This window comes from Populus trichocarpa, chromosome 1 (assembly GCF_000002775.5).
Source record: "Populus trichocarpa isolate Nisqually-1 chromosome 1, P.trichocarpa_v4.1, whole genome shotgun sequence".
Lineage (NCBI taxonomy): Eukaryota > Viridiplantae > Streptophyta > Magnoliopsida > Malpighiales > Salicaceae > Populus > Populus trichocarpa.
Window position 1 is genome coordinate 10441193 of NC_037285.2, and position 71673 is coordinate 10512865.

The 71673-nt window shown below is 32.6% G+C and overlaps 7 protein-coding genes and 1 long non-coding RNA gene across 12 annotated transcripts; 4 read left to right on the forward strand and 4 right to left on the reverse strand.

Annotated features, from left to right (window-relative positions):
- Positions 1-5494: 5494 nt before the first annotated feature.
- LOC18094033 (rop guanine nucleotide exchange factor 14) lies at positions 5495-12996 on the forward strand. Of its 3 annotated transcripts, none has more exons than XM_006368184.3 (8): positions 5495-5891; positions 7062-7300; positions 10042-10434; positions 10922-11076; positions 11167-11241; positions 11329-11598; positions 12019-12366; positions 12452-12996. In XM_006368184.3, the coding sequence occupies exons 2-8, from the start codon at positions 7225-7227 to the stop codon at positions 12839-12841; spliced, it is 1707 nt and encodes a 568-aa protein (XP_006368246.1). In that variant the 5' UTR covers positions 5495-5891; positions 7062-7224; the 3' UTR covers positions 12842-12996. The 3 variants fall into 3 exon arrangements, with proteins under 3 accessions (XP_006368246.1, XP_024447468.1, XP_024447463.1); XM_024591700.2 differs by lacking the exons at positions 5495-5891; positions 7062-7300 and adding exons at positions 7362-8608; positions 8929-8945; XM_024591695.2 differs by lacking the exons at positions 5495-5891; positions 7062-7300 and adding an exon at positions 7362-8608.
- Positions 12997-13909: 913 nt separating this feature from the next.
- Positions 13910-15911, reverse strand: LOC18094034 (methanol O-anthraniloyltransferase). Its single transcript, XM_024583130.2, has 2 exons — positions 15373-15911; positions 13910-15013 (listed from the first exon to the last, which is right to left on the reverse strand). The coding sequence occupies exons 1-2, from the start codon at positions 15838-15840 to the stop codon at positions 14090-14092; spliced, it is 1392 nt and encodes a 463-aa protein (XP_024438898.1). The 5' UTR covers positions 15841-15911; the 3' UTR covers positions 13910-14089.
- A 6722-nt stretch (positions 15912-22633) lies between these two features.
- Positions 22634-23331, reverse strand: LOC18094035 (pectinesterase inhibitor). Its single transcript, XM_006368186.3, has one exon. It carries the CDS (start codon positions 23329-23331, stop codon positions 22792-22794), a length of 540 nt encoding a protein of 179 aa, XP_006368248.1. The 3' UTR covers positions 22634-22791.
- Positions 23332-23407: 76 nt separating this feature from the next.
- On the reverse strand, positions 23408-27380 carry LOC18094036 (methanol O-anthraniloyltransferase). The gene is made up of 2 exons (XM_006368187.3): positions 26884-27380; positions 23408-24569 (listed from the first exon to the last, which is right to left on the reverse strand). Exons 1-2 carry the CDS (start codon positions 27334-27336, stop codon positions 23643-23645), a joined length of 1380 nt encoding a protein of 459 aa, XP_006368249.1. The 5' UTR covers positions 27337-27380; the 3' UTR covers positions 23408-23642.
- A 4870-nt stretch (positions 27381-32250) lies between these two features.
- LOC18094037 (nudix hydrolase 2) lies at positions 32251-36350 on the reverse strand. Of its 3 annotated transcripts, none has more exons than XM_024607855.2 (9): positions 36193-36350; positions 35906-36077; positions 35696-35761; positions 35409-35546; positions 34772-34849; positions 34629-34679; positions 34352-34386; positions 33314-33422; positions 32251-32732 (listed from the first exon to the last, which is right to left on the reverse strand). In XM_024607855.2, the coding sequence occupies exons 2-9, from the start codon at positions 36050-36052 to the stop codon at positions 32526-32528; spliced, it is 831 nt and encodes a 276-aa protein (XP_024463623.1). In that variant the 5' UTR covers positions 36053-36077; positions 36193-36350; the 3' UTR covers positions 32251-32525. The 3 variants fall into 3 exon arrangements, with proteins under 3 accessions (XP_024463623.1, XP_024463629.1, XP_052307610.1); XM_024607861.2 differs by having other exon boundaries at positions 35906-36012; positions 36193-36339; XM_052451650.1 differs by lacking the exons at positions 33314-33422; positions 36193-36350 and having other exon boundaries at positions 35906-36133.
- Positions 36351-41472: 5122 nt separating this feature from the next.
- Positions 41473-47835, forward strand: LOC18094039 (membrane protein of ER body 1). Its single transcript, XM_024610677.2, has 7 exons — positions 41473-41837; positions 44538-44921; positions 45233-45295; positions 45486-45776; positions 46200-46385; positions 46966-47027; positions 47118-47835. Exons 1-7 carry the CDS (start codon positions 41615-41617, stop codon positions 47583-47585), a joined length of 1677 nt encoding a protein of 558 aa, XP_024466445.1. The 5' UTR covers positions 41473-41614; the 3' UTR covers positions 47586-47835.
- A 4347-nt stretch (positions 47836-52182) lies between these two features.
- Positions 52183-54378, forward strand: LOC18094040 (coniferyl alcohol acyltransferase). Its single transcript, XM_006368191.3, has one exon. It carries the CDS (start codon positions 52315-52317, stop codon positions 53659-53661), a length of 1347 nt encoding a protein of 448 aa, XP_006368253.2. The 5' UTR covers positions 52183-52314; the 3' UTR covers positions 53662-54378.
- A 13977-nt stretch (positions 54379-68355) lies between these two features.
- On the forward strand, positions 68356-68996 carry LOC112327294 (uncharacterized). Its single transcript, XR_002981447.2, has 2 exons — positions 68356-68617; positions 68727-68996. It is a non-coding gene; the product is annotated as an uncharacterized LOC112327294 (long non-coding RNA).
- The last annotated feature ends 2677 nt before the right edge of the window (positions 68997-71673 follow it).

A 71673-nucleotide genomic window follows, 5' to 3' on the forward strand; every position in this document is an offset into this window, starting at 1 on the left:
TATAAAACTTGAACATTCTGATTTAAAATAAATGTTTTTTTAGCTAAAAAAATTATTCAAGTTTAGAAAAAACTCTTCTGGAAAAGAATTGATCAGATTCTTTAGGCTGGATTGGTCAAAATAGTAGGTAGAAAGAAATTAATTACGTATGGGCCAAAGAATTATAAACTCAAATCCAAGTTTATAATATGTTGGCAAAAAGTAATTTTTTTTTAGCCTAAAAAAATTTCAGGCTCGAGCATGAGCTGAGTCGCTCGTGTAGAGGGGTTTAAGCTCAAAACTTACCTTACTTAAATCCTTTCTCGTTTAAAAATTTGGGTTTCTTTTGGAATCAATTTTAACTTTTCACATTTCCAGTAAATAAACCACTAGGAAATCTTGTCTCTTTTCTATGTGAGATATAACTTTTAGAGGATTATGAGTTTCTCTAAAATATATCAACCAAGGGTTTTTTGAGATTTCTCATCCATAATTTTTTAAATCGTGTTAATGTTACATGTTAAAAAGCTTATTCAACAATATCTTGTTGGTGAGTTCATCTTGTCCATTTATACGCGGATGGGAGACTAAGGACAACCTATATTTAATCTTAAGCCTCTAACACTACTCTTTCATCTTTATATTGTTGAATTAGGTGCCATTGTTAATAATGAGCACACGTTAAAGTTCAAATCTAGTCCAATGTAGGGTTTGGTTTGATCCTGGTCAAATCAAACCTAACTAAGCCCACATTAAACTCGATTCGACTTCTTTTGAGCTTGGTTCAAGAAGAGTGTCATGTTTTACATACTATATCTTCATATAAGTTTCATCTATGCCTTTCAACTATTATAACATAAAGCATACATATAAAAAGTTATATTTGTCTCAAGATCTATAAATCATAATGAGTTGCTCCTAACATTTTTTTTTATAAAGTAAGCTATACAAAGTACAAACAAAGTAAAATAAAGAAGTAGGTGGAGTATTTATTCACAATTATATATCTACAAATAATTTTTTATATTTTTCTTATAAAAACAACATTTTTCAAACACTACATTAATTTAGCCATCAAAATATTATTTTACAAGTAACACTCATGTCTCAAGCCCAATATTATTCGCAAAGAGAACCCAAATTGATGAGTTTTTTTGAGTTTTTAGTGTGTTTGGCTTGGAAGTGTGGTAATTTTTTTTCAAAGTTACAATACCTTTTAAGAACAAACCACACCTTTAAAAGCTAAAAAAACATGTGTTTTATATAAAAAAAAAACACAAGTTACCTCCCATCCAAACACACATCTCGAATGAAGCAGTGCTTGTGTTTTTTTATACTAAAATTTCCATGATTTTTTTTTAAGTTACAGTACACTTCTACTATTTTTTTTTTTTCATACATAACTTTGATTGCCATGTGCCCAATATGTCTATAAGTACAATTATATATATAACAATAATAAAGCAAAATAAAAGAGTTCAATGATTGAGTTTGAATTGAATTTGAATAATATCAAATTCGAATTCAGCGTATGAAGCTCCAGAAGTTTCGTAGTATTTGGTAGAGAAAAAAGATCAAACTGCAACAAGTGAAACTGGCTATGTCGGCTTCCCCGACCCTAAGTTTAACTATATAAATTTAGTTATGAAGAAAAATCTTGTTCTGCTCAAAATATTTCGAAAATAGCAGCAGGTCTTGGATGCTGTCATTCTAGCATCCTCTCAACCCAGTTTCAGTTTATAAATAAGCTTGAGCCCGTGTACAAGCTCGGCTCGTCATGAGTTTACATATATATTGTGGTGCTGGATTCCGATTAAGGAATTCCAGAAAGCTTTGTCATAGTGGGCCTGGCTACTGTAGTTTTCTCCCCATGTAGAACATCCAATCAGCGCAACTATTCTTCCCAGGTGAAACAAAGCTTCCATGATAAATGATCAGTCGTTCAATATGCTGCATTCTCCTTCTGTCATGTGATTAATTTGATTTTCTTTGTTTTGTCAGTTGTGTCGAACGTTGACATCATAGAAACCTGTTGGCCTGTTTCGGCTGCTAATGAACTGAACAAGAGGCAGCTCAAATCCCAATTTTTATGCATTGGCTTTAAAATTTCTTCGCCAATTGAGCATCCAAGGACTTGAAAGGGCCTGAAGTTTAATTTTAAATAAGAAAATTGTCAAATATACGAGGATTACGACTGATGTTTACAGGCACGAAGTCCGTCCTATTTATATGACCCAGAATATACTTGATCACTTCTCTCCTATAGGTCATGATTTGGCTACAAAATTGTTTCTTGTATGTTTGTCACGGAATCGCAAGCAATGTTCAATGCATGGACTATTTTTTTTAGCTAAGGAATCTGCGGTAAAAATGATGCTCCGGGAGGACTAATTTCTGTTAACGAAAAGAATAACGCAAGGCACCCACATGTGCTGAGCAATTATACCGACTAGCAAAAAACATCTAACTATGCTCTTAAAGATTGGCTTGAGTGATAAATGAGCTTCCTCTCAATATATTCATCTTAAATTTTGAATTCAAGAAGATGTCAAGAGAAAGTCTGGATTTAGAAAGTCTGGATTTAGAAAGTATATGACTCGCCGGAAAGCAATTAAAGAAGTACATTATCTCCACAGGTGAAGAAATAGTCCAAAAACAACCGTTATACAAAGTAAGAAACACCTAATCGCCTGAAACCTTAAATTCAGGGAGCTACAAAATCCAACAAGGCAAACCCTTCGGGAATGGAGGACAGAGGAGAGCCGCACAAGGTTGTTTACAACTTTCTTTCTCCTGTAGCCCCACATTCTCCCCTTCTCATGCATCCCTCGATTAAAAAAATAATGGAGACAAAAGGCAATGCTGGTGGGGTTAACGATCTAGGTTCTTGTTTCAATTTTTGTTGGGTAGCAATAGTGACACTGCTCGCACTATAGAAGGAGCCAAGTTAAGACAAAAGGCGATTCTTTTTTTAACCGTGTTCTTCCGTTAATATTTTTAACTTGTGCTATTTTTTTATTTTATATAAAAAAAAAACAGTAGAAGTGGGCTACGAGCGGCATGCAATGATGGGCAGAGAGCGGCTAGGGATGCGACAAGAGACACATCCCGGCCTAGCGGCGCTTTTCTTGGTCCTGGCATAGCGGGGGAGCCATGAACACCGTTTCTTGATAATTTGTGGTCTTCAATCCCATGAATTTGAAATTTAAATTGCGACATGATCCATCATCAGAAGACATCATATCTTTTTTATTATTTCATAATACTAAAATGGAGCGGAAGCAAACAAAGTCACAAAGATTAGATGCATGCCGAGTGTATATTATCGGTCCAAAGTTCAAGATTTTCTTGAACGCTATATATATATATATAGTATATGAATTTTAAAATTCTTAGCTTGATCGCAAGATGGATCATCGGCAACATATCTGTATTTCATTCTTTTTTATACTGGCACTGGCACATATATAGATGCTCATCCTTATTCTTTCAAGCTGTGTTCGAAGAATTATGCTAGAAATAACACGCTTAAATTGATCGATTCGTACAAATTCCTGCTGAATCGGATTAAAAAAAAAAACAAAGTGAATAATAAATGAATCCTCAACTCTGCCTAAAACAACAAATCCGAGTTTCTTCCTATAGTTTTGTTGACTATAAGAACTATAAGATAATAGCAGCTCCCGAATGTGTTATGACGAGGTGCTTGTTGAGTTAGGGGAGACGCCCACCATTAATCACAGCTAATAACACCACCTAACATAAAGAGACCTCGTAACTTCATTAATGACAACTTAAGTAATCAAGTACATAAAAAAGGTTCGAGGGCTTGATTAGGTGAGTTGCGTTGCGAGAAATTTATGTTGCTCGGAAAATAGTTTCGGGTTTTTTATTACTTATTCCCTACATTTACTTAAGAAAAAAAAATTAAAATAGGATAGAGAAATATAATAAAGAATTTAAAAGGTGTAGGTAAATTAAAACTGGCGTGAAGGGTTTTCTTTTTCTTTGCTTTTCATGATTATATATATATATATATATTTGTTATGATTGGGTTAATTCCGAAATAATTTGATATTTAATTAAATATAAAAAATAAAAATAAAAAGGTATAAGCTTGTGTGACACACTCTTCAGTGCGTGGGTGACATCTATGCTTTTCGGGTAGTTAGAGTAGCGCCTCTCGGCATCTAAAACATACCATTCTCTCATGTTGTTTGAAGCTCTATCGAGATTTTTTTTATTTGGTTTATATATTGTCGTTCTCTATTTTTTATCATCTAATTAAAATAAAACCAACTTATTTGATCTAGTTGAATTCATAACCTGAGTTGCAAAATATTTTTTTTAAAATACTTTTGGAGTATCTAAATATCATTTTTTATGTAAAACAAATTAAGTCCGTAACATAACGGGGTCCACAACTAGTTGGTTGCTATTTATTGGATAATAAATAAATAAAAAAGAAAAGAAAAACAGTAGTGGTAAATAAAAAAAATAAACAAAAATAACCCCCACAGATGGCATTCTATTATGAAGGTTAAACTATATTTTAGCTCCAGCTAAAGATTCAATAAAGCTTCACTTTGGTTCCTCATAATTAAATTTCTCAATATCAATCCTACAATTTTCCAAAATTTCAAAAGGCATTTGCTCACTCCATGCCTTCCCTAACTTTTTTTTCTCCCAAAACCTCACATACCTAATAGTATTTCAAAAAAAATCCTTAAAGGTAAAATAATTAAGAAAAAAAATAAAAAATTATTAATGTCATTAGTCGTTGTAAAAGAAAATAACTCTGAAGTCTGAACCCTTTAAAATCTACAAGTTTAATAATAATAAACTTGATTGAAGTAGAATTCTTAAGAATAAAAGGGAATTATAATCTAGATTGACATAATGATACACACCTATGTATATAAAAATTACACATAAAATGTCAAGTGGTAAGAGTTTGGGATCAAAAGGTTTACTTCCCCTGTAATCTGAGGTTCGAGCCCTGAAGTTGCTAATATTGATGACCACTAGAAACTTACATGATTGTTAACTTCAGGGTACATGAGAATTAGTCGAGGTGCGCGCAAGCTGGACCGAACACCCCACGTGAATAAAAAAAAATTACACATGAAAAATAAAAAAGTATAAACAACATAAGGTGCTATAAAATATATTCACTCTATAAAAACTCTAATTCAAAAAATACTCTGGGATCTATTTTGAAAAGGAAAAGAATCATAATTAATAATTATTTATAAATTACATAAAAAATAAAATTATCAATTTAAATATTTGATTTTAAATAGAAAACACAAATGAAAATATTTTTAAAAATTAAATACAAATAAAAAATAAAAAAATTTCCCTAGAAATCAAATCCTTGCCTAACACACCGCTTATTGTCAATTAATGTTGGTGTTGTCGAAATCAGGGGATGGTAGTCGTAGGAAATTGCAATTTACAGGTCCCACTTATCTTCAATCAATCAATGAAGGACGCGTCTGGTCACTGGAGGAAGGAAAGGAGCTGCCTGGCTGCAGTGCAAAACTGCAGAGTAAAAAGTAGCCCTTTCTACCCCCTCCCCCTTTCTCCCCCCCTCTCGTTACTATTTAATTGAATGCTTCAGTCTCCATTGTTCCTTACCATTTCCTCTCTCTACAAGAGAGTCCTGCCCTGGTTTTGAAGTCAAGAGTCACATAGTGATAGCTGCATGCCCAACTGTTCTGGATTGGGGTCTTACAAATACTAGCATGTGCAACATCCTTGGTGGGTGCATATTTTAAGTGAAGTTACTCTCATATTACTGTAATGCTACTCATATTTTCAAGAAAGAAGCCTCCCGTGGAACAAGCTCTGAAGAATTGCTTCTAGCTGCTCTCTTCCACAAGAATATTGCTCTTGAAACCTTCACGGAGGTACGTTTCTCTACCAACCCTTCACTTCTCTTTCATCTTCTCCTTTTCAAAGCCATTCGTTTTTGTGGTGGTAAAATCTTTAAGAATTCTTTTTTAATCCTTTTATATATCTACCTCGTCCTGTATTTTGTGGTGGCTTATCTTCTTGTTTCATCTAAGGCATTGTTTGGTTCACAATCTGGGATTTTGAAGGAAACCCTTTTTGCTCTTCTCTGGAGTTGGTTTTATATGTAAGAGCCAGAGGTATATAAAAAGTGCGTCCCAGATGGTAATCTGAAGATTTGAACTGAACCTTGATTTGGATTTGGATTTGGATTTGGTGTTGGGTCTTTCGGTTTGCTATGCCCATATACTTTTGGGACACTTTCTGTTTAAGATGCAACTGGTAACAGTGCAAGGAATCTATCTTAAGTCATACATGGCAGTTTGTCTTATTTTCTTCGACTTTTTGACTGCCAAACCAAAAAAGATTACATAATCATCGCTACTTTACTCTTCAAGCTCTATTGCATCCAGGATTCATTTAAAAGTTGAAACTTTTTATTTTTCTCCCTTTCCTTCTTTTGTTTTGTTTTTTTTTTTTTTTTAAAAAAAAAACCTCACCATCCATTTTACTCTCTACCTAACAGTCCAAACACAACAACTGAGGCTTCGTTTTGTTTCTTGTGAAATAAAAGGAAGAAACAAAGAAGAAGAGAAAAAAAGGGGATCTTTGCTTTCTCTTCTCTTTTTTGAATTTCAAAACTGTTTTAGAAATTACAATGCCAAAAGGCATACGCTAAACAAAAGTTGTCCAAGAAAAGAAAAGAGTTTACATATGTTTAAAACTAAAGACTGTAAGAACATCACTCATGCTATCAACATAAATGAAAATTACATTTATTACAATGAATTAATTAATTAGCATTTTCTTAAGAATTTCTATTTATACTTGCATTTCCCACCTCCCTAAGTTTTTTAATAAATCATAATCTAATCTAGTCTACGCATTGTAAAGATCGGCATCTATTGTTTATTTATTTATAAAAAGTAAAAGTCGGCATCTTCATAGTACTAGTTGATGAATGAAAGTGGGTCATTAAGCCCACTAAACACAATCACTTCTCTCGAGCACAAATGTCTGTGAAAATGTTACAGTATGAGTATGGTATTTGTTGTTTATTGATGCAGGGGTAGGGCCTTGTTTGAAGCTTTTTGGATTGGGTCCTTGATCATCTTGAGCACTTTTAAAAGGGTTGTTGATTTTGCATCCCGGCCAGCCAGAAAGGAAAGTTCAGTTTCATCCATAGGGATAAGAGAAAGAAAAGAAAAAGAAAAGTTACAGCAAGAAGAAATGATGATCTTGAGAAGAAGGCTCGCTTGCTGCACCAGGGACAGAGAGATTAGTCTCGACTTTGATAAACAAGAGAGTAAGATTTACTTATTGTTTTCAGTAGTATTTTTAGCTGGTAACACTAGCACTAGCAGTGCTTAAAAATTTGATTATCCTTGATTTGTGCACTTTTTTTTTTGTCATTTAAATCATGTTGAACTTTAAGATTAATTAGCTTCCACTTTTGTTTGTTATGCACGTTTGTGACATTACCCACCACACGGAGAGAAATACTTGAAAACAAAATAATATCAATCAAGAGGGCATAGACATGGACCAGACTTGAAGAACATGGTTCACGTTTTAGCTTAATGAACCAGTCAATGAGGCTGTTTATTTTGTTTCCTTTCTATGGTTATATTTTTGGGTTTTGGTTTTGGGTCTTTATTGTTGTCGATGATGGTTGGTATAAAATTTAAAATAAAGAGATAGGGTTTTTATCAGAAATGAAGGGGTCCCATAAAGGTAGCAGACCCCACCAGTCCTTTAAAGCTTGATAGATCGATCGATGGCTTTCTACATGCATCAATGGTGTTTCTATTTAATTTTGAGCAGAACATTTATGATGCCTGTAGAAGAGAAGTGATGCTCTTGTCCATAGGTTAGAAGCAGATAACACGGTATACACGTTTCAAAAATTGATTTTTTCGACCATTACTATTACATTCTACCGTTGGATTTTCCTTTTTCTGTTTTAATTTCACTAGAAAAAGAAACATAATCTGTGGCTAAAGAGTGGATTTCTTGGTATGAAGTGGGACCTATTTAATGGTCCATATCATGTGCAAAACCACATGGGGGATTTTATCTCATAATTTGAACTTTTAGGGTTTGTGTTCTTAACCTTTCTTGGGATGTCAGATGGTTTAGGAATATTGGTTTTAAAGTGTACAATAATCATAGATATTGTAAAAAGAAGTGGGAAGATGAGATATCACTCCATGCCGCTATGGGACTGGGCTCTAACCAAATGTGCTGCTGCTTATTATTACGAGTATTACTGCTTTGATTGATACAAATTGTGGACCCTTAATAGGATACTCGTTTATGTGATTAGAACTGCCATCCCCACCGAAGGAGACAATGAAGCAACTTGGTGGGGGACACGCCAATGTCCTTGTCTACTAGTCTACATCACTTTCTTGAAAAAATTGGTTTAATTTCTACTTGGATCTGCATCCACATGGGAATCCTCCTCCTCCTCCTCCTCCACCTCTTCTTCTTCTCTTTTCCCTTGGTTTTTGAATATTTGTACATGTATGTGTCTTATGGTACATGATATGTTTTTGGATCTCCTGTGAACCCGGTCCACCAATCCTCCATATTTTGGTCTGCACTATGACAGGTAGCTATCAAGAGCATGTCCTCTTATTCTTGATTTTTTGTTGAAAGAAAAGCAGTTTGGATCTAATTGTCCATTGGGGTCTCATTCAAATGATTTCTGTGAAATTTCCTTTTTGCCGTGGTCCATGTAATGATAACATAGGAAGCTTCTGGCATCTTTACTGTCAGTAAAATTTGAAAAACCTAATTTGAGAAATGATTTCCTCATTTCCAATTTATTTCCAATCACCATTCTTACAAAATCGTTTTAAGCTAAAACTTGTTACAATATGAGATCAAGCCAAAAGTTCAACGTATTTTTTCTTTCTTTTCTTTTTTCAGAATGGCATGCACAAGAGGTACACTCTTCTTGCCTGCTTCTTTTCTTAATGTATCATCCATATGTTCACATGTTTATGATGACAATTGTTATTGATGAACAAAATAGCAGTCTTTATAATGCTCAAAGCACATGCATTACCATATTATAATTCACTTGTGGTTCATTGATGAAAAGGTAAACATTATCAAGCATCAAGTACGGCCACCAAATCATGTAGCTGATACATTTCTTAGTCATACCGACAAAGTTCTGACACCTGGCTGGTGGAGGCTGAACCCTTGACTTGTATCTAAGGGAAGACTAAAAATTAGGGATGATAATCAATATAAAAAGCACTTGGATCTGCGTGTGCTGAAACCTATATTGTCAGAAACAGACAAATTTGACAACTTACCTGCCACACTCGTATGCCTAGAATTCAAGGTTTATTGCTACTAGATCTTAGTGGTTGAGAAAGAGATATATGATTCATTATTTTAGCATACCACTTGATTTTTAGCATAGCCACTTGTTTGGTATCGAGTGCAGTTAACAGTCACAAAATGTGGTTAGTAGTTAAGCCCTTTGAATTATGCCAAAATAAAAATGGAATAGCTTGGCAGAACTAGTAGCAGTATCAGAATTTCATGTGTGACTTCTGATAAGAGACTTGACTTTGGTTAAAGCCTGATATATAAATGTGTCACCATGATTTATTGAAGCCTTATTTGGATTCTACTACGCCTTGAAGAAATGATCCAGTTTTTGGATCTTAATATTAATCTTGTAAATGGAATTTACTCGTGCTAAAAATTCTGGGCATTATCTATGTTGATTACATGTTTGGATGTATAAAAAATCCCATGATGAGGCCTGTGCAATTTGTTTATTTCTGTAAAGTAGTAAAAAACTCTTACAATAATGTTATCCTTTGTACGAAGGAATTCATATTTCAACAAGAGTTTACCTTATTTGAATTATTTGTTGTTGGGTGCATTATTAACGTGTCCAAAACCAACAAGCTTGTGCAACCCACCAAAAGTGTCGATCTTTTATGCTTCACTTCAGTTCTATGCTTTTCTTATTGATCCATGCATTTTAATGGAAAAACTATATTGTAAAATGGATTTCAGGGATAATGACATATAATGGCCTTGAGAGTTGCATTATAAACAACCAGTCTTATGAAAACGAAAGCGGGACAAGTAGAGGAGAGGGTTGCGTAAGTGACTCCTTCGATGATGATGGTTGTTCAAGCTGTTCTTCCAGCAAAGATGCTTTTGGATCATTTTCATCTAAATGGTTGACAATGAAGAAGGATGAACATGGTTTGAATGATTGGGAGCTTGCTCGAAGCCCTCAACATTTTTATGATAAAGAGAAACCGTGTTACTCCATTCAATATTCAGATGTGGAGACAATGAAAGAAAAATTTGCAAAACTGTTACTAGGTGAAGATATCACAGGAGGGCAAAGTGGCCTCAGCACAGCATTGGCATTATCTAATGCTATAACAAATCTTGCAGGTATAATGAATCTCCTTTTGTTCAACCATGAGCTAGTTATGCTTTGGTTGCTCTCTGTAATCCTTATCATTTTATGAATTTTTTTTTTCACATGATCCTGTTTCCCTATGACCTGTTAATGTTTAAGCATGCCATCTCTCTATGTGTTACAATTGTGATTGACTAATGTACTTTATTGGGAAATAAGGAGTTATGTTTGCATTAAGGAGATATATATGGAAAAATTGCAGATTAAAATGGGGATTTTATTCATTGAAGTCCTCAAATCAGTGAAAAAAAGAAAGAAAGATGCAATAATGCTGTTTTATGTAAACATAAAGTGAATGGATACAGTCTTAAGTTCTAGCACCAAAATTAACTTAATGATTTTTGGTTTCACTTAATCAGGCTTTCACTTTTGTCGAACTTTCCTAATTCTTGGATCATGTTCTGTGCATCATTTATTTTTTCATTAATTAACTCTTTAAATGCTTTAAATGTGTTGTAGCCACAGTTTTCGGGGAGCTATGGAAATTGGAGCCATTGCCTGAAGAAAGAAAGACCAAATGGCAAAGAGAAATGGACTGGTTGCTTTCTCCTACAAACTACATGGTTGAGTTAGTTCCTGCTAAGCAAAATTGTGCCAATGGTCGGATGCTAGAGGTATTCTTTGTCATTTTGGAACTTTGAAGAATAAAATAATGTTTATTATTATCTGGTGAGGTATATAATTATCCCTTGATATTGAAGCAGATAATGACACCAAAAGCCCGTGCAGACATCCATGTGAATCTTCCAGCACTTCAGAAGTTGGACTCTATGCTTATTGTAGGTGATCTCTTAATTCCTAAAATTGAGATTCATTTGCAGAGTTAATATTCATGCTAGTTGCATTGAATTTTCAATTTCTGACAGGACACACTAGATGCAATGGTGAATACTGAGTTTTGGTACTCAGAAGTAGGCAGCCGGGCAGAAGGAAGAACCAAGAGTGCAAAGCAGAGCAAGAGGTGGTGGCTCCCATTGCCACAAGTACCAACAACTGGGCTTTCTGACTCAGGAAGAAAGAAATTACTCAATCAGAGTAAGGTGGTGTATCAAGTATTCAAGGCTGCCAAATCTGTCAATGAAACTGTTTTGCTTGAAATGCCTGTGCCGACTATTATCAAGGATGCACTACCAAAGGTAAGATTGGTCTATCTATTTCATAATAAGTGAAATTTAAGCTTGAAGAAACCTTCAGTTGGTGGAAAATGAAAACAGATCCTATCCGAATTTAATTTCAGCTCATTTTAGCAGAAGAAAACCTGCTACTGTCAGTTTTGTCACTAAATCTACTTATCCAGGCTTGTTATTTTTGGTTTTTTGATCATGCTATGAATGGCTTAGAAACATGAAGTAAAAGGAAACATGAACATGTTCACGTGGGAATTCTGTTTTGAGCTAGTCAACCTTTGACACATACCTTGTTCAGGGATAGTTCAGGTTTTCCACTGTGAGTGATGAATTTGACAATACAATGGAAAATGACAGAGTTGCAGATTTAGTTTTTGAATGCTGCCATCCTAGTGGCATTTGCTATAACTTCTGTTGTCCTTCTTACAGTCTGGAAAGGCAAACCTTGGTGAGGAACTGTACAAGGTGTTGACTGCAGATTCAAACACAGCTGAGGAAATGCTCAATTCTCTTGATTTAAAATCAGAACACAGTGCTCTTGAGGCTGTTAACAAGTTAGAAGCTGCCATATTTGCATGGAAAGAGAGGGTTACTGCACAAGTCAGTGGTAGATCTCCAGTTCGAACATCATGGTCCTTTGTTAAGGACCCAGTGTCAGAGTTTGACAAGATGGAGTCACTGTTGGACAGTGCGGAATCCCTTCTACAGCTGCTAAAGAGCAGATATCCAAACCTTCCTCAAACATTTCTTGATTCTACAAAAGTCCAATATGGCAAGGTGAGCTCCATTTTAGACCTTTTGATTGGAAAAATCACTTTTTGGCTGGAAAAAAAGTGTATGATTGTGGTTGCTATTTCTGTAGGACGTGGGACATGCAATCTTGGAAGCATATTCACGGGTTCTTGGAAACGTGGCATTCAGCATTCTGTCTAGGATAGCAGACGTTATGCAAGAAGATTCATTGACCAATCCCAGTTCTCCTGCGGCCACATGTTGCTTTCCAGGAATAAATTCATCAGGGTATGTGGAGACTCCAGTTCATGTGCTACATGTCCGACACTCACTCATCATCGATGAGATGAATAACGTGGATGGAAAGTATCGCGAATCCAATGCCAGTCATATTTCTGATCAGGAACTCTCATACAGCGAAGCCAGAACAAGCTCGGCAATTGCAACACCAAGTCGAAGTCGAGTATGGTGCATTGGTGGAGATGCTTGTAGAAGTCTGTCCCCTACAAATTCTCCATAAAAAGAAAGAAGCTGTGGTATTTAAATGCAGGCTATTGTAAATGGTGTTGCTTGCTGTAATGTTCACTGAGATAGTATGAGAGATGCTTGGTTCTGCCTGATGTATTAAAATCATTTAGTATATGAAGGAAATCAATCAAATATTGGTTTGGCTAATGTGAATTGGTATGAAAAGACTGCATCATATATTATACGGATGATCATAACAATTTAGTTCTACCTAAATTGATAAATCTTTTTGTATTTTTAACATATTTAATGGTTCTTCTGACTTTTCTAGGATTTATTATTATTATTATTCAAAAAATGATTAACTGGTAATGCAATTAGAGAATTTTTTTTAACAAATAGTAGTGCTAAATTAGATTTGAAACTTGCTTCAAAGAAGGAACTTTAATTTTTTCTATATTTTCTTATTTTATTTCGATAACAAGAAAGAAAATTAACTTAAGAGAACAACGCAATTTCTAATTGTAATTATATTTATCCTTAACGACTTTTCTAAGAGGTCTCTCTCATGAAAATTTAATTATCGGATCCATTCCATTTGTGATTGATGTTATTCATTTCAACTTGTTTATCTCCAGAAAGAATATCATTATTTAATTATAAAAAAACACCAAAATACTTACTTACCATGATCTCTTTGTAATCAGTAAATGTTTGGACTGATTAGCTTGAACCCTGCAGGTACTATGAGGTCCTTGCCGATGTGGATTTCCACAGTACTGTGATTCTCAAAGATGGAGAAGCTGTTGGGTACCATATGAGCACCCTGACTGAAACTTTACATTCCAATTTAACATTGATTTAAAACGATTCTCTAGGCGACAATCGATTTGGAAAAAATGCAAATTATGAGCTCGACCAAATCCTATGGTCCTCAAATGGACATCATAATTTAAAGTATTGGTGTCTCCCTGGTCGTCAATCCAGGCATAGAATACTGGGCAGTTTTTTCCATGCAGTTGTTCTTGGGCGGCAGCCGTGTGGTATGTGCTCTATCCTGGTACGTAGCAGCATTGACAAGTTTAGAAATGCACAACACTCTTGACATTGCACACTCATATGATGGATAAATTATTATCATGTGAGATTTATTAAGTAAATTCTTATCATAAACTTCTGCTATCATCAGTTTTTGGATTTGAAATTTATGTTTACAAAAATACGTTTCTATCTCCATCTAGATTGCAGTCTGGATATCACGTTTTATTTCTTAATAAACATTCTGTCACTTGCAATCACCTCAGAGCATGGATTTGAAGATTGTATGCTTCTTGTCACCTGAAACATGCATAGGCCGTTCCCCAGTAAATTTTGCTAACTCCTTTTGAAACTTATCCATGGCTTGCAATGGCAAAGACATTTGTATCAGAATCCCATCCTCTCCTGTGCTCTTTTTGAACCGCACACAGAAACTCGTGTTTGGAGCTGCTTTAGCTACACCAGCGTACACAGGTTTTCCCCACCCAAAATCAATTTCTCTAAATGGAACACGCGATGAATCTGCGACTATGAAGTGCCCAGCTGTTGAATAATGAGGTCGTCCCTTGATTACCATGTAGTCCGCTACTGACCGCATATACTCTTCTGACATTTGGGTCTTAATCTTTCTGACCAGCTCAAGTGCATAACCTAATGGGTTCTTACACACTAGTTCAGCTTTGGAAATTGCAGACGGCATGGCATATGCATTACCATAGTATCCAGGAGGCAGTTTTATGCCTCGCTTACCGCCCGCGCCGACCATGTATGATACACGAAGCATCTCGTTAGGATTGTGCTCAATTGCAATTGTGCGACATTTCCATATACAAGCTATGAGTACCTCAAACGTGGAACTTGATTGAAGGTGAGATGGAAGGTGTTTTCTAATGCAATCGATCTCTTGGAAGCCAAAGAAGAAGGATTTATCGATCAAGTCGGCGTGGGTGTCCATGGTTGCCTCGGTGCCAACAGTGGTGTCATACTCATGGTGGACGCATGTTACTCGAGGAGGGTCTCGTGCATTTAAGATCTCTCGTTTCCATACAGGGCGATAAGATGGTTCATTGGCACCTCTTGCTATTTCTCCAATTGTGTTCAAGAAATAGAATATCCCAAGTGCATCAGTCATGGTGTGATTCACTCGTGCTGCAACGATGAATCCACCACAGGTCAGTCTGGTCACCTAGAACAACAAAGATAATTGTTTTTTCAATGTTAATGATAATTATCTGACCATCTGATGAGCTGATTAATTTGTCTTTACGTTGATAACGTTGTTCTTTTATGTAGTACAAAACCCAATAAACCTTCCAAGGATCCTCCCCATTTTTTTGTATCACTAAATTGTTTAATAAATCAGATGATATATACTTAAACGATCTCCAAATCTAAGACTTAGATTAAAAGAAGCAAGTTTGGGATTTGAACTTGAAATCTTAATTTAAATGCGGTACTTTTACTAGCTACTCTAGTTGCATTCCCATTTAGAGAAATGCTTTGAAAAAAATAATAAAAAAATGCTAATTATATGTACGTACTGACCTGAATCAGCATCAAAGGGCACCCGATGATACCTGATGAACCTGGAATATCATAAAGAAAATGTTCAAGGTAAGGACAAGGTGGCTGAATTGCATCTCCAAGATGTTCAAGGGTGATGTCTGCATCAGCTTCAATAAACAAGACCCCTAATTCCCCTGTACAATCCACCATAAGCTTCCTGCTGTCCCCTTCCTTGAGCCTACCAGCTAATGGATAGTAACACACCAGTGCATGAGCTAGTGCATCTCTAATGACCTTCACAGGGTCAGGGTAGGTCCCATTCCCACCTTTCTTATTAGTATTACGAAAGAATGCTATAAAAGGCATATGGAAACGAAGGCCTTCCTGATCATCTAAATCAGAGAGTTGTTTTACTTCACTTGGTGTTGGTTTCGCAGGCAGAATCAGCCGAGGCTCTTGCCGTTTCACCGTAAAGCTTACCTGAGAGGAAGGTGGGGCCATTTTCATGCATGCAGCACAAGACAAGCTTTGAAATTTAGACCAACGAAGTAAAGAAAAAACTAATGAGAGAGGTGCAATTTGGCTACCAAGAGAGACGTCATAAATAGATACCCAAAGTCAGAAGCATAGAAATTTCGGCGTCTATATATTATTATTTTTTGACTATTTCCCTTCAAGTTTTGCTGCTATATAGCTAGCCATTGAATTCAAGAATTGTGCACCTATGCTACTACGATAATCTTCGTTAATTTGAAGGGATATTTGCAGTACTAAAAGACTCCAATCAAGGAGAAATTAGTCGTACTTTTGGTGTTTGTGTACACTTTGGTGTAAGGAGAAAGTTACCCGTTAAACTAGGAAAAGCGCGGGAAAAGACACGCCACATTCAAGTTGGTGGTTAAGCCCATGTGAAACGAGGAGAATCGCTTCCATTGAAAGTGAGAAAAAAATAAAAATAAAAATAAAAATGGCTGGCTCGTACCTTTATCATCCGTGTCTATCTCATTCCACATCACTCGCTTAATGCAATCATACTCCTGTGTAAGTTGAAATACATTAAATCCTAGAAGACTTTAGCTATTAATAGCTAAGTACGGAGGTCTAAATACTGAAAGTAACAATATACATGCAATATTAACTAAGTAAAATTAAGAAACTAGTTATACTTTCAATCAATAACCTAACAATTAGAAAATTAACTCTAAATCGCTATACATGAAATTAAAAAATCTCAACACTCCTCTCGAGTTGGTGCCTAAATGTACATATACCGGAACTTGTTTAATTAAAATCTTAAAAAACACCCGATTTAAAATTCGATAAGAATATCGGTCAATTAAGTCTCAGATTTATACTTTTTTTTTATTTAGCTTTTTGTTAATGAAAATCCATCTATCATGTTTCATATGATCATGTTGAATTAAGTTATAAGCAATATCACATATTGTTTTATTGTTATAATATAGTCAAATCGGTTGCCTCAACGGATACTGCAAATCTTGCAATAGAATTTTTAACCATAATGCTTCACACGGTCAAAAAGCCTTATATTTGAATTTAGCTTTGCACTTGAGTGAGCAATGACATCTTGTTTCTTGCTTTTCCATTCAATAAGATTATCACCTACACAAATAAAGTAATTAGAAATAGACTACCTATTATCTACCGCTCAAGCCTAGTCAGCATTGGTATATTAATCCATGCTTTATTTTTTATATAATAATCAAGATTTTATAAATGAAACCGCATTATGATTAAAACAATGGTAATCGGGTTAAAAAATAGTCTTTACATAAGTAGTGGAAAAACTCATACACAAAACAACTAAACCAAAAGATATTCAGCAGTAGTTTGTCTAGCGTAAGATTCTATCTAGACTTCTATAAAGATCCATGCCTGTATATAAGAAATTACTACCCATAATGTGCAGTCATAATGCTAGGTGGTGAATATATGTATTTGTGCCTTGATAATTTGTATTTTTAGTGAACAAAATTTTCTTTCCAAGTGCAACTTTCAATTATCATAAAATGCATATAACTGCATTCATACGCCTAAATTACACATAATTTGACTAACAATACTCAATATGTAAGCTAAATTTAGTCTCATATAAAATAAGTACATCAATATCATTACAAACCTTTAGTATCTTTCTTTATCAGCCAATATATGATTGGACTCAACATATAACTTTAAACTTTTTTCAATTAGTGTATCAACTACTTTACATGTTGACATACCAATCTTTTGTAAAAGATCCAAAACATATTTATTTTTTGAGACAAAATGATTATTTAATGAGATCAAAACACTTAGTTTCCAAGAAAATATTTCAAATGACATAAATCTTTCATTCTAAAATCCTTGACCAAGTAATCTTGTAAGCCATTTCTATCTTTAAGATCATTTCCCATAACTATCATATCAACTACAACTTCAATAAGTGTAGTAATTTTACCATGATATTTTTTAGAAATAATATGTGATCTAAATTTCTCTAACGATACCAAAAGCTATCATATATTTTATGAATATTCCAAATCATGCTCTCATATATTGTTTTAATCTATACAATGATTTCTTTAACATACATACCTTCTAATTATGCCTTATAAGTATCATACACCTTAGTGGGAGATTCATAAGGACTTTTTTGGACAATTCACAATGCATAAAGATGTTTTTCACATTGAATTATTATAATAACCAATCTAAGTTTGCAACTAATAATAATAAGAACTGTGTTGACTTCAGCTATATGTGCGAGTGTTTGTACAATCGATCATGTAGATTTGATTGTAACCTTTCACCACCAATATTGATTTAAAGCATTCAATAGTGCCACTAGCTTGTACTTTACCATATAAATTCATTGACATCCAACGAGTTTGTTTCCTTGTGAAGGATTAACGAGTTCTCATATTCCATTATTTTTTTTGCAAGGATTTTATCTCTTTATTCATAGTTGTTTTCCATCTTGAGTTAGCTAAGACTTCTCGTATACTTTTAGAAATATATACAATAGATAATTGATTTACAAATGACACATTTGATTTAGATAAATGATGATTAGATATATAAAAATTCATGAGATTTTTACTTTAATAGAAAGTTTGGGTTCACATATAGGTTTATAATACATGTGTGACGATGTGGTAATTTTCTGAATGACTCGATACTAAGTAAGGAAACATCCTCAATAATTGATTGGTTTGGTATATTAGTTACGAGAGATTCTAACTCAAACAAAACATTTTTTAAAGAAGCATTTGTTAGAGTCATATATCTTCAGCTTTTAGGTGATCATCATCACTTTGATCCAATTTTATATTATTCAAATCCAATTTAACTTTTTAATTTTCTGCTCTAGCTTGTGAATCATCACTTTTAGAATTCAAATTTATATCTAGAAAATTATAATCTAGAGTCAAAATTTTCTTCTAATACTCTACCTGAAGGTTAGACCAAAGAAAAAAAATACATGATGTCTTCATGAAAAAAATCTAATATAATAGACATTTGTCAAGTTGGAGGATGATAATATCGATTCCTTTTTTTTTATGTGAATTAAATAAATTAGCTATCATTGATTTAACTCAAACTTGTTCAATCAATTTTAATAGCACCCTTAAATCATTATCAATTTTCTATAAAAATTCAAATTCCTTTATATTTACCGAAACCTTCAACTTAACAATAAAATTGATAAAATATAAAATGTACCTATTAAATAAGCCATTATTTATTTCATTATAAAACACTTAAGTCACAAAATTGAAATCAATTTCATCAAATTACAAACAAATACAATTTCTTAAAATCTCAAACAAACCCTAACATGTACAAATTATATATTCATACAATAAATTTTTACGGGAAAAGTTATAAAACAAGTAAACACACAAACAAACTACATATACTATATCAAAATGCAAAAAAAAATAACATTTTAAAAATGAGTTAAAAAAAGGGTATTTTTGCTTACTTGATGTGAGGAATCCTAAAAACAAATTGAACTAGAACAAAGATGCTAACAGACCGTGTATTGAGGTGACTGAATTTGTGGTAATAAGAGTTTGATTTGTGATAAAATAAGAGGTTTTGTTGATATTTGCAGAGAAAATGAAAGAAAAAGAAGAAATGGGGAAAGAAAAGAGGGGGATTACTTGTCAGGTCATAACTTAAATATCACCAAGGGATTTACTGATGGATATTAGTGATAAGTTTATTTTATCGGTAATACTATTTGTAACAATGACATCATTTTTTTCTATTCATTATTTTTTCATTGTAATTCTCTTGGTATATACCAATGAAAAATTACCGTCAGTGTACATCGAGGGACATAGCGAAGAAATATTTCATTAGTAGATTTCATTGTAATTTACCGATATAAGTGTTTTCGTCAGTATTTTCATTTATATTTATGAATTGTTTGGTAATGATGTTGGACCAAACATAGAAATCTGATTTAATAAAAATGATTCCTAAATTTAAATAATAACATGAACCAATTTTATACAACATGATTCAACATTTTTTTTCACTCATTTTCTTTCCGTAAAACTCAACTCTGCTATATATATATATATATATATATATATATATATATATATATATAACAAGATTCAATAATATTTTATTCAATTATGCTCTGCTGCAGCTTCTGCCAACTCAAGCGCACGATTCTTTAGCAATTTCTTCTTTGCTAGTGCTCTGTAATTAATGATGCAGGTTGCTTGACAGCGTGCACAGTCGACTTTGACAACTTGCTTTATTGTCGCCCGGGTTGCTGGGGCTTCCTGCTTGGCGTGTTTCACAGATAGATTGCGTCTAATTTCGGTTTTCAACAGGAAAATTCAAGCATTTTAACAGGAAAGATATATCAAGAGGTTGAGTGCTCTGATTCAAAGGGAAAATCTCGAGTTTCAGAAACTAAGCTCATACTCTGTAATTTTGTTGTTTAGAGAACGAGGAAGAAACACTATATATACATACAATACTAACTGATTTAATTTAAAAGCTAATTATATAGAAAATCATCACCTTAATAATTAGAAGATCAACTCTGAACATCTATACAGGAAATTAAGAAATTTCAACAAGTCTTCCTTCCAGAATGTCCATGGATTGGTGTGTAGGGGAGAAAACGGAGGGGCTCCTGGAAAAGGCTTATGGATCAAGATGGTTGCTCATTGGAGTGGGAATCAAGGAACTTGGAAAAGACTTGGAAGAACAGTGATGCAGGCCTTATACTACTTGTTTGGCTAATATTAATTATTTTGCCCTTTTTTATATTTATTTATCTCCGCCATCCCATTCTTACTCAACCTCAACACAGCAATTATGATTGGAAGGAAAATCAGGAAAGGGTTTAACGAAAAGTATTTGACAAAAATCCTAAATGTAGTAGATAACTAATCTTTAACAAGAAATAACAAGAATAATCTCTTTATTAAAATTATTAAAATATTAAAGTTCATTAAAAAAAAGAAGTTAATAACTCTATTTATATTCTAGATCCAAACTCTAATCTTTATATAAAAAAATTCATAATAAATAATATTTATAGGATTAATATAGAATCTATCCAATATTAGTATCCTAAAGCATATAGAAACAACACAAAAAGATAGAACGTACAAACAACATATAATTATAACATATAATTGTACATATAATTATAACATATAATTGTACATAAATTATAATTTAAAATTTTATTATTGGATATTTATTTTCAAATATTCTATTGAGATATAAACTAAAAAACTATTTATACTAGTTCTAGTTTAAAACCCTTAATTGTAAATTAATTGTTAATATTGCCATAAAAAACTCTAATTCTCTTGGAAACTATTATATAATTAGATAATTATTTAAATATCATTTTAATAAATTTACTCAAAGATAATTTTATTTTAATTTTTTTAAAAGAGAAAAATAGCTAAGGACTATTTAAAGATAAATCAAACACACCCGGGTTTGGATGGACAGGTTGCGCCTAGGCCCCCATGCGTAGCTTTTTCTTAACCTAATTTTTCATGGATCAAACAACTTGTCATTCGACTTGATAGACAATTTATCATCTTTTGGTGTTGATTATCTTCAATGGCTAAAAAGTTGGGTTTCGAGTTTTATAACCCTAAAAACATATTTGTAACTTGTTTTTAACCTAAAAACACTACAAAACATGTTAAGGGACTATTGAACTCATTTCAATCCAAAACATCCTTCAATCAAAAGTAAATTAAAAAAAAAAACTCGATCCCAGTTTACCTTTTCTAGTAAGATAAATAATTCAAACCACCTATATGAAACTCATCTCTACAAAGACAAACTTATTTATTGATCCTAATATCGGTATATTTTTTAGTTAGAATGTGCCTGATTGACTTTTTTTCTCTCTTTTTTCATTTATTAGTGACTCCCTTACCTCTCTCAATATTTACAAACTAAAAAGTAAAAAAAATAAAATTTATGATAAAAACGTAATATTTATAAATCTCAAGATCCAATTAAATGCTTAAACTAAAATTTTAAGGATTAAAATGAAGTTTTTTGTGCCATTCAACGTTGGGCTCTTTTTTTTCCTGGTCTTTATTTTTTTAATATCTTTTAACAACAATTTAAAATTTTATTCCACAAAATTGATTTTTAATTTAATACTGAAATATTTCCGCATCTTTGGCATATATGAGAGCATGTGAAGCAAAAACAAATCTCAATTAATAAAATTATACTAATATAATTTGAAAATAAGTGATTGAAAAGAAATAAAATTCAATTATCAAAATAATAAAAAAAAAACATTTGAGGGAGGCTAGAACGCGAAACAGTAAAACCGGTTCTGCTTGTATCGTTTATGTAATTGGTGAAGGTTCTATAATATTTGAAAGTTCAGAAAGTAAAAAATGGAATTCATGGCAATGTCGACTCTTGAGGAGAAGTTTTAAGAGAAGGGGAATCAGATGACCAAAGAGATAGAAAGAAAAACTAACGTGGCATTATGTGAGTCCTGTATTTTTTTAAGATATGGTGTCACAAATCTATGATAAAACTTGAGAAAACTGGATACTATTAAAAATGGAGGGGAACTTGATTGTTCTATTTCTCACAATCTTAGATAGCTGTTTAGTTGTGGATTTTTTTTCCTGGTATCATTGAAATTTATTCGGTCGTAACTGTTTAGAACTCTACGTAAATCATGGATAAACAATGGTTGTTTTCTCAATATTAATGGTGTTCAAAGTTTAAAAATAGAGAGATAAATACAAACAAGAAGAAAAAAAGGAGATCATGAAAAAGTTTCTTTGGATTCCCAGGGAAACTCTAATGGAAAAGAAAATTTACAGGATGACTGATTTCAGGAATACTGGATGGATTTTGGCAAGTAAACATATCCAAGCTCACTTTAGCACATACAATCTTAAACATTACATAAGATGGTGATAATCACTTTTCTTCCAAGAGTTTGTTGATGACCAAGACATTGTTGCATAATTGGCGGAAGATTGCGTTTCTCGACAGCAAAATTTCACGGCCAGAACTTTCCACGAACCCGTTCTCACATGATTGTGCAGCAGCAATTGCTGCTTTCACCGAAGTACGAACGTCTTTAGTACCGTCCTCTAACAAATCAGACGATGCGTCACCGAGTTGCTGGATGGCATCCAAGTATTGGTCTGAGCAGTCGGAGAGGGCCTGATCAATGACAGGGTCCAAAGTCTTGTTAAGAAGCAGAGTCTTGATGTACTGCGATGTCTCTGTTGCTTTTGAAGATGCAAGGGTTAATGCGATTATGCCTAGTTGTTTCAAATCGGCTTGTTTGCTATCGGGGTTAGATTCAAAAACTGCAACACAACTATTCTTGTTATGGGTGCGTGCGCATACTTTGTCGATTAGATTGGTGTCCGCATTGGCAACAGATGCAAGGAGAGAGAGGGTGAGGCTGAGGGTTAAAGAAAACAGGACAAAACTTGTAATGGGCTTCATTTTCTTTCCCTCGTTTTGTTCAAGGGGGTGTTAGTGCTTTTAAATCAAGAAAGAAGAGGTTAATTTGTTTCAAAGATTGTTTGTCGAACAACTATTATGTACTGATATTTTATTGCCTGCTAAGATTTGACAGTAAAGAGATTCAACAAGGACCACCAACGGAAGAAACAAATGCGCTTAACCACACTTAAATATAGTTCTTCAAGAATTTTTCAATAATCTAATGCATGATTGCGGGTAAATCCTATTTTTAGCTCCTGCTTAAATATCAGTTTTGCATGCAACTCCGACCATCTAGAGCTTGAATCGCTCTAGAGCTTGGAACGTGCGACTTCTGTGGCATTTCTGCAGCACTGATCATTCGAAGAGTTCCCTGCCATCTTTGCTAACTCCTTTTGAAACCTTTCCATGATTTGCCATGGCAATGAAACTTGTACTACAATCCCATCCTCTCCTTTACCATTCTTAAACTTAGCAAAGAAACTAACATCTTTAATGGCTCCTGCAGGACCACCATATACTGGCTTTCCCCAGCCTAAATCAATCTCTCCAAACGGCACACGCGTTGTATCAGCAATTACAAAATCTCTGACTGTCCTATATTGTTTCTTTCCCTTAATTACCAAAAGGTCTATAGCAGACCTTGTGTACTCTTCACTCAATCTGTTCTTTATCTCCTTCACTAACTCTAGTCCATACTCTAGTGGATTTTTACATAGCAATCCAGCCTCTGAAAGGGCGACCGGGAAGGTGAATGCATTCCCATAGTAACCAGCAGGCAGTTTTAAGCCTTCCTTGCCACTGGCAGTGACCATGTACGATACGCGAACGATCTCATTAGGATCAAGTTGCGTTGCGATCGTTCTGCATTTCCATAAACAAGCAGTTAATACTAGAAACGAAGAACTCGCACGAAGGTGTGGTGGAAGATGTTTCCGAATCGAACTCATCTCTCTGGGGCCGAAAAAGAAAGACTTGTGAACAATAATTGTATCATCATTCATAGTGCCAAAATCGGTGTCATTGACCTCATCGAATTCGTGATGTTCATAAGTCGCCCGTGGAGGGTCTCTTGCATTTAATAGTTCTCTTTGCCACACAGGGAGAAAGGATGGTTTAGTAGCACCTGGTACCATCTCTGCAATTGTGTTCAAGAACTTGGACATACCGACTGCATCAGCAATGATGTGGCTCCAACGTATTGCAAAGACAAATCCCCCACACATCAATCGCGTCACCTGTATATCATCAAAGATGAATTGGGAATAGGTAAAAAATGCTGGAAAAAAAACAGAATGTCATCATTTCATGATGATTTGAAACACTTGAAAAGCACTTAAAAGTAAAAGCTACCTCATTCTTAAATATTCTTAAAATATATTAAAATAATTTTTTTCATATATTTTTTTAAATTATCAAATCAAAACCATAAAAAAAAATTTAAAAAGTATTATTTTAATGCTTTTTTTAAGGAAAAAGCAATTTAAACACTATCATAAAATTATCAAATAGCAATGGAATTACCAACGCATAATATTCCTTCAGTAATGTCTGATGACAATAGTGAAAAAACAACTATATGTTAGACATTACCAACGCAATTAGTGATGAAATATGTTTTGTTGATAATTGCCTATTAAATTGCTGACAAAATAAAAATAATTAAAAAAATCAATAAATATTTCATCGGCAAGTCCGTCAGTAATATAACACATCATTATTTACTAATAAAATTACCAATGAAAATATTTCATCACCGATATTTGTTGAAAATTCAGTTGGTAAATTAAAAGTATTATAACCAAATGTAGTCTCATCCTCTCTTTTTTTTCTTTTTATTGCTCTTTTTCTTTCACTACAAAAAGCAACAACCCTTTCACCTATTACACCACATATCTAAGCCTCATTCTCACAAATTCAACCAACACAACACTCAATAGTGTTAACATCAATGTCTTGGTTTAATCTTTTCTAAATATTCTCTACACCAAGTAAACCTACTCATTTATATTTTAGGTTAATTTATTGATATTTTTGTGTAGTTTGCTTGTATATTTAAGTGTTTTACAGCCTTTTCCTAACGAACTTTGTTGTATTAAAATATGATTTATATGTAAGTGTTTTTTTGAATTTTGTAAAAAATTGAATTTATTTGCAATTTGAAGAAATTAAGTTTGATTTTGTAACTTAAATGTGTTATCCTGAAATAAATGATGGGCTATTTAATGAATGTTAATGATATTTTATTAATTTTATTGTTAAGTTGAAAATTTTAAGAGACTTGAGGAAAATTATTTTTTTATGGAATTGATAATAGTTAGATGATATTAATTTAAATTGAATAAATTTGAATTAAAAAAATAATATATAATTAGATTACTTGTTGTTAATTTGAGATATTGTTTACTTCACATTTTGATGCAACATTGAATTTAGAATTAGTGGTTGACGTTATCTCATCATAATCAGCGATCTCTCTCCATTTAAATGGCAATGGTTCTCTGTCCCCCTCTCTCCACCCACTACTTAAGACTTGATCTTGATGGTTAGAAGGTTTTTTCTTAGATTCATTGGTTTTTTTGTTGTTTATTTAACTTAGAATACATGTTTTAAGTATTATTTTCTTGTTATTTGTAATTAATTTCATTATTCTACTCTCGTTTTGATGGGAAAATGAAAATTACACGATTAATTTTTTATGGTTAGTCCATCAGTAATATATATCTGGACCGGCTGACAAAAATATGGTTATTAAATATATTTTTATGTGAATGTTTTATCGATGTTTTTATAGATAAATTATTTTATTGACTGAATTATCTATAAAATTAAAATTCCTAATGAAAAACTTTTCAATAACAAGTTTGCATGGGTAAATATATTGGTAATTTATATATTAATAAAATACAACTTAAAAGCCGATCAAATATTTTGGTGGCAATAATTAATTTTATAACACTTTAAAAATCACCTTGAAAATTCGAATTGAACGAGATGCCAAAAATGCACCTAATTGAGATTATAGCTGTTGACAAGTGTTTGTGGAAGTCGTAGGGATCTGACATTTGGGGTATTTTTTAAGATTAGGTCCCAGCCTATAAAGCCGAGCCTCACCTACAGGCTACAGCTGTATCAAACGTGTCAAATTTGAAGAAGGGAAAGTTATTAGAATATGCAGTCATTAATCTAAGAGGGAGTTTGTTTTTCCCAAGGTCTTTTTGAAACGCATTAAATATTCTGCAACGAAACCTGATGGTTGTGGGTGGCAGAACGTCTACGTGGTTCTCTTTTATGCATCTTATTCAATTAGGAAGGCGGTATTAGCTGCCAGAAATAATTTATTGAACACTCTGTGGGGATTTCTTCATCTTTTTGCCACAGTTGCCGCCACAGGACTTTGGACCAAGATCAATTCAAACCCCACTTGGAATGTTAAAAGCCAACTACCATTCTACTAGATACCAGATTTCAGAGAAGCTCGCTAAAGCTATTTACTGTAAAAAACTGAAAAAGGTAGGCATGTTTCAAGATCAGTGGCAAGTATACACTAACCTGGATCAGCAACAAAGGGCATCCTACGATTCCTGTAGAGCCAGGAACATTATAAAGAAGCTGATCAAGATATGGGCACGGTGGTTGAATAGTGTCCTCGAGTAGTTCAAGCGTGGTGTCAGCATCAGCCTCAAGAAACAAGACACCTTCACCTGTGCAATCCACAAGAAGCTTGCCATCAGGCCCTTCTTTAAGCCTGCCAGCAAGTGGATAGTAATACACTAGTGCTTCTGCTAGGGCAGCTCGAATGATTTTCACCTGGTCTTCTCCTTCCATACAAGGATTGCTATTACTGTCATAGAACATGATGAATGGAATTTGATAACGCAGGGCTTCTTGGTCATCTACATCTGACAGCTGCTTTTGCTCATATGGGACTGGTTTTGCCGGCACAACCAGTTCAGGATCCCTATGTCTCACCTTGAATGATACCAGAGAGGAAGACGGTGCCATCTTTTGATGCAGGGATAATAAATGAGAAGTCTTGTTTTATAGCACATTTGAGGGGGTCGGATTTAAGAGCCTATTGGTATGACTTTCTGTGCGTTTTATTACCATTTGACTTTTCATCTGTCGTTTATTGAGCTTCTTTATGATTTTTAATGGCCCAACTTGCCACTTGGATGCAGAAATCTTCTATCCGAAGCAGCTGGCAAAATAATCGAACACCACCAATGCAATAAAATATGTTATCTCTAATATGAGGGTGAGATAGTCAGGATCTGGTTTGAGAATGATAAATTTCAGAATTATTTAAGATTTATATAAGTATTAATTTAAAAATTTTAAAAAATTAATCAAAATATATATAAACGGATGGAAACACTCATAATTATATATATATAAAAAAGCTCTTTTCTAGATTAGCCATGGCAAGTAAAATATTTTTTTAGTTTATCGTAAGTGTCCGGGCTAGCTTGCGTGTACCTCAACTAATCCTACAGGCCCTGAAATTAACGATCATGTAAGTCTCTAGTGACCATCATATATTGATTGTATTAGAGATGGGGGTGTTGTTCGTGTATAAGGTATACGGGCTCACACTGGCTCGTCCAAACTGTGATATATACATACTAGATTTTAGCCCACAAGATCAAATCATGGGCAAATCTCAAAAATGTTTTCAACTTGTAGGGTAATCATTTGATTAACAAAATTGTTAAGCAATCCTATGAAAATCATGTAATTTCTTTCTTTCATTAAAAACTTATAGAATCATATATCCATAACTATATACAAAACAAAAATTTTATGTCAAAATATTTTGTCCCATAAGAATATCTTTAAATTTTAAAAACCATCACATGTTTTAACAATAATTTATTGATAAACACTAAATTAATATGCTGTCTTACCTTAAAAATGTTTCTACAAAATATTTATTTTTTTATATAATAATAAAAGTTATATGACAATACATACTAATATAATATGTAAATTCAACTCTAGTTCTAACCCCCGACTAAGAAAGAGACTAAAAACTAATATAAATCCAAAAAAAAATAGGTTAATTCCAAATTCTAATTATATATTTATTTATACATCATATAAAAATCTTAAATAATTTTAAATAAGGTTATTAAATCATCCCTAACATATATAAAAAAAAATTCATACATGAACAGTGGATAATTCAACGTCCACTCATCATCTCCGTTCATTTTCTTGCCGGAAATCCGGGAGAATTTTGACAAGCCACGAGGCTTAACATAAACACTTGCAAAAGTAGAACGTAGAAAAGATCTACTAATCAATCTGTCTCTTTAAAAATATTACACCACTTTAAATGGTTCGGAAATCAATCTTTACATGGTAGAAAACTCAAAATCTTAAATTAAATTAAAAAATAAATAAATAAAATATGAAATTAAACTTCAAATCTAAAATAAAACATTAAATAATAAAAATGGCTTCAACAATGAAAACAAATTCATACACTTACGGACTCAGTGAATATTGTTCGACTGCAGTTTACTTATTATATGTGTACAAAGGATTTTATTCCAAATTAAACAGGAAGTGTTGCCATGAAAATCACGAGCTAAGTAGATGCCTGCAGAATAAAGGCTTACCTTGCGACCAAAGGGAAAGTAATTTTTTCTGGAAGTCCAACATTTCCTCTCTTTTGTACCTTGGAAGTAATCATCGTTCTACAGGAATTCATTACAAGATTTTCGAGCAGCGATGGAACCAGCAATATTTCTAAAACAACTCATGTTAAAATAATTATAGGATTTAATTACTTTTCGTCCTCAAATTCATTTCTCTCGTGTATCAATCACCAAATGCTGAAAGAAGAGAGAATAAGTCACTGGAGAAGGGAGATAGAAGAAAAGGGTTCATTTTGGCCAACCACTCTTCAGCACAAAAAATGCCTATTTGTTTTGTTAATAGATTCATCTTTTATAGGGAGTTCAATGAATGTACTATTTCCTTTTTATATCAGGATTATTAAGTTTTTTTATTTGATTTTTTTTAGACTTATTAAAGGCTATTTTAAGGTTGAGAAGGAGGTTACTATGGTTTCCAATAGATTTTTATGTTATTACAAGATGAAATTTAGGTGTTTGTAGTCCAAAAATCATGTTATTATATATAAAAAAAAAGCGTATGTTTCATAAAAATAAAAAAAATACATAAATTAAAAATTAGGATTTTAATAAAATAATTAAAAATTAACTTTGAATTATTCTTGCAGCGCAAGGTTATTTATACATACTAATTTTTTTTTAAGTTGGTGATATATCTTAGAATGTTGTATTATCTCACTAGTTGCCTGTAGTGTATTTCTAAACATATCATCTAGAAAAAGTTTTAAAACTCTATCAATAAAATATAGTTGTTCAATCACATAGTTATAAAACCCAACCCGGTAGTTGACCCGGAAAAATGACCGGGTCACGGGTTTTGTGGGTCAACCCGGGTTAACCCGGGTCAACCCCTTTCCTTAAATATAAAGATTAAAGAAATCAAACAGCTACATCATCCCTAAACCGCAAAACCCAGTGATGAATTGCTTACCTTTTCCTACCCATTTTTACCATAAGCAGCCGAACGAGAATAAAATACTTGTGTAACTAAAATTTAAGCAGTAGAACAAAAATAGAATGGTATTAGCTTCCAACAAATCCAAAAGATTCCTTAAAAATCACAATAAATCATAAAACATAAGAAGAAGAAAAAACTAATAATACGGGCAACATGGAGGAAATGCCTTCACAGTCAGTGCTCAATGTGAATATGTTAATGGAGAATGAAACCGACAACAACAAAGTTCATGTTTGCAAATCATATCAGATGTTTCTCTTCATGGGTGACTAAAGGATGGTTGTCAAATGAATACTTTTTTCAATTATTTGTTCCAATCCGAAGAAGAGCTTAAAAAGCATGGAAAAAAGAGGGAATCATTCAAAATATTGCAGCAATTGTTAGCAATAAGAAATCTCAACAAAGAAAAAAACATAAAAAAGTAAGCAACGTAAGGAAAACAGAGCACCTGTAGAAATAAATTCCAATTTATCCAATGAAATCTCAACCAATTATTTGTTTTGCTAAAGATAACAGAGAAGGAAATTAGGGGCGGGCTGCTCTTCTCAAGAAATTAGGACAGAGACTAATTAATTAGTTGTTCAACTTTCGTTTTACTGCCAGAGGCGCAAAGGAAAGTTAATGTGTGTGTGTGTGTGTGTGTGTGTGTGTGTGTGTGTGTGTGTGTGTGTGTGTGTGTGTGTGTGGGGTCTCGCCCGGGTCACGGGTCAACCCACCAGGTCGACCGGGTTTGATCGGTTTTTTGCGCAAGCTGGTTTTTAACTTTGTCCGGACCAGTCCAGCTACCGGGTCGACCGGGTCCCGGGTCAACCCGCCGGGCCGGGTTTAATAACTGTGGTTCAATCTTATTTTTTTTTTTTGTATTTTTAAGTTATTTAAACCATGTATAAATTTTTATTTGAATTATATATTTTAATGTGTTTGGATATTTGTATTGTTTATTTCACTTTTATTTTAACCATGTTATATTATTATTTATTATTTTTTTTATTTTTTTTTGATGATTTTATATATAAATTTATAATTTACGTTTCGTGTCATGTAAACGATAACTATTAGTTAAGAGCCTAGCAATAGTTAAATATTTTTCCAAAATTTTCTTCTAACCCCAACAGCAACCGCCCCCTGCCTCCCTTGTTCGGTTGTTCCCTCTGACTCTCATTTGTCTCAAGAAATCCAGTAATTACTGAAGAATTCGATCAATGGCGATCACATCTCCATCAACACCAATCTTTTCTTCTTTCTTCTGTTGCAAACGAGCTTACGGTCCCTGCTTACTGTTTTTGGTAATGAATGCATCCATGCTGAGAAACTTTGTGATTGATTCTGCTAGATGGGGTTTATCTATTATTGTACAAGTACTAGCAAAATTCGAGAGACAGAGAGTGTGTGTCTGTTTTTATTTTGCTTTTTCTTGCTTTACCTTTGGTGGGTTCTCTGGAAAGACAGCAATGGCTAAGTATATTTGTGTATTAAACAAGGTGCCCACTGATTCCTCTTCCCCCCCTCTTTTGTATGAGTAGAAAAATGGGATTTCCTTAAAATGCTGTTTATTTTTTATCTTTTCTTGGCAAATTTAGATTTTTAATTTTTTTTTTTTATCTGGGTAGTGTTGAAGGATGCTTTTTTTATTTTCTTAGTTGAATTAGTTTTAATGGTTTTATTTATTGCAAAAAAGGTTGTTTCTTCTTATGAGTTGTCGTTTCATTTTCGGATAAGGTCTTGACAGCGTCGTTCAGGGCGTTGGTGACTACTGGAGTGGAAGGTGTGGTTATGGAGGTTTGGTGGGGGTAGTGGAGACTGGAGAGGGAGAAGCCTAGGTTTTGCCGGTTTTACTCCTAAAAAACCGAACCGGACCAAACCAAAATCTGTTGATTTAAACCAGTATCCGGTTCAGTTTGGCTTTGAATATATTAAAAAAAAAAAAACAATTTGGTTGGTTTTTTTATTTAAAACCAAACCAAACCGAAATAACTGATATGATGTCACATGAGTATTTTATAACTAAGATTTGGGTTAAAAACTAACAGCTTCCCTGTTTCTATAAGCTGCTCCCTGTTTTTTCGTTTTACTTTTACCGCCATACTTTTTTCTTATTTAATTTTTTTATGATTTAGTTTTATGAGATAAAATTTTAAATTATAATGAAAAGAAAAAATTAAAAGAAAAAAGATTACATGTAAAACATATAGAAAATATGAGGCCAATTTTATATTTTTTTATTATAATTTATTTATTTTGAAGTGTTTTGAATTAAAAAATTGATTTATTAACATGCTTATTGTTATTATTATTATTATTATCTTTAAAGAAAATAGGTTTACAAATCACATATATTAAATCCATATTTCCTTCTCGTGGAGAAGTTAATAGCAAGACCTCAAGCTAAACGAGCATATATGATCTTCTTACATCTGAACCAATACTTTGGTAGCTGCCGACATCTACGTACATTGCCACTGAGATATTGGCGTTTATGTAATGCTTAAGAAATTAGGGAAATAATAAAATAAAAACGTAAAGAACAAGAGAAAGCTTGTGGAGTTTTTGCGTGCATCCTGAAAGGCTTCGCCGGCGCAACATGACTGAACCTCTCAACCCCCTAGCTCGTTTTTCTTGTTCTGAAGCTGAAGTTTGTTGAAGTACGTGTAGGACTTTTTGCCCGAGGTTGACAGTGCAGGCACCGGGCAAAATCCGCTGCAGCTACTCTTTGACTGACCTGAGCATATTTCAGCAACATATTTGAATGACTCATGTTTTTGTATGTAAGGTTGGGCCATATACTCTTCAATCGGCATCCACTGAGCAAAAAAAAAGAAGGAAATTATCATGAGTGGCAACTATATATGTATGTGCAGGAAAAAAATTATCGATTACAAGAACAGAGGACCATTCGACGATTTTGTCGCTGTCGCATGGCAGCAGCAGCAGGTACTGCCGCGCCTGTTCATCAAGAAAACTCCAATTGTTTGGACATTAGGGAACATCCCTTCTAATTGGTATAATCTATTGAGATGTATATCCTCGATATTGCTATGACTGTTATGATGTAGACAACAATGGTTTCATGAAATAATTAATAGCATCATGCCACTGTCCAGTGTTTAATTTTAGCATCCATATATCGATCCCTCTTGACCCATTAAATGTCAAAATTGCAATAAAATATTATTGTTAAATTCCTGATACTTCTACCGAGTTGAATCTTCTTTTCCTTGTTTGGGATAAATTAATTAAAGCAAAATTATTCAGTTCTTTGAAGTTGTGTTATTCTCTCTTTTATGGAAGTAGGATTTATTAATAACTTTTTATACAAGAGAGGGATCGAGTGCTACTCTTAATTATCTAGCAATTTCTCTAAATTTACAAGTAAAAAAAATACCTGAGCTGCCTTTATCTCTGAATCTTGTTTGTTGATGTCAAAACAGAGTGGTCGTAACATACAAACAAAAAATAAGTCCGATTTCCCACAAAATGTCTTGTGGGTTTGTCTGTGGATAGAGAGAGTGAGATCAGTTCATAGAAAAGGGAATATGGAGCAAAAATTAATTCGAAAATAATAAGCTAACATATTCATCTTAATACCAAATATTTAATGATACATATAGCATCCTTCACAATTATCAATTAATCATATCATAGTTTTAAAACCCGATCTAGCCCGGTGGGTAAACCCGGGATTGAAACCGGACCGGATTTAAAAAAAATAGAGGGAGTTAAAACCCAGTTGCAACCCGTTAACTTTTTTTTTTTTTACTAAAACGACGTCGTTTGGATTTTTTAAAAAATCAGAATTAACCCGGACGACCTGGTGACCCGTTCAAAACTCGGAACCCGGGCCTTGAGCCGCGTCGACTACCTAGTCGAGTTTAAAGACTCTGATGAATATAAGAAGAGGGTAGTTGTTTTTTTTTGGTTTGCAGAAAAAAAAACTTGACATATTCAGTATTTCAGCTGCTCAATATTTTTAAACCCCTTTAATTAATTAATGGATCATTTTCTATATTATTTCAAAAGAAAAAAAAATCATGAATAAATATCAGACTTTGTTGGGTCCTTTTGTGCTTGTAGATCTTGAGGGTTAATCCCTTCATATATGAAATATAATTCCAAGAATATTTTCAACATACTCATTAACGTACGTAAATCATAAAAACCTTTGGAAGTATTTATCAATTCATGTCATAAGTGGGTTATTCTCTACATTATAACATTGAATTCTCGTCAAATGAAAGGTTATAAAGAAAATATTTAAATACATGTAGATATGATACTCATACTCAGCTAATTAATAGAGAGGTAAAGAGTTTTCTCAAAATCTTAATATTGTACCTCATGCAGTTTGCATCTCATGTGTTATTTAAAGAGTTCTGGGAATTATTCACATGAAACCAAAGGTAAAGATATCTTAATATTGTACCTAAATGCTAAAATTTCCACGAATTCTGTGTCAATCTGAGAACCAAAACAGAGCCAGAGATGTTAGACTAGAAGAAGACATTTGTTGAAGTTAAGGAACACTATAAGCTGTGCTCATATTATAATGATAATTACTTTTTTAAATTATTTTTTGATATAAAAAAATTTAAAAATATATAAAAATATTAATTTTTAATAGAAAAAGTTTTAGTAACGAGCCAGCGGCGTTACCAAACAACAAGCTATAATTCTATTTAAAACCACGGAATTTAACTTACATCAGTCTCTTCCTTCACTTCTCGAATGGCAGCTGTCCAAATATCCTCGCCCTGTGAACATGGTGGAGCTCCAGAATATAAAACATTTGTGGGAAAATAACAGACAACAAATTGTAACACGACGACTCTCCTATGATACTCACTTGATTAGCAACGCCCGTAGGGAACTTCCATACACCTTTAGCTCCGAATGCACCGCTCTTCTCCTGAACTACTAGTACCTGTAGCCGAGTCGAATCATTTGATATCAGATTGAGAAATCAAATTATGTTACCGAGCTATCCTAGCTAGAAATTTCACCTCGAATTTGCAGCATATATGCGCGAGCAAGTGGAAACTGGAAAGGCACAAAACTACATCTCCATCCTTCATATCTAGATATGGACATCTACATCCCTGAACTCTAAGTTTTGCTATCTTTTACCCATCAGAAACTCTGTTTTTTTTTTTTGAGGGGGTAGTAATCTAATTAAATTATACAAGCTTCTCTTCAATTTCAATTAAAACATTCTATTCAGTTAAATCAACATTTAAACTAAGAAATAAAAATAGATTGTAGCAAGAAACAGAAAAATGGGATAGATGGTGATTGTCTTGGTGTCCCTAGCTCAGCCCCTAGAAGACTCTTATATAGATGGGAAAGGGAAAGCAAAGCTCTTTGTTTGCAACTTGGCAACTAGAGGATAGATACATTAGCAAGCTTGTTATCTTTATTAATATAAATATAGTTTAGACCTCTCATGTACCTTTTCTGTTGAAACTAGAAAATGGAAAGAGTACCTCTCTGTTATTATTCATGACGAAGGCACCAATACCAACAGTGTGGGAGGCATTTGCAGGAAGAGTATCGGGAGTTTCAGGAATCCAATAGACCAACATCAAGTAATCCGACTCTGCATGGTGGTACCTAAATCCTTCCTGTGCATTTTATCAGTACAATTTATGTCATTCCCTTATGATCCGAAGTTGAGATGATGAACCGATTCCAGTTTTTTTTCTAGCTGGAGATATTGATTCTGTACGTGCCTTTTGGGAAGATATGTGCTAGCTAGTTAGCGTTTAATTACCTTGACTGTAGGTTCAACAAGATGAGCAAGCCGAATAGGCAACTTGATCCAAACACCCTTCACCCCCTAGAGAAACATGAAAAAAAAAAGGGACGAGAATTAATCAAGTTGCTAATAGCTTTTACACAATTAATGTAACATATAGTACGCCCAGACATAGCCAAATATTGCTAGCCAACTGTCTTCTAGGAGGTCCTCAGTTTGATTTACCTGCTGCCTCCACTGTGATATTGAAGCTTTCAGCCGAGGAACATAGACGTCACAGTCCATATGTTCCTCAACAAGATCTACCCGAACTCCTCCATATCTATCTTCAACTGCATTTAATGGTTCAACCGTTGATGTTGGAGATGACATTTTTTTGATTGATAATGAACTTATGCTGTGTCGAAAAATAAGGTTGCCAAGATGATGATGCGGTCACAAATTAAAGGCCATAGCCCATATATATGCGCGTTGGCGCGCCAATATATTTTATAAATTTAAGAGAAATTTACCTTTAATTTGTTGTCATCTCTCTTTCACCACTATTTTCCTGGAGCTGGACTGGGTGTTACAAACCACGAAGCTGCAAATTCTATAAAGTATAAACGTCTGCGCCGGTTGCGTGACGCGGATTCGAAGACGAAGAAGCAAGTTGTCGCCTGAAAGGAACCCCACAGCGCGAGTCCCAGGAAAAAGCAACGGAGACTTCGTCAAGAAAGGATCCATATTTTTTATTTTTTTATTTAGACCTATTTGTTTTTCCATTTTAAAAATACTTTTAAGAAAAATTTGAAATTTTTTTATTTTTTTCTTTACTTTAAATTAATATTTTTTGATGTTTTCAAATTATTTTAATGTGTTGATGCCAAAAATAATTTTTTAAAAATAAAAAAACATTATTTTGATACATTTCTGAGTGAAAAACACTTTAAAAAACAACCGCAAACACACTAACAAATAGACCCTTAGTAGCTAGACTTCATTGACGAAGACTTCAGGAGTGGGGGCTGCACGTGATCCAACGGATACTTCTTTCAGATTACACAAATTATAATGAATTTATTTTTGTATTTTAAAAATATTTTTATATTTTATATTTTTATATCGTTTTAATATGTTAGTATTAAAAATAAAAAAATATTATTTTAATATATTTTTAAATAAAAAATAATTTAAAAAATAATCATATTGCTCTAAACCCTAACAGCAATAAGAATGAGAATATCCCTGAGACTTCAGGAGTGGGGGCTGCACGCGATCCAACAGAGACTTCTTTCAGATTACACAAATTTTAGTATTATAGTGAATTTATTTTTGTATTTTAAAAATATTTTTATATTTTATATTTTTATATTGTTTTAATATGTTAGTATTAAAAATAAAAAAAAATATTATTTTAATATATTTTTAAATAAAAAATAATTTAAAAAATAATTATCTTGCTCTAAATCGTAAGAGCAACACGAATGAGAACCCACCCCCCAAACCCTCGCTCTTCACTTGTATAGGTCACCAGCTTGCTTAATTTTGAAGCTATAATGGGTGACTGAGTTGGTAAAGAAATGTATACTTAATTTCTTGGTAGTTTTCAGTTCAAATCTCTCGTCCACTAATATTAATGGCCACAAGACTTCTTTTGGCTGGCATTACAAGTCCATTTTTCCACAGAAATGACAAAGTGTTCAATACCAAATTATATGAAAATAATGGAGAAATTGAAACTAAAAGGAAAATTATCTGTCGTTTTTCTTTTCTCACAATTATTTGGAAAAACTTTGCAAAGTATTATATGGCATGGGGCTTTTTTCCCTTTCAAATCCGTGGAAGAGTAAGCTAGGCAGATAATGCGACTAAAGAGAGAAGTGACCGAGGAGAAAGGGAAGATTAATCAAATTACTCTCATTTGTAAAATTTTGAGCAAGGAGAAGAATAATTGGGCGGTAGGCTGCAATTGGGTCTTTTGATCAGTGTATAAAAGCCAAAACGAGTCTGTCCAGGTTTTTATTTTTATTTTTTTTTTGTTTTGAAAATATACAAATTTATGAATATATTTATACAAAATCGAAACTAGTTTGTCCATATAAATCCAATCCAATCTGTTTATATTACAACTAGTCTAAGAATAATTTTGCACCTTCATGATGGTTTACGGTTTGTTTATTTACGTGGTGCATCGCATAGAAAAACAGGTGCTAAGAGAATTAATGTATTTTTTTAAATTAATATAGATGTTCGAGTTAGTTTATGTGCATCTCAATTAATTCTATAAATTTTAAGATTAATAATTATATAAGCTTTTAATAATTCTAAAATTTATAAAACTAGATTCCGTAACCTAATGTATCTTTTTTGATACAGTGAAGGGTTGTTAGCCATAGTTACAAAAAGTCTGTGGCTTAGTTACTAGGTTTTTTAGATTTTGTAGGTCAATCATAAAACAATATTATTTAAAAATCTTTTTTTATATATATAAAATAAAGTTGTTTGGACAAATTTCTCATTCAAAAAACTAAAACATTGTTATTTAAAAAAAAACAAAATAATAAATTTTTAGAGGAGACTTGACCGTATCTCACTTCAAAAAGCAAGCCTCGTGAGTCAAGTCAAGCTCTAGATTGGGAAGCCACGATCATGAGTGGGGTCAAGATTTATAATTATTAACTCTTTTATTACGTTATGCAAAAGTCCGTTTTCATCATCCATATTGCAATTTATTCCGATCATAGCCTACTTTAGAGTATAAAAGAACTTTTCGGTCCCTAATCTTTCTTTGTGAGGTACGTTTTGCGCATTATGCCAACAACCAAATCAAAGCAGCCAGTGGAATGAGTATTTTTTTTATTTGGTTTGATCTAGTTTTATCTCAAATAAATAATTAAATTGTTTTTTTATAAAAAAAATTAAAATTAAAATCAATTTAAACCAACCTGTTTTGATTCGGTTTGATTATGTTAATTAAAAAAAAATTGATTTAATTTTTTTAAGATTTTTTGAGTTTTTTTGTTATTTTTTGGGCTTTTGAAGGGCCTTTTAAAAGGCTTCTAATTGATATAAAGAACCTATTTTTATTGTCCATTTTTCCTTTTACTAGAATTCATCTCCAATGGCAGGAGAAATATATCTCCTAAATTGCACCCCATAGTTTTCTCAAACCAGTGCCTCCATTTTGTTGATCTTGACAAAAGTTGGCCATAATCTTGAATTTACTCATAATCTTCATTAGCTGCTGCAGCACCATAATTAAGAGCCTTCAACCTTTCAACCAACTTGGCCTTTCTTTCCTTGTAGAGGTTCTAAAAGGAAAAAAGAGGATGAGAATCACGGAAGAGGGCTACTACCTCTGGAAGAAGAAAGCTTTTAGTACGTTGATTTAGAAAAGGTTTGTGTCCAAATGATGAAATGTATGCAACAAGTGATTTAGGAATGCAATTATGATCATTGAATTGCATGCTGGAATATAAATAACCTCCTATTGCAACATTTAGTCAAACAACTTCCATGGTTTTGAAGGTTTCAATGCTAGACAAAAGTATGAAATTGTTGTTCTGATTATGCATTCTGTGTATGACTTTTGTCCTTGATGTTTTTATTTAGACCATGAGTTTCTTCAATGCTTAATGATTGGGGAAATTGGGGCTTGTATGCGCATCCATTATAGCTCTGTTTCTAACATTCTCAAATTGCTTCATCTTTTAGGTTTATCTGAAGAGTTCTTTGCATCTTTACATTATCCTGTCTCATGGATTTCTGTGATTCATAGTTTACACAGCAATCCATCCATTAAGATTGTCAGCTTTTTTAAAGTTGCATGGTCATATTACACACTCAACAATCCAGGTCATTTTATCCCTTTAACTTCCCCTGTTCTGTTTTCAGCGCAGACTTGTTGCTAGACGAAAGAATAGAGTAAAATGATCTTGTCAATTTGATTCAATACAACTCAATTTTATGTGGTGAGAAATACAGCGATGCACAGGCAGATGGAAATGAAGATAGTGAACTGAAGATCGGTAATGTTTCAGGATGTTGCTTGTCGTATCTTTTCCCTGTCTTCTTTACTGACTTTTCACATTCTGTCTATATATATATATATATATATATATATAGATTCCAATCTTGATATTGTAAAAACCATACAAGTTAACAGTACTAGTTTCACTGAGTGACTCATCACTACTTCATCATTATAAGTTTAAAATTAAGAAATTCTTGCAAAAGAAAATACAGTACATTATGATGTTCTGTTTTCACCAGAAGGGAGATGGGGCTTTGACTACTTTTTTAATGATCTTTCTTCAGATTATCAAAAAGTACTCCCAAAGATTTTGGAGATCCTCATTCAATTTGATATCTGCTGAAAAGCCACAGTTAAATGACGAAAACACTCGAGTCCAAGTCCAAGAAAAACAAAATTTCAAGGGCATTTAAGTATTTATACTATTCAAAAAAGATTAAAAACAAAAAAGCCGCTTACCCCCAAGTTATGTATTTTTTTTTCAAAGGATAAATTAATAATTTTATTTTACACAGAAAATATAAGAAGATGAATTTCTCATTAGATCATTGCATTGAGTCTTGCCCCATATTCAGTAAAAGACTAAGCAAATTTAGTTTGTTCTTTTTTTTAATTGTATTAGTTTTTGTTTTTTTCTTTTAATAAAAAAAACTGTTTAGTTGCTAAATAGTTTGTCTTTTTTGCACTACATTTTATTTTACATTTTAGTTTTGTAAAATTTTAAATATTTTTTTATATTTATTGAGACCTGCTTTTCATTTATTTTACAGGTAAAATTTTTTTATTTATTTTACATGTAAAAAAATTATTTCATAACAGTTTTAATCAAATATTTTTTTTTAATTTACTTTTTTAAAACCATAATTAAAAGTATTTTACTTAATCTTATTTTTTTAAAAAATCTAATTATAAAAATTACCATAATTCTAACCACACTCTAGCTGTAACACTGAACACAAAAAAACAAAGCTTCTGATTTCACGATGAACATGCTAATCATTCAGTATTTCTTAAAGATTTGAGCTTTATCATTAATATAGTTTAAGATATAAAAATATCAAAAACTGGTTAGTCCATTCCATGTTGAGTTTCCACCCCAGCAGCATAGGGATGATAGAATAACTGAGTATTCCAAACTGAATGCATGATGAATAAATTTATACAAAACTATGTAAAAAAAGAAAAAAAAATCATACCTGTTCTTAAACTAGCTAGCATATATGGCATGCATGATGCATCACATGACATGGTCACAAGCAAGTTGGAGATGTGCGAAGGGAGAGGGGTTTTTTTTTATTATTTAAAAGAATAATAATGATGGTGACAATAAAGATAGTATTGACGACGACGACGACTCTGAAGGTGTAATTATTATTATCAATAAAGAGTGTGCAGCTGTATATTACTGTTGTAACCGATAAAAAAAAAAAGAGAGAGAGAGAGAGAGGAGAAGACCATCATTAGGTATTAATTAGTGCTGAGTACAGATGTGATTTGCGCAGACGAACGCATAAATTAACATGTTCCCGTGAGGTTTTGTAAAAAAATCTTGTCGTGAGGACGTGCATTTATTGATTTCAAGAAGGAAAATCAAGAAGTTAGTTGGCACTGCAACACACAATCTTATAAAGATCTCTGCAAGCCTTTCATAACTAGTAGGAGTCGAAATTCTTGGAGACTTTTTTTTTAAGTCAACTAAACAAAATTTATTATCTGCAGGCTAGGTAGGTAGCTAGGTTCCAGTACCGGCTTTTGAATTTTGATGATTTGATTATACTTGTATTCATCTGTAGTGGCACACACTTCCGAGTATTATATATACATATAGGTCTTTCTTTGAGAGAGGCAGAGAGAAGGCCACTCTTCACAGAAAAAAAGAGAGGGAGAAGTCAGACAAGTTCTTGGATAAGGAAAGAGTAATGGAGGAGTCATTTCAAGAGGATGAGGTGATGGAAGTGGCTTTGCGAGGGAGGCGTCCTCGCCAAGACAGTCAGTCATCCACCACTATATCGACAACATCAACTAATGGTGACACAGACGTCCATGATCCTGTCGATTCCTCCATGACTGCAAATGGATCGGCTGAATTAATCAATCAAGAGCAAAATGGAAAACAGGAGACTTCCATTTTCGTTAACAAAGGTATGTTCTTGCGTAATATTTAAAGCTAGCTAGCTGCTTGTCAACATGCTACACAGCTTTGCTACTGTCTTCAGGAACAGTATAGTACTATACATTCATGACAACATAAATGCATGCTTTCTGTGTTTCTACTCCAGCTTGTTTATATAGCTGCTCATTCGCTTTTCACCGATTTAGTAACAGCAGGTTTAAGTTGCGTTGAAATGCTATAACACAGGAAGGAAATTAATTTTGACCGGATGCTACAACATCGATCCGATCCAGTGCACAGTTTTTATATTTTAAATATAAATGATTAATGCACTGAGTAATTTGATTTACCATAATGTTTTACATTTTTAACAAATCTATATGATCTTATTTATATATATATAAGAGCATAACAGTGGAAGCATGGAGTTTGATTAAATATATTTTCAAAACACCATTTTACTCTTCAAGAGTATTGATGAAGGCTTTCTTTCCTTTACGAGTGTGACGACCAGTTCACTTACTCATAAGAAACTCTTTGACTTGTTTTTCCTATGTGTGTTTTATAAATTTAGGTCGAAGCGAAAAAGTCTAGCAAGATTATTGCTACTGACATTTCTTGAAATGTTGATGATCATTTGATTAATAAATTACAAATTCGAATGTAGTAATCTTTCTGGTAAAACTAGGTGCCATCTCGATCCTCTAAGCTTCAAGTCGAGAGTCAATTCATCAACTTCTACTTTAGGATTTGACTTTTTTGAACTATATTTCAATTCGAAACTGATGGGTTTTTATTTTTTTAATTTATTCTACTTTATTAAATTAGTAATTTTATATTTTATATTATTATAAAAATAGTATTCTATTCAATAAAATCGGATAACAGCCAAAATACGATTAAAATGCGATGCGAAATTTGTTACCTAATTAACGGATGGAGAACTAAAAAAAATCTAAAAGAAGGATTTTATTCCAAGTAAAACATGGTTTAGGAAGGTCATCTTGAATCAATTAAAGTTCAAAACTTGGGTTATAAGTTGATGGCTTAAATTAAATTGATATCTTTTTAGGTTTTCTCTAAAAATATGAATTGAAGTTGTTTTGATTTTTTTCAAAATCAAACTAGGTCTTATCTAAACTTTGACAAGGTAGCGGATTGATCTGTTAGGTTTACCATGTTAACTCCTAATCCAATTAATATATTGAATTGAATCTGGTATTGAATCGGGTTTAATACCATTTGTTGACACCCATATAACTTTATAATACACACTTGCTATTTTATTTAAATTGTAATTGATAATCCTAATAGTATTTATGATCACTTCCCCCAATAAATTATACTAGATCATTGCTCGCACTATATTGTGAATCAAATCAATTTTTTTTTAAGTAAAAAAATATTCAGGTGTTGTTAAAATGTTTTTTAACAGAAAAAAAAATTAAACTATATTAGAATTGACTTCATGTGACCTGATTAACTTAACAGGTCTAAAGACAACCCGAACGACCAATTAAAATGTAGTTTGACTAAAAACAATCAAGATGATATTTTTTTTTTCAAAAAAAAAACATTGAAATGAAAATATATTAGATTGATTCTGATTAAATGAATTAACTTGTTAAATTCATTATTCAAATTATAAGACCTTGATAGCTCTCTAAAAAGAACTAAAAATATGAGTTAAGTCAACTCTGACTAACCTGTTAAATCTAGATCATAAGACCATGATAAACTTATAGTTTTAACAATTCATTATAGTTTTAACATTTTATTGTTCATTGTTATAAGTAAAATGACAAAGGCATTTTATTTATGTTAATTAAAATTAATTAATGAAATGACTGTGTTGGTCAACAAATTTACAGATAGAGCACACGCATATAGCATATTGAGCCATATATACATGGATGGAGATAAATTTCTTTTTCCCTGGGCAAACACATTTTTATATACAGATTAGAAGTGTTTTGTTGAGCTGACCTTTCAGTTTTTTAATTATAATTTTTTTTTCTGACTGATTATTGACACCAACAATCATAAACATGCATACATAGCAATTTTTAGAGATTAAAATCTAATGAGCGATACAAAATAAAATTGAAGACGGATTTTCGTTACCAAAACATTGCCCCACATGCATGCAGGAGCCATGGATGCATTTTTTTTATCTTTCCTTTTTGTTTTGTTGAAGAAGTTAGTTGATTTCATTTAAAGAGAAGGTTGAAACCCATAATCTACAATTACAAAGGCTATGTTTGTTTATATATAAATAATGTCGGGCTCCCAAGGCAATAATTGAATGAATCCTATGTTCGTACCTTTTGACAACGTTGTCATTGAAGAGTAAACTGACCATGGCTTCATGGGACACCCCAATGGTGACACTACATGCATTCTTCCTCTCTTAACAATTTGAAGCTGCAGAGAATTAAATAGGTCTTTCAATTATATCAGTATTGGCAATTAGAATAAGAATCAAGAGTTTAGTTATATTAAAGATTGTTAAAATTATCGATGTCGGTGCTCAAATTCCTTTGCTTATGATGGTGTCTCACCACGTTACAGTTTAGCTTCAAGTTTTTTTAGGTGAACATTAGGTGAACACAAGAATAAGTTTATGTATTCATCAAATGGATGATTGCTCATCCAATTTTAAAGCACATTTATAAATATTACACTAGTAATTGAAATGCTTTGTCTACTGCACGTCTTTATGGTTTCAGGCACTGAATCTATTGATGGGTTCCATGGATTGAAAGATGCCATTGTTGATATTGTATATTCAAAGCCTGAAAGGTTCTTCCCGGAAGTATCAAGCCTTCCTCCTTCCAAAGTGTCGCTGGAGGAACAGATCGTACCGGTCAGTTCCACCAACCAGGGGACAACAGGACATGGAGATATCAGCCACATCAAAGAAGTCGCAGAACTGTATCTTGAAAGGGTTTTTGAGAAGCCTGCTGCTCATGAATTCTACTGTCCTAACTGTAAATCTTGCATCAAGAAGGTTATAATTCGCGGTAATGAAGAGGGCAGTAGAGATGCACAACGCCCTGGGCCAGTTAAAACATTCAGATGCACATCATGCTTCAGTTTTCTCATACCAATAGGTAATGACTAATGTGTCTTCCTTTATCCTTGTTGATAACCTGCAGGTCCGCATGCCATATCCTATGCCCACAATATGGCCACTGTTTGACATTATATATTTTCGAACAATGGCTAGTGAGGATGGTGATGGTGGTGTTGATTGGATTAATTTCAATGCTTAATTTTGTATTTCATGCAATCTTATCAAAGATTTTATACCTGTCTACTCGCTTTTCTTCGTATAGTTTTCGTATGTAATGGCGTTTCCAAGTTCTATTCTTCCCAAGCTGTGATACATGCTCCAATTTTACCTTTTTTTTTCATCCAACAGGCAATTGGTTCTTCCCTAATTTGGTACCGAAAGGTGAAGAAGATACACTGCATCATGAGAAAGGTGATATACTCGATGCAATCTTTTAAAACTTTGATACCGCTTCCATTTCTTATTATTATGCAATCAGATTTTTCTTTCCTATTTTCCACGACCATGTGCTCTTGTTGTCTCCGTGATCTCTACGTGCATTTTCATTTTTTCTACCTTGTACGTGCCTCAATATGTTTCACTTAATGAGCTAATGCTGCAGACACTGTGCAAGTTCCATCACCCGATTCATCAACATACAAATCTCCATCTGGTGGAACACCACCACTTGATCAAACCAAAGCTCCATCGAGTGAAACAGTACATGATGAAGATACCAACGCCTCAGTGATGAACCGAATTCGATCACCTGTTGCGACAACGGTAAATCAAGAACAAATTTATGGAACTACTGGTCCCCAGGAAGCTGACAGGATTAATGCAGCCTCCTCAAAGCAAGGCTCTAAACCACTTGAAGTAATAATTGTTGGAGGAAGAAAAGTAGATGATGCAGGTAAGAATGTGCATGGTATCAATGGCCGCGTGAATAAAGAAATTTGTTATCAACACTGTCTCATTTGGCCATTTTAGTTGCTATTCACTTGCTTGCTGTATCACACACACACACACACACACACACACACACATATATATACTGCAGCTTTACGCAACCAGTCTAGCAGTAGTGTCAATGCCTAGTACTATTCACTATCCCGTAAAAATATTAGTATATCTGTTTTTTTTTTTCAATTTAAACCTTGAAAATATCTATTAATTTCTGATTTCATTGTTGCTATATAATTCTTTCATTAATAAATTTCATAGTAGATCTCATGCAAGTGTACAAATACTTTGAATTTACAGATCATCTCTTGAATGTAAAATATTTCAGAACAAAAAAGAAAGAGAAAATCTAATATAGCACTTGTTGCATCAGGGCCCGAAGCAGAACCTCCTTTGAGCAGGCCAGACATTGCTGATTCAACTGAGGGAACAACAGATTCTGAACTAAGAGGTGCTAAGAAATTGGAAATAGTGAAAAGCATTGTCTATGGCGGTTTAATTGAATCTATTACAAGTCTAAGTGTTGTGACATCTGCTGCTGGTGCTGAAGCTACCACATGTAAGTTTCAGAGTCATGTTTTATGTTTTTAACACCCCTCCCCAAATTTTGTTTATTGCATTTTCCTTTGCTTGTTTCCTTCTTATCTGATATTTATAAATGGATTATTATCATCATAAATTAATTACTCTCTCAATTTTTTCTATATATTTGGATATTCCACTGTTCAAATACATCAGAATTTCTATCTCTTCTTGTCTAATACACAGTAGTTTCTTCAAACTGTTATGTTCCATTTCTTTTGGCGATGATTAACATAATTGCTTGCGTACTTAAATTTGATGAGAATCACTTCTTTTCCCATGAAGAATTATTTCAGTGGTCTGAATTTATTGGTAGAGAATTATACAAAACGTATCTTAAGGTCTCACTTAACAACTTAAGCTATGGCGTTAAATTGGTTCTTTGATATGGTATTCTTATTTTATTTGATAAAAATTAAGCACAAGGTAGTGTAGGCCTGCGCAAGTTTTAAACTCAAAGAACTTTCACTTAAAGAAGTGTGTTAGAAAATTATATAAATCATATCTCGGAACTTCATCTGACAATTTACGATCATTAACTATTTTTCTGGTTACAGTGAACATTATATCTCTGTCGCTGGCAAACTTGATTGGTGGAATTTTCATTATTGCTCACAGTGTAAGTGACTTTTCGATCCAGTCCATTTGTAAATTATTGATAGATGTTATAATTTAAACTAAGATACTCCCGTAACATGTAAAAATACAGCTTTCGGACTTGAAAAGTGAGCAACCTAGAGGGGCCTCCAGTCAAACAAATGAGCAAGTTGATCGCTATCAACAACTTCTGGGACGGAGAGAAAATTTCTTACTTCACGCCACCATTGCTTTGTTATCATTTCTTGTTTTTGGTATAGTACCGCCTGCAGTGTATGGTTTCACATTCATGGAGACTGATGACAAGAATTTCAAGCTAGCAGCAGTGGCTGTAACTTCTCTTTTATGCATTACCATACTTGCTATCGGAAAGGCTTACATCCAGAATTCGCCCAAACCCTACTTGAAGACTGTGCTGCACTACTTTGTTACTGGAATTATGGCTTCAGGAGTTTCATACGTCGTAGGGGACCTTGCCAAAAAGTTATTTGAAAAGCTTGCCTGGTTCGAGCCAGGAGAAGCTGTCCCTGTGCGTCTTGCTGAGATGAGTTCAGGGAGACTGGCATGGGCATCTTATTGATGTCAGGATTGATCACAAAAAAATTCTGTTTGAGGATTTGCTTGGAATAAATGCTGTCAAGCTGATTGTTTGCTTCTAAGAGTCAAAAACAAAGGTTGGAATTTTCATTTGGCAGCTCTATTGTTGCCATGCATGTTTATTTAGCACTGTTGGTCTCCATATTTGTTGTTACATTTTGAGGGTTAAACACTTTTGAACGATTGCTGCGCCTCTTTCTTTGATGATTTAATGAGACTTTGATTATGTTTTATCACAGTCTTGCTATTTAGGAATAAACAGAATCAGAGACATGAAAAATCAAGAGGCAGAGGATTTATAAGACAGTAAAAATATAAAGCAAGACATTACCTCAACAAGGATTTATTGAAATTTGAATAAATAACATAGTTCAAAATGCTTCTGTCAACGAAATTTAAACTCAAAAAATCAAACTGGGATTTCTAAATTCGAAACATCAGAAAATTATTTCATAACAAGTAACAATTCCTTCAACCTCTGACTCCTTTCTGCTTCCCACTTCTTCTCTTAGAGCATAGTGGCGGGTACTAAAATGATTCGCCTGTCGAAAATACTTCCAAGTTTTGAGCGTTTCGATTGAACGAGGCAGATCTCACATATCTATCCTTGAACGAAACAAGACTCTTCTTATAAACATTATAAATTCCTTCGCACGAACTAAACCTCCGAAAGTCAAGACCCCTTATTTCTTGAGTACTAAGCTCACATAAGTTTAGTTTGCCATACTCGGGCTAAACTGACCTTATTCCTCTTCCAACGATCTCCACTCACATTCTGAACTCCAGGAAGAGGCCCCATGGTGAGTTTTTTTCGTCCAACACCGTTCATTCAATGTCCATATATCAAGAAACTTCTCAATCTCGTGAACATTAAACAAAGCAATGGAGTCATCATATAATACAAGTCTACCAGAAGCTGGGTCGCAATAATCTGGTGCTTTATCTCTTGGAACACCATTATCCAGGTCAAATGCAAGGAGCGCTTCAAAATTCCCGAACTTTGTATGCGATCCTGCCCATTAAAAAACTCCATTCACCCAAGTGTAATATGTACTGTTCTGCAAGCAATGATCATGCGCCAAATGTCCACAATATCTCCATGAATTAGTCCTTAAGGAATACACAACAATTAAGGAAGGAAAGTATCGGGTATCACTTGCTTCATCGCCGTAATACTGAATAACAACATCCTTGTGATCTTAGCTACTGGATCTGATCTGTAACCAAAAATAAGAAAAAAAAAATTTATAAAATATTGGAGGATGGAAAAAAATCTTAAAAAAAAAACTCGAGTTAATTTTTTAAACTCGTAAATCGTTAAATTCTAAAAATGAATTTAACCAAGAAGCTAAATACTTAATCAATTAAAATATTAAAGATAAAATAGTTAAAAAATCAATCTAAAAAAAATCACAAAGTAGAAAAATAACAATAAAAAAAAAATTAGATTTGATAGGAAAAAAAACTGCAAGAAAGATGAAAATATATTTTTTTATATTTAAAAACTTCAAATATACATATTTTGTAATTTTAACAATAAATTTGTATGATGAGATTGGTGTTTTTTTTTAACCGGTGTGGTGGTCGAATTCCTATTGCCATTGCCGGGAATATATATGTTGCTATTTTTTCTGTTTTTTTTTTAAAAAAAAATTGAAGGACAAAATAATATAATTGACTTTGAAGATCAATTCAGGAAATAAATTTATGCTACAAGACACATATAGGACGAAAAATCTTGACCGTTGACAATATTTTGTTCACGGGTTGAGTATAGAGAGGCAAAGGTAGCATAACGCAGGCATTGCAGAATTTTCATGAGAGAGTATATTTGTTTTTGTATTTTAAAAGTATTTTTTAAAAAATTAAAAATTATTTTTTTAAAAAAAAAATTAATATATTTTTTATAATTTTAAATTATTTTGATATGTTAATTTAAAAATAATTTTTAAAAAATAATAATAAAATATTATTTTAATATATTTTTAAATATAAAATACTTTGAAACACTTCCAGAGATGCCCAAAACAAAGCATTGAATGTTGTAAAGTAGATTTCATTGGGATCAATGCACTGTTTATGAATTATTACATGTCCTTAATGTAATGTAATTTTATTAAAACCCAAGTGCAAGACAATTTCAAAGATGCACAGAAGCAAATTATTGCTTTTTTTTTATCATATAATTAGCCAAACGTAGCAAAAATGAAGGCTTCCGACGGGGGAGGTGATACCGGCATCATCAACCACACTCTCGCCAATCCGTTATTTTTTAAAATGCTCAGAATATCCTAAGAAGAAGTTTAACTTGAACAGACGCCTTCTGAAGTTTTCACATATAAATTAATCTTTTCATTGTTTGCGAAACTGAGTCAATGTGTGAGCCGAGCTTCATGTTTAGACCTGTGTATGAACTTGAGTATTTTTGAGAAAAGAAAAGAAATCTTTCATGGAATGAGAAATTCTTTAATATTTAAGTTAATAAATATACGAGAAAAGTAATATAAGATGAAAATGAGAGTAAGTATAATGTAGAAGAAATGGTGAGTCTAGTAATGTAAGAGAAAGTCTTGCACAAAATTACAAAATTGACGGAAAATATCAGAAATGTTGAGTAGAAACTTGTGACATAGGAAGCTTTTTTCGATAGATCTTAATTGATTATATTGACTCACCTCAAACATGACGACAAGTGTTATGATTAATGAATGAAAATGTTAATACTCACTGTTGGTTAGTGTCTAACATTAATTATTATTAGTTGAAAAATTGGTAAGAGTTCTTGATACATTTGGCAAGAAATAATCATTGGCAAGAAAATGAAGCGTTTACTTTGCATAAAACATTGTGCGAATTTGCACTATAATTATTGAAGAAAAATCTCAGGTGTACAGAGGCAATAAAGGAAATATATAGGAATGATCATGGAGGATGACAGGGAGAGGTTTGACTATATGAGTTAGTGAGTTTTTGATGACAAGTAAAAGTGAGAGGGAATCAGGTAAAGATGGAGGTGGTGGAGATGTTTAGCATGCGTGAGGTTGTGATACTTGGTAATGGGTGGTGACAGGCGTGGTTCCCTTACAGTAAATTGATTTCCTCCAGGTCAAATACATGGAAATATTGAAAAGAAAATACCAGCTGACAGGCACGGGGATGACTGTGATTTCCAGAACACTAATTTGAAGGCAAATTTTGCATTTATCAGGGTGATATTGTGCTGATTAATCATGGGGATTGAGCACGAGTCGAGTCGAGTCGATCTGAACAAGCTAGAAAGGGAAATGTTGTGGCGATTAGCATTAAGTTTTGCCTCCAATAACTCACAAGTTGCTGATGTGCCTACACTCCTGCCAACCCTCAAAAGTAATGCCTTGCAGTGACATGCACTTCCGACGGTGCATATGCAGTCAGTGCGTTTATGCTCCCTGGTGATTTTCCCAAGTAATAGGAACAAAGTCAGTGTTGCTATCATAACTTGTCAAAAAGGCTATAATTCCATGGCCACTTTTAGCCCAAACCTCTAGTGATAGTGGCTCTTTACCTTAAAAGTACACTCTCCTATTAGCTCCCCCCCCCCCCCCCCCCTCTTATTAAGCAATTTCTTGCACTAGATAGGCGGGCTCCATACGAACCGTGAATAATTGTTGGTGCTATAATAAGAGATAAAAAGGCGAGAATGGCAATCCTCCACTTACATAGGCTACTACTTGCATGTGTGGGTACTCAGATGGTGTTTGTTCGTGCAATTAACCAAGTGATGAGATTGCTGATCCTCGATATTTTAAATTAGAATTTATAATGTGATTCTTTTTAACATAATTTTATATTGTTTTTTTTTCTGCATCAATACCTTAATTCATAATGCACGAAATCATGGAATGTGTACCTATGTGATTTTGCTAAGAGATTTAAGGAGTTGTTTGAGAATGTGTTCGAAACGGTATTTTAAAAGAAAAATTGAATTTTTTTAATTTAATATTATTTTTAATAATTTTGAATAGTTTTGTTGTGCTGATATAAAAATAATTTTAAAAAATATTATTTTGATGCATTTTTAGTAAAATATATTTTAAAAAGCAACCGTTATCAAACATCCTATTAACCACTAGTACTGGTGATGATAATTTGCCCAATTTAATTTCACCATTAATTTCATCCCAAATGATTTTGCCTGCCGAATTTGCTCACCACTTGCTTAGTATTAATGAAATTTGATTAAAGTAGATACTTGGTACGTAGTGGCTGGCACAAACAATCTGGGATCCATCATTTTGCTTAATTATTCTCTGTTTTGTGTTTTTTTTTTTAATGACATTGTTTTTTTCTAGGAAAATATTTGTGCCTAAACTATTCCCCAATTAATCACCAAATAAATTGGGGATTTAATATATACCTGTCAACATTTAATCCATTAAAACCAATGAATCCTTACAAAGTGTCCCAAATTCAAGTTCCAACCTTTGTCAATTAATATATATTGGAACAAAAAGAAAAAAAAAACACTGGAAGCACATCTACTTGTCTTCTCAGGTTACTATATAAAACTCCCAACTGTTTTCTATCTGATCAGTATCCAAATTCTGCCTATATATATAAGTGTGTTTTGCTTGTAACCTGCAAGTCAAGTAACTATCAAAGCTACCACTAAGAGGGGTGAAAAATCTACTGAAAATATTTTTCACTGAGTAGGCTTAGAGTTTCTAGTTTTAATGGAAGAAGTTCCGGAGCATGGAAAGTTTGCGGTGATCTTCACAGAAAAAAGTGTTGTCAAAGCCGCGAATCCCTTGCCAAAGCCACAAAGACTCACTCTATCAAATCTTGACCTACTTTCTGGCCGATTTCCTGTCACATACTTCTATTTCTACCATAATCCTGAAAAGGTTTGTTTTTCCTCCATCATGGAGTCCCTAAAGAGTTCCCTCGCTGAGACTCTTAGTTACTACTACCCATTTGCTGGTCAAATAGTACAAAATCCAAATACTAATGAGCCTGAGATTATATGTGACGATAATGGTGCTTTGGTTGTAGAAGGTCATGCCAACATTTCTTTGAAGAAACTAGACTTCTACAACCTTGATCAATTTTTGCAAGGGAAACTCGTTTCTCTCAACACTGAGTTTCCTTTACAAGTTCAAGTCACCCGTTACACATGTGGAGGCATCTCAATAACATTCACCTTTGATCATGCACTCGGCGATGCAAGTGCCTTTGGTAAATTCTTGGTTTCATGGTCAGAAATCGCTCAAAGAAAGCCAATATCTTGCATGCCAGATCACAGGAGAAACCTTCTAGCACGCTGTCCTCCAACTTGTCATCCTTCTTTGGATCAAACTTTCGTAAAGTGCACCATAGAAGAAATAATAAACATGCCCACAACCCAGATCTTGCTCAAGCGCCTATATCATATTGATGTCTCCAGCATCAATAGGCTGCAGCAACTTGCTTGTGCCAGCGGTAATAAGAGAACTAAAATTGAGGCCTTCTCAGCCTATGTATGGAAGATAATGGTTACAGCCATTGATGAAAGGCATCAAAAGTGCAAGATGGGATGGTTAGTCGATGGACGTGGTAGAGTTCATGGAGCTCAGAATTTAATGTCAAATTACATAGGGAATGTATTATCCGTTGCTGTTGCAGAAGCAACCATTGCAGAACTGAAGCAGGGGTCTATATCAGATATTGCTAGCAATGTTCATGATTCCATATCAAAGGTGACTAATGAGGCACATTTCTTGGATTTGATAGATTGGATCGAGTGTCATAGACCTGGTCTGATGCTATCTAGCATTGTATTAGGCCGAGGAGGTCCGGCCCTTGTTTTGTCATCAGGGAGGAGGTTTCCAGTTGCTGAATTGGACTTCGGATTCGGTGGTCCAGTGTTGGGCACGGTTTGTACAACGGTAGAAAAAATTGGAGTTGGCTACATGAACCAAAGGCCAAGCGCTAGAAACGACGGCTCATGGACTGTTTCAGCTATCCTGTGGCCAGAACTAGCTGCTGCCTTGGAGTCGGACTCGATTTTTCAACCTATGTCAGCTAGTCTTCTTCGACTATGATGTTATTCAATGCATCTCTAGGCGCTTGTTGGATTACTCTATGCGTGGTGTTTGGCATTGTTTCAAGCACTAAACCCTGCTCTCGCCTAGAAATTAAGGGGAGGCTACCATTGAACTAGCTGCCATGTTGCGCAGTATAGAGACCTTTCTATGCATAGAAAATCTTACTTCAATTATTGAGAAAATGGGCTAAAACAGAAGGACATGGGCCCACTTATATAACATCACTGTGAATAAAAAAGCATCAGGAAGCAAACAATGAATCCCACTTGTATATAATTGGTGCTTTTCAGGCAGGATAAAATAAGTGAGATTATGTGTGAACCACTACATGGACCAAGTTGCCTTCCCAAATCCGAATATCATAGCAAGAATACAATATATCTTGAAGAGTTTCAGAAACAGAACCTTGGAGCTAAAAATGCTGTCGAGGGCAAGACATGAAAGAAAGCATCCATGATAAACGGATAGTATTGTTTCAGTCTCTCGCGAAGCTTTAACACCTCTCTTGTCTGCACAAAAATCACGCAATCAATCTTAGATAGGTATCGAGAATAATCAAATGTCTTCGAAGGATCAATAGAATTCATCAGGTTTCTTTTTTAAAGAAGAAGTTAATGAAATTTGATGATGTGTTAAAATCTAAGATATATAACTAAAATGTTATTTAGTGTTTGAAATGATGGTTAATCAATATATTTAAGTGTTTGGATTTTTTATTCTTAATCTAAGAAACTCCATAGTTATACTTATAGTTTAAATACTTGCAAAAACAGTTTCAATCGGGGGTTTAAAAACTCTCCGATAATAAAGTCGGTATATTTATTATATTGTTACTTGCATCGTATGTTTGTAATCTCAATTGCTTCTCTAATTTAGTGTTGCATGTATTTGTGCAAAGTTTTATAATTTACAATTATATTATGAACCTGATATTTTTTGAGCTATTTAAGAGTAATTAAAACTATTGCAAGCCCAGATGACTAACGTTTCTAATAGAATAGAACTCTCGAAAATAAAACATTATAATGTTGGTAAGAATTAAAACAATAATCATTATAGATATGTTATTTTGAATACATAAGTTTTTTTTAATAGAGATAGTGAGATTTAATGAATTATAGTTTATGAATAAATAACTTGCTTAAGACTATATTTGGATAACTAGAGGGAGATTGTATTAACTTAATCCTAATTTTTTTTGAGTATTATTAGAGCTACCTAAAGCTATATTTAATAGGGTTGAGTTCTTTCGAGCTCGAGAAAATTGGCCGGGATACTAGATTCGAAACATGAATCATATACACTATGAACTAGGCAACAAATGATAGCCTAACTCATCACTCTTTAACTAAGATAGCGGGCTTGGGCTTACGTGATTGGGCTTCATCTGATTTAATTATTGGATTTCATGTTATTTTATTTTAATGGGCCTTTTGTCTAACTATGGTTGTATTATGTTTTACTATTTATAAGTGTTTCTTTTACATTATAAACAACTTATTTATGAATTAAAGAAAAATTGCAGAGTTGTAATTCTCCTCTCATTCCCTATTCTCTCTTCCCCTCTTCCTCTGCCCAGCTTCTTCTTCTTCTTCCGTCTGTCTTCCCTAGCTTCTCTTTCTTATTTCTTCTCCTTTTCTTTTCCCTTTATCCTCTTCTTCTCAAGTCTCTTTTTGTCCCGCTTCACACAACCAATTAATAATCAAAGCAAACAAGCCTTGGTTTATTGGTAAACCTATTGGTATCATCTCCTCTAAAACACTCTCAGCATATCCCATTTTATCATTCTTGCAAAAACTTTGCATAAGCGAATTCAAAGCAACTACTGAATTGGGGAATATCCCCTTCAAACTTACAAGTCTCAGATACAAAATGAAAAAAAGAAAAAAAAATTAAAGCTGTTTTTGGATTCACATTTGATTTAACAACTATCAAACTCTTGAGGAGACAAATGGAGCACTAACTCTTTACATTTAGCACAATCCAAAGATGGGTTAGAAAGAATAGCAGATAACTTAATGAGTAAAATCTGATTTAAAGTTGTGGATTTGTCTGTGGCTGCAATACTGGATGTGGAGGAGAAGGAGGGTCTCGTTGGTGCATTTGGTGCTGTTTTTTAAGCGTGGCTGCGACACAAGTTAAAAGGCGTTTAATTGGTGTGTAAATAAAGATAGTGTTGGTAATTGTTAGCTTTCTCATATCCATCAAAGATCGCATTCACAGAGCAAACAGACGAAACTTTTTTGTGGGGGTTAGCTGAACGTGTGTGATTGTGTGTTGGCAAGAGCTTAAGAATGGTGGACAAGAAGAGGCTATGATGTTCTTTTCGGTGAAGTTTAAGAGAGGATGTGGAAGAGAAAGAGACAGGACAGTTCATGTATATATAAACGAGCGTTTGGTGTTTAATGTTTCAGGAGAATTTGATTGACTGTAATGGTGACCCAAGCGACGCCGCCAGCCAGGGAAGCTGAAGGGCTGACTAGAGAGGAAGAGGGGGCGGAGGAGAGAGATGGGGTTTCTTGGGCTGGGGATTTGGGCAATTGGCCTGAAGAGAATTGGAATACCAATTGGGCTTGTAGAATACCAAGATCTGTATTGGGTTATTCTCAGATTGATGTGGACTGGTTTTGGAGTTTGATTACAAGGTTTTTGGCAAATCTAACATTTGATTTTTATAATAAATATGGAGGGATGCATGCATCAAAACCTATGTTTATGATATTTTATAGCAGATTCCATTGGTGCTTTTTTTTATTCTAATGTTTAAACTATTTTTAGATTAGCTTTCATTTAATGAATAAAAAAAAGAAGATTTTAAATAGGTCATATGTGCTTAAATAGATGTAATCACAAGATCTTTCTTTCAATAGGTCACTCCTTAAAAATTAATTTGTACATGATAATATGGATAACAAATTAATTAATTTACCATCTAAACTAAGCTTCAATTATAAACTTTCTTTCTTCTTTTTAGGATCCGGTTAAAAATAGCATTGTGGAAATTCATTTTAAAAGGGGTTTAGGTAGTGTTTGATATTATGATAGAAGCTGAAGTGTTTTTTATTTAATAATATGCCAAAATAATATTTTTTTTATTTTTTAAAATTTATTTTTAATATCAGCATATTAATATAATTTAAAAATATCTAAAAAAACATGATGAAACTGCATAAACAAACATTGTCTTCATATACAATCAAGAAAGTTAGCTAAGTTTATATATATAAAAAGAGAGGGGTATCTATTTTAGCGTGTCGCTACGGGGTAGAAAAAATGTTAAATACAATGGATTATATACAAAAATAAAAATAAATAACTCTTTTGTTTCAATCTCTTAGGTTAGTGCTCAAGGTTTTGATGATATTTGAGAGTCTGGTAATAATTATTTTTTAAAATGTATTTTGTTTGAAAATATATTAAAATAATATTTTTTTATATTTTAAAAATTATTTTTGACGTGAACTCATCAAAATAATTTAAAAATATAAAAAAATAATTTAAAATATAAAAAAATAATTTTAAAATATAAAAACAAACAAAAACAAGCTACTCAACGACGAGGAAGAGAGTCAAATAAGGAATCGAGGGTATAATAAAAATTACATGCTTGATCAATTGTTACATCATAGATTCTTCTAGCTGATGACAGCAACTAACAGGTCCTCAGCTTTTTGTCACTTTCTCTCTAGTTGATTTATACGTGTCCTGTGTGTGATCAACATGGACCACGGTATGGTAAGTGTCAATTGCCAAAACATTAATATTTTTCTTAATAATATAAATAAAAATTATCGTAGTAACTGTTTTTATATACTAAAATCAAGATTTTTTTCCTGCTCGTATCTTAAAATAATTGTTAATATTTATATCCATGTATTTATAAACAAAAATAAAACTATTTCTTGCAATACCTATGGAAGAGATACCTCGTGCTGTCAATTTCACCTTAATATTATTTTATAATTTTAATGTGTTAATATGCTAATATAAAAGATAAAAATATATTATTTTAATATATTTTTAATTAAAATATACTCTTTGAAAAAAAAATTATGCAATAATATACAAAAATTCATTTGATATTGTGGAAACAATTACTTTTTAAAATAATTTTTACTTAGAAATACCTTGAAATAATATTTTTTTACTTTAAAAAATAACATATTAAATTATTTAAAAATATTAAAATAATTAATTTTAAAAAACAATTAAATTCTTACAAAGAGAATTTCCAGCAGAAAAAACAAACCGGGGCCACCACTGAAAAGAGAGGAGCTTTCAATAAAAGCAGTGGACGCCGGTAGCTGGGAGGAGATACATCGTTTACAGTCACATCACCGAGATGCGATGCGGTGGATTTGCCACGCCATTCATCTCCTTCAACTTCAAGAATCAACCAGAGAGTCGAAGGCGAAATGTCACTTTGTTAATAAATTCATCAAACGACGGGCCAAAAACAATAAAATGCATGAAGCCAGTGTCTTGTACGAGATACACGCAGAGGCTCCCTTCACGAGCTCTGGGTATTGATGCTCTCTATATTCTCTGAAAACTGCGTGCAGCTGGTGTCAAGCTAACGTCTTTTTATATCCTGGTAAAATATTGGGCATCAAAACAAAAACAAAAACTAGATATTTTCACTCTCATTTTCCTCCTTTTTTTTTATTATTATAACTAAAAAAAAAAAAAACTAGATATTTTCACTCTCATTTTCCTCCTTTTTTTTATTATTATAACTAAAAAAAAAAAAAACTGCAGTAATTGGATCTTCAGCCTTGATTCATTGAAGAAACCACCCTGGTAAATTTGCTCACGCTATTAACCACTACAGATATAAGAGCATAACTATCCCCAGGAGGAATGATTGTGTGTATGCCTTTCAATCAATTTCCTTTCACATAAAATGATTGCTCGAATTGATATTCCAATCTATACTTTTATAGAATCTTTGCATACGAAGACGCAGCTTGCAGTAATTATAATCTTCATGTTATCATCATTATTAAAATCATTGCATTGTAGTTGGAGAGTGTTGTGATGGATGAGCTTGGATATTTAGTTTGGAGGCAAAATTAAGACTTGTTTTTATGATAAACCCATGTATATAAATTCTAATATTTATTTCACTACAAGAATATTGAAAAATATTAATAGAATATTTCATTTGTGTTTAGACATAATATTTTATCGGGAATTTCATTGCCAAAAGAATTGTCAAAGCAAAAACATCATCGGAAAGTATCTTGCCGGGGTTTTTGTTTCATTGGCATTTTTTGTCGACGATAAAATTGCCAACAAAATAAGCAACAGAATATTCAACCTAAAAATCAGATTTTACCGTCCATATTCCATCGAAAACTCCATCGGCACCTAAATAGCAGACAAAATATTCTATTGCCGATTCTATCATAAAGTCCTAAACATTCTATAAGTTTTGTCAAAATTTCTAGAATGGGTTCCAAGATTCTAGAGGGATAGCCAATAAAAATGCCGAAGAAATAGCTTTTCCATCATTGATTCCATTGGTGTTTTCTCTATATTTGTTTTTGGTTTAGTTTATAATTTTCAAGCTAACAATTCTCACACTAAGCACAACAACAATAATAAGCATCTTCAAACTAATAATTTATCACAATAAACTCATAATCACAACAACAACAACAATAATAAGCATCTTCAAACTAATAATTTATCACAATAAACTCATAATCACAACAACAACAAAAAATATATCCAACAAGTATAAATATAATGCATTACAAAGCACTACCAATATCTTACATCTCTCTATTTTTATTACACAATGAAAGATCATATATAAATCAATCAAACACCTTTTAATCGGAATCCTCCTCTCCATTGTCATCATCGTCATGTCCAACATCATCTTCTTTGTTGAATCCATAGTCGATCTCATCATCTTCATCTACTTTTCTATGTGCATTGTTACTAAATATTATATTTAACTCATCAACATTAACCTCAACATAAGTATTTTCAATAACATGAAAATCTGGATTTTCAAACTCGATAGATGGAGCAACTCGTCCATTTAAAAGCTATTGTCTCTCCTAATTACTTCATCGTTACCATCTTCAACTACTTGAACATGACTCCTAGGTTTTGTCTTGACAACAGATAACTAATCAACTATATTATGATCATTTCTAAAGAAAAAGGTGTATGTATAATAAAATTGTTGGCATTATTTAGCAAAAACAAAAATAATATTGATATTGCATAATATACCTTTTTTATTTATTTCGATCAAATCATGGTAAGACTCAACTCTAATTCCTCTATAGATATCATACCAATAGCATTTGAATAAAAAAAAACATTGTATCTTGCACTTATGATATTGCAACTCTATAACCTCATCCAACTTGCTATAATAATCAACTTCAAACTAATTGGAAGTTAAATCATTTACACAAGCCCCAATATTATAAGTCTTTCTAACCTTACCATATTGTTTTGTATGAAAGAAATATTCATTAATAAAATACTCATTGTAACATTGAACTTTTTTTTTAAGACTAAAAGATAAAAATCTCATTCTACCAACATTAGCTCCCATAGTAGACATGTGGTTATTGTTAACAACCATTAATAGTCGGAGAAAAAGCATAACTAATTCTACACTTAGGAGTTGCCAATTATTAAACACTTATATCTATTTTAAACAATGTAAAAAATTATTCATCTTATAATTAAAAATCTTAAGCTTCATTAGCATTTGGATTAGGAAATCTGAGCTTCATTAACATTCTAACGTAGTTTTGTAAAGAACATAGGCTTCAATATGTGCAAATTAATTTAAGTATTTCTCGATGAATTTTTTATTAAGTAGAAGCATTGTCACAATATCTTTATGGTGAATCTTTTTATTTTTACATTTCACGCATGGACATCTAATTTCATCTTCACTAATATTCTATAGATTAAATGGAATAAAATTAATAAAACCCTCAACCTTATCAAAATAATCTTGCCTATACAATCCATCATTTGACTCTCGATATCTCTAAGAACAATCGTCCATTATTTATGAAACCTATATAAAATATTGATAATAATATTTTTTTTAGATTAACAAAGATTATCACCTTAAAAGTAAATAAATAATATTTATTTATATTGTAACTATCAATAAGAAATTCAATTATTTATTAAAAATAAATTCATAATCCAATAACCACCAAACATTTCATACGTCGAAACATACATACTAAACCCTAATTGTCAACTAAACCATAAAATTGATAAAAATAAATAAAAGCAATTGGTACCCAACTAACAACCCAACATTTATTCAAATAAAGAATAAATAACATCAAGTAATAACATAATTGTTATCAATTACATATTAAGTTAATTTTCTCTAAATCTTCAGCAAAACCTATAATTGACTGAAATTAATTGGGACCCATTAATTTGAGGAAATTGGGGTTTAAATTTAATTGAATTGAAAAGGAAAAAGAAGAAGAGATGGGGGAAGAAAGAACTTTCAGGATTTACTTTCTTTTAAAATCACCGATGAAAATTCCATCAGCAATTTGACATGTCAAAAATTCTAACGGAATTGCCAACATAATTTTTTTAATCTTTTTTTATTCTATCACTATTTTCGTTGAAAATTACTAATATAAGTTTTTTTTTTTGCAATTTTCATCGGTAAACAACGATGAAATATTTTTCATTGGCAATTCTTTTATTTATTTTCTAATTTTTTGATAGTGTTGTTGGAATATATTTAACAATAAATTAGGTTCTAGTAAATTTAAAGTTACAAAATTATATACTAATTATTATTCTAGATGTTCATTTTATAGTAACTAATAAGAGTTTTATATGAATTAAAAGTGCAAATGAACTATTTATAAAATTGTTGATCAATTTGAGTCCCACCGGTATTTTTATGTTTATTGATCAATGGATCTTTAATCAATATATTACATACTACTTATTTTTTCTTTCAATTAAAAGAAATAATTAGAAACTTAATCTCGAGTGGAGTTTAAACAACAACCTCATAAATCAAGCAGAATGTGAAAGTCTTAACTTGGTTTAACAGGTTAAGAATTGAGAAGGTAATCCTAATGTATATACAAATTATATAAAAAAGAAAGGAAATAATGACAAATGAAAGAAAGTTGTGAAAGAAAGCTATAAATTGCCATAAATAAAAGAAAGTGACAAATTATAGAAAGCTCGTAAAGATATATATATATATATATATGGGGTTGGCTATCATTTCCATCTGCTAAATGACTTATTTATAATGTTACGAAGATTGAGTTTCACATAATTATAAATTATATCTTATACAAATTGTTTATGGTAGATAAGGATTTTATAATAAGAATCCCAATATGATTTATGCTTCTTATTAGCTTGTATCCTCTTAAAAATTATATGTGTTAAAACTTCTAATTATACTATGACACTCATCAATGTTAACTGCTAATTATTATGCAATAACTTGAATCCTTATCTTCTTGGTTAATGATGAATCCCAATTATTTTCACTAGTCGATAGTCGGTTTCATATTTTTTTATTGATTTATAAAATGAACAGATATTTCTCTTAATCATATAAAACATAATAGATTATTTTATTATATAAACAATATTGTCCATATTATCTTTATACAATGAACATGTATTTTTATAAATCAACTAAATTCAGTGACGAGGATGACATATTTTTTACTTTTAGCTAAATAACCCTTAAAACAAGACTAGATATATTTATATTTTTGATAAAAGGACATGCCTTCATAAATAGTCATTACTAGTTGATTAAAGTTTGGTCAAACTAGTTGTGATTGTTAGGCTTTTAAAAAGAATAAACATGATCGAGGTTGTTCTAGAAATGTATCAACTGGAAGTTGGTAGAGGCAATGACATTCAAAAAAAGGTGACAGCATTATGGACTATAATAAGATGACACTATGATTCTATCCCGATGTAGTTCTTTATTAATGTGGCGAATTTATATTTTTTGGAGTGGTGGAAAGGACATAGTTTAGGTATTAAAATAAACTTTGGGGGGGGGGGGGGGGGGGGGGGCATGCATGGCTACTTCCCGCCTTGAGGTAGCTCCGCCCCTCGTTGGTGTTCCCAGATCACGAGGACTTGAATCTAAGATCACCAGATGGAGCAAATACAATCTCAGTTGTTTGAGCCAGCAGTTTCTTGCTGAAATAGAAAAGGGAAATGTTGTCTCTAAAAGGAAGGAAACAAACAAGCATGGATCATGCATGACAACTATTTAGGGAATCAAAAGCTATGTTTTCGATCAATTGCATGTAATTCCAACAGTTTGTTGAATGATTAGGGTGGTACGTGAATTAACAATTAGCCGGGCACATGTATTCACAAAACAGCACTTGATGATGATCTCTGTTTTAGCACATGGGTTCAGGTACCTCACGATTAGCAGCTACACATGCTTAAGCTCATTAATCATCGTTTCATTTTCCCCTAGATTCATCATTGTACTATGGATTAGATCATTATAATAACTATTTTTTTTCATAAATAAAATTATTTAATTAGCTACCAAGAGCAATTTAATTTTTTAACATTCTATATACATAGTAAAATAACATGAATAATTTTAAAAACAAAAATTTTAAAACTAGGGTCCAAGTGTGCCGGTAAACAAGAGGTGTATGTATTTTTTGGATATTGCATGCAGCATCTCTTAACGATGAAACATCATATTTTATAATGATATTAGAAGCATCATGTAGTTTTTTATTTGATTACTATTTATTTTGTATTTTAATTTTTTATTATTAGGAAATTTTTAATCACAAGTTCAGCTTTTTCTCAAAATGTCAACTTCTTTTACATTAAAAAAAGAAAAAATTCAACCCAGCTATCCCACGGGGTCACGTCTCTAGCGTTCATCTAATACTACCAACGCATCGGGGGCGAAAACGACCAAAAGAAACTCGAGGCCTTTTTTCGATCGATATTAAATGCATGGACAGCACAGCCTTGCGTCAATTCATAAAATGTACCTCTCTCTCTCTCTCTCTCTCTCTCTCTCTCTCTCTCTCTCTATATATATATATATATATTAGATGAAATAGATGGCCTAAAAATAACAGCAATAAAAATCCTTTTTTTTTTGGTTTTTGGGTAAAAGGAATGGATGGTAAATAGGCAATCAGAAACTTCACCGCCTCGCAAGAGGGTAAAGTGCTAGCTCCCATAAGTAGCATATGTTTAGGCAAAGCTCCCTGGTAAAATTGAGAATTTGAATCTCATCGATCTATCACAGCTGATAGTTTATGGTATATCTATGTTCTTAACCTAAAAACTATCATAAGCTTCGGTCGACGGTCGTGATTAATTAAAATGCGGTGATAATCATTCCAAATAAAATGATGTTATACTATGAATATGATGTTTTTTTATTTTTATAACAGAAAAAATAATATATATATATATATATATATATATATATATATATATATATATATATATATATTAGTTGTTCCTGATGATGCCTCTGTGTAGAGTGATTGCCACCTGTTTTATATATCCCTGCCAAGTCATGCAATTACATGGGAACAGGTCTCAACAGGTCAGCGTGTGATCACGTTACGATCGTTAATTATTTTGAGAATGAAAGAGAATGTGATTCCCCAAGTACTGCCGTTTGGCATTTGCCAGCTGAAAACCGACGTGTGATCACGTTATGGTTCCCCAAGTGTTTTTTTTTTTTCCTCGGTTATTGAATTTTTTTTTTTTAATATAGTGGTTAAATTGTGTAGTTTGCTGGATTTTGAGTTTATATGTATTTTTATCAATTTTTTTTATAGAGTTATCATGATTTTAAATAAATTTCTTGCTATTGAGTTAGTACTCGATTTTACAAATATTTATTTTTTTAATATATAATTATATAAAAATAATTTAAAAAGCCAAAGCTATTTAACCCATCAGAATCCATGACTCGTGTCATGGGATGAACTAGTTAATTTAATATGTTATTATCTTAATATTTAAAAAAAAAGTTGTCATCATGAAATTCTTTTAAAATGTAAGCTTTGTTTTCACTGGTCGTTCAGGTTGTCTTTAAACCTTTAAAGTAAAATCATTCATGACGAGTCAACTTTCATATTATTTAATTTAAAACTTGAGTTAGGTAATGAAGTGATTTATAAAGTTTTAATATCGACTTGTTTAACCAGATTTAATGATGTTGTCAAAGAATTCCCTATAACTTTGAATTTCTCTTTTTTATTTTTTATTTTTTTTATTTGAACAATAACAAAGTGGGGGGGGGGGGGGGGGGGGGGCAGTTAACAGAAGCTCTAAAACATATAGCAAAAACATTGTAGAAAATATTATGACATACTTTGTTTTTACTATTTACTATTATAGTGTATTGACGATTGAGCCATTGCAAGAAAAATTGAAAAGATTATGGGATGATGGTGTTTTAGTCTTTTTCGCATAACCTAATTAGTCTTTAATGGTTTGTGAGAGGGTATATGTTACTTTTCACATTTGTTAGAGTAGTAAAACAACCTCTTTGCCCTTTAAATAATTTTTTTTAATTGTTTGGTGTGGGTAATTAGATCTTTTCAATTATTTAAATACCTTGAAAAGGCATATTTTCCCTTTGACCCCAGAAAATCAAAACATAGGTCCAGGGGAGTTTGTCTTTTAAATATATATTTTTTATTATTATTAATTTCATTGTCATCATGGGCAGTTTGGTATTTTTCTCCTTGATTAATTAGTTTTTTATTCGAAAAAGTTATAGGCGCATGGAAACCATACACCAGCTAGCATTTGCGCGAGGTCCATGCTATTAAAATGATGCAATGTGACACCTTCCGATATCCAAACCATCCCGACCACTAGGGGTGAGCAAAAAAATCGAAAAATCGATTAAACCAAGAAAACCAGAAAAAAAGTAATCGAAAAAACCGAACCGAAAAAAAAACCGATTAATTTTTTGAAAAAACCGGTCGGTTCGGTTCCGGTTTTATAAACAAAAAACCGAACCGAACCGAACCGAAACCGACAAAAAACCGGAAAAAAAATCGAGCCAAACCGAGCCAAAACCGAGCCAAACCGAAAAAAACCGAGCAAAAACTGAAAAAAACCGAGCCAAAACCGAGAAAACCGAGCCAAACCGGTTTGAACCGGTTTTTGCTCTAAAAACCGAACCGAACCGAACCGAAACTGGTCGGTTTGACCCGGTTTCGGTTCGGATTCGGTTTTTTTTTCAAAAAAAAAATTTCGGTTTGGTTATTTTTTTTTATAAAAACCGAACCGAATCGAAAATGATCACCCCTACCGACCACCATGTTGGTGGTAGAGCCATTGCATCTTAGTAAAGAAGTAACATTCCACGAAACGAACATTCACAGGAGATTCCTCCGTTAATGCACCTTAGTAAAGAATTTGGAGCATTTGCAGTCTAATCTCATTAGATGCACTGGTACGCCTTGGCACATGACCTACTACCTAACATCCATCTTCCTCAAGAAAGTCACATTAAGCCTTAATATATAGTCCTACGATATAAACCCATAAAATCAAGTAATTAATGAAACATGCATCTTTATTCACTCGCTCGATTTTCTTTCTTCAACACTACTAGAAATTCAATAATTAAAAAAAAGGAAGCAAAAATGCCGAGTTATGCCAAGACAAAAACGAAATATTATTGAAAAAGACAAGAACAGCACAGGCTGTATAAGCGCAATCATTGAGCAACAATCCAGAATTTTTATTTATATCCCTATTTTGAGTGTCGTTACATTTCCATATGTTTTAGATTCGCTGTCCGCGCTAATCTATACACACAGGTTTGGATACGATTTGTCGTTCAAAAAATAAGACTGGATTAATTGAATAATGCTCGACTACTCTCTCTGTTTTTTTTTTTTTTTTTAATGGCCAAACGTTATGTACAAATATACATGCAAGATGGAGATGGTTTGGTCCCACGAACGTTGATAGTTTAACATTCTTTTGAAATCCATGGATGAACTTGCATAATTTGAAGACAAGAAAACCTAAGCACGACTCATAAATAAAATTCTTAATTAATCCTGGATTAAATACAAAATACTTGTTGGATCAGTTCTAGCAAAAAAGCACACAAAAACCCTAACAACCCTAGAATCCCAACAAGCAAAAGACACCCTTGTTAGACCAACGGGATCGGATCGGACCGGACGACCTAGTTCATTGATAGTTGACCTCAACATTTTGTGGTATTTGATTTTTATACTATTTTATTTTATTTTATTTATTTTTCTACTTCTATTCAATATATTTTTTTAAAAAAATATTACTGACAGGGTTACCGATGACACAACTTCGTCGGTATATTCCAGAGAGTTAGAAAAAAAATATTGCAAATGTCACTATTACGAATAGGGTTACCGATAGAACTAGATTGTCAGTATATTACAGAGAGTTGGAAAAGAATTACTGCAAATGTCATTGCTACTATTAATGCACTTATGAAATTACAGATGGTATTCTGTCGGTGATATGATATATTTATCAATGGATAAACCGATGAAAAAATTAAAATATTGATGGCATTACATACAGTTTTCCTATCGGTGATGTGCTAAATTTACCAATGGAGCTACTGATGGAATAAAATGGGTAGATTTTTTTTTGCACGCTTTGTATCCATCAGTATATTTATTAACGATGGATTCATCGACAGTCCATAAATTACCAACAAGATTTTTTACAATATACTGTTTTTTTTTCCTGCAAGTCTGTCGGTAACAAACGTATCGACGAACTGCTAGTATAAATACCGACAAAATATTTTGTCAATAAAATTGTTAAATATGGTATTGTTATAAAAGGATAACTGAAAATGGTAATTTTGAGCGAAAAGATTTCAATCGAAATGGAACGCAAAGAACCAAGAAAAAAATAAAAGCAAAACGAAATGCTAATCGGGTAGCAGGAAATGCTAAGCAAATCATTTTCACTAGTTATCTAGGCCAATTAATCAAGCAATACTAGTTCTTAATTAGCACCTTTGAAATTCTATCACGAACAACCAGAGAGAAAGAAAAACTTAAAGACACAACATATTCTTCCAAATCCATAGTTATTTCGTGAATCTAACTTCAAAATAAATAAATAAATGCAACTTAGGCTACAGATCCCTCACAGAACATCTATGTACACGAACCATGTATACTTTACAACATTTTTCAAAACCAGTTCTAAATCAAATCCTATTCTTAGATACAACTTCTTAATCTCATCCCATATATAAATAACTAGCTCTCAAAAAGGTATTCTCGAACCTAAAGATTATAGCAGCAAATATTAACAAAAGGTAAACAACATGACATTATATAAGCACTGCAAATAACATTTTGAACGAAATCAACTCGGTCAACTAATCAGCTCTGACAATAAATGAAAAGCAATGTGTTTATTGTAATGGGTTCTATATTTAGTTACCTCTGCATGGGAAGATCAAGAGGTTCCTCACCATCCCCTTAGCGAATCATGTTCCTAATTTCAATCGCCCTCATATCCAACACTAATTGGGTCAGCAACAACAGGGTGGAGTTGGCTAAAATGAAGCTGAAACCAATAATTTTTACGGTGCAGCATCATAAAAAAGTTATTTTTTTTTTTTTAAGAAAAATAGAATGTGTAGTTTGTTTGACGTGTGCAATGCGTAAATTTCAAAAGCATACCCGAGAGGCATCTCTTTGATTCTTCTATCAAAGAAAGGTGTAGCAAATCTATGAATTTTTCTTGAAAAAATATCTATGGCAGGCACCTCAAAGGAAAGGTGTAGCAAATCTGCTTTGATCATCCTCAGTACTGTAGACCTACATTAATTGTCTTCTTATTTCAAGAGGTATTTATGCAGAGATAGCATAATGGAATAAAGAATTCATTGATAGCCCAACATCATAAGGTAGGGGCAGGATTCGAAGCCATAATCTTCAGGTCATGAGCCTGGTGAGTTTCTTTGGTTTTAGTTTTCTTTGATCAATATTAACATATCCCCTTTCTTAATCTGTCAGCTCACAAGCTGCTGCACTCCGAAGGAACTGGGTGCCATTGTACATGTTGAAGTGATCATGTTTCCTAAAGTTGTAGGATTATACAGTGGGGGTGTGAACGAGCTCGATGAAATCCCAGAGGCAGCAAAAGAAACAGGTAGAGAGGCTAATGGAGCCTGCTCAACTATATTGGCAAGGTTGTCGTTAAACTTATCATCAAATATGCTAATGGTGTGTTCTTGTCCTAAACACTCCAAATTAACCGAAGCTAAGAAATTTTGGTTTTGTTAATCTTAGCTATCATTGGAGGTAGAGCAATGTACAGTCAGCCCTAAACCTGTTTTAACATATGACAAAGCATACTTAAGGTATGTAATCTGGAAAAAAAAAAAAAAGCTAAAATGAAAGTGATATAGTATGACTCGCAAATGATTAAACGACAACAGTTTGGGTAATGTCTAGATTGAAGTGCCGAATAGTACAATGGTAAAAAAGAAAACCAAATTAATTACTATCGAGAGAACAGAGCTTTTTTTTTTACTTTTGTAAACATGCGGCACAGCCATTAATTATAATGGACCCTACCACTTCACGCCACTTTTAGGACATGTTAAACATTATCTCATCATGCATTGAATTCTAAAATCCAGAGAACAAAATCTGTGGGTTAGTGACTTCACAAAAAAACCACGACGATAACATTAAAGAGCTACTCCAATTTGTACACTACATAATTATGTAGTTCTTTTTTGACCAAAAAAAAAAAGATTTTAAATGTCAAAAAGCTTTTAAATAAACATTATGTCATCGTGCATTGAATTCTAAAACCGAGCCGCAGGCTACATTTGTTTACTTGTAGCTTTTATATCTGTGATATAAAAAATACAGTAAAGTAATTGATAACATACTAAATTATATAATTTTTTTTTCTTGCTGTAAGACTTACTAATTGAGTTTGAAAGGCAATTTTTAAAAAGCAATTTTTATATATTTTTATAGTTAAATTTTATAAAACTCTGTTTATTTTTACGTTTCAAAAGCGTTTTTAAAAAAATTTAATTTTTTTTACTTCAAATTAATATTTTTTTGTGTTTTTAGATCATTTTGATGCGCTGATATCAAAAATAATTTTTAAAAAATAAAAAAATATATTTTAATGCATTTCCAAGTAAAAAACACTTTAAAAAACAACCGCAACTACACAATTATCAAACATTTTATATATAGTTTTTGCTATACATAAATCTCAATCATAATTTTTATCAAACACATATCTAAATCTAATTAATCATATTTAATCATATTCTTTTAAAAATTATTTTTTTCAAATCATAATAATCACATGCTATTAAAAAACAAACCCACTCAAAATCTAGGCTAGTGACTTCAAAAAAAAAATTGACGCTAACAAAGTTTATTGAATTGAAAGGATATGGCATTTGTCATATTTAGTGATCGGAAAATTAGTCTTCGACTTTTTGTAGCATCAAAATGAAATTTAAAAAAAAAAATCATTTTAAAACATTTAAAAAAACATAGTAAAAACCTCAATAATCTAATTTCTAATCCCAAAATACCTTTTAACAAATCTATAAACTTGAAATCAAACAAAATAACAAAAACCCTTCTAGATTCTGATTTATTTTTTTCCAACATAATTAAAAAAAATCCCCCTTTTCGAACTCCTTTCTCCCAGACAAAACCACCATCAACGTAAAGATCAATCATTTTTTATTGGAATATTAACTAGTCCTTTAATTTATTCAGATATGCTACACTACGAAAAGGGGTTCAAGTCAATTTTTAACATAAGATAAAGAAACAACTATGTTATGAATGTGTTTTCATGTATTGTAATTTTTTTTAATTGGAAAATGAAAAGATATTTTTTATGATTTATAAATGAAATTATATATATATCGATTAAATACTAGTTCTCGGGATCAAACTAGTATTGTTAAGATCGATTAAATACTAAAATGAAGAGCTAATCTTGTAATATAAGCAAAAAATAGATATATGTGCAAATGTTTTACACTTACTATTCTTTTTATTTTATATATTTTTATTTATTTTATCTTAGAGACTAATTGTTGTTGCTAATAGCAAAGGATTTCTATTTTCATAAATACACCATATAAATATAACTAATTTATATAAAATATAACAAGAAAAAAACTTGGAGACAAATTACACTAATTTTTTCAAAGTATTACGACACTAATTTATTTTTTTTAAAGATCAATCACCATTTAAAAAACAAAGATAAACCGAACAATTTTAAAATAAGAGAAGAAGAAATTAATCAATATTTAAATAAAAAATAATGTGAAGAAAAACTACAAAAGGGCCATGCAACAATAGGCCTAATACGTCGAGCCCACATGTTCGGTCTATGATAAAAAAAAACCTTGGTTCGCGCCAATTTTTTTTTTTAAGAACGAACGACATGTCATCTGCTCCAGTTCTTAAAATCGAGCAACATGTCACCTTTTAGATAGTTTTCTAGTCATCTTTTTTTAACAAGAAATTGAGGTTCATGTTTTTTTTTTTTTCAAAAACTTAATTTTCAGCTTGTTTTGACTTGAAAAAATCTTAAAAAACATCATAACAACCTCAATAAACCAATCACCAACCCTAAAACACCCCAAAACCACTCTGTAAAACAAAAACTTAACTAATAAAAAACTAGATAGACCTTGATCTACCTTTTTTATCATTTTTATAGGGAAAGCCCTATATTTAAGAAGATGAATTCATTGACATAAATATAGACTTTTTATGTCATTAGAATGTGATTATTCAAGCATTTTCTTCAATCTTAAAAATTTTTGGTGATCTTTTCTCTTATCTCTTAATATCTAGAACTGAAATGTGATGAAAATAAAGTTTGGTATCGAAATATGAATTTTCAAAATAATAAGGACATGAAGATATATAGGAAAGTTAAAATTTTAAGGATCAAACT

Coding starts and splice junctions, on each gene's coding strand:
- LOC18094033 (XM_006368184.3), top strand. CDS start 7,225: ATGATGATCTTGAGAAGAAGGCTCGCTTGCTGCACCAGGGACAGAGAG. Junction 11,599..12,018: donor TCAAGGATGCACTACCAAAG/GTAAGATTGGTC, acceptor TCCTTCTTACAG/TCTGGAAAGGCAAACCTTGG. Junction 12,367..12,451: donor CAAAAGTCCAATATGGCAAG/GTGAGCTCCATT, acceptor CTATTTCTGTAG/GACGTGGGACATGCAATCTT.
- LOC18094039 (XM_024610677.2), top strand. CDS start 41,615: ATGGAGGAGTCATTTCAAGAGGATGAGGTGATGGAAGTGGCTTTGCGA. Junction 44,922..45,232: donor CAGTTTTCTCATACCAATAG/GTAATGACTAAT, acceptor TTCATCCAACAG/GCAATTGGTTCTTCCCTAAT. Junction 47,028..47,117: donor TTTTCATTATTGCTCACAGT/GTAAGTGACTTT, acceptor GTAAAAATACAG/CTTTCGGACTTGAAAAGTGA.
- LOC18094040 (XM_006368191.3), top strand. CDS start 52,315: ATGGAAGAAGTTCCGGAGCATGGAAAGTTTGCGGTGATCTTCACAGAA.
- LOC18094036 (XM_006368187.3), bottom strand. CDS start 27,336: ATGGCACCGTCTTCCTCTCTGGTATCATTCAAGGTGAGACATAGGGAT. Junction 24,570..26,883: donor GCCCTTTGTTGCTGATCCAG/GTTAGTGTATAC, acceptor GATGATATACAG/GTGACGCGATTGATGTGTGG.
- LOC18094037 (XM_024607855.2), bottom strand. CDS start 36,052: ATGTCATCTCCAACATCAACGGTTGAACCATTAAATGCAGTTGAAGAT. Junction 35,762..35,905: donor TATCACAGTGGAGGCAGCAG/GTAAATCAAACT, acceptor ATGTTTCTCTAG/GGGGTGAAGGGTGTTTGGAT. Junction 32,733..33,313: donor CAGAGATAAAGGCAGCTCAG/GTATTTTTTTTA, acceptor TTTTTTGCTCAG/TGGATGCCGATTGAAGAGTA.
- LOC18094035 (XM_006368186.3), bottom strand. CDS start 23,331: ATGAAGCCCATTACAAGTTTTGTCCTGTTTTCTTTAACCCTCAGCCTC.
- LOC18094034 (XM_024583130.2), bottom strand. CDS start 15,840: ATGAAAATGGCCCCACCTTCCTCTCAGGTAAGCTTTACGGTGAAACGG. Junction 15,014..15,372: donor GCCCTTTGATGCTGATTCAG/GTCAGTACGTAC, acceptor TTGTTGTTCTAG/GTGACCAGACTGACCTGTGG.